Source organism: Lactuca sativa, chromosome 3, assembly GCF_002870075.4.
Source record: "Lactuca sativa cultivar Salinas chromosome 3, Lsat_Salinas_v11, whole genome shotgun sequence".
Lineage (NCBI taxonomy): Eukaryota > Viridiplantae > Streptophyta > Magnoliopsida > Asterales > Asteraceae > Lactuca > Lactuca sativa.
Genome location: NC_056625.2, coordinates 91,623,324 through 91,695,412, shown reverse-complemented (window position 1 = coordinate 91,695,412; position 72,089 = coordinate 91,623,324). Strand labels below are relative to the sequence as shown.

The 72,089-nt window shown below is 36.9% G+C and overlaps 2 protein-coding genes across 3 annotated transcripts; both read left to right on the top strand.

Moving 5' to 3' along the window:
- Positions 1 to 26,359: 26,359 nt before the first annotated feature.
- Positions 26,360 to 29,613, top strand: LOC111909138 (PHD finger protein MALE MEIOCYTE DEATH 1). Its single transcript, XM_023904924.3, has 3 exons — positions 26,360 to 27,093; positions 27,653 to 27,896; positions 27,982 to 29,613. Exons 1-3 carry the CDS (start codon positions 26,778 to 26,780, stop codon positions 29,462 to 29,464), a joined length of 2,043 nt encoding a protein of 680 aa, XP_023760692.1. The 5' UTR covers positions 26,360 to 26,777; the 3' UTR covers positions 29,465 to 29,613.
- A 2,397-nt stretch (positions 29,614 to 32,010) lies between these two features.
- LOC111909139 (uncharacterized) lies at positions 32,011 to 56,055 on the top strand. Of its 2 annotated transcripts, XM_023904926.3 has the most exons (10): positions 32,011 to 32,154; positions 32,813 to 32,875; positions 34,046 to 34,083; positions 43,564 to 43,601; positions 53,158 to 53,358; positions 54,383 to 54,533; positions 54,661 to 54,882; positions 55,085 to 55,177; positions 55,267 to 55,371; positions 55,466 to 56,055. In XM_023904926.3, exons 6-10 carry the CDS (start codon positions 54,516 to 54,518, stop codon positions 55,874 to 55,876), a joined length of 849 nt encoding a protein of 282 aa, XP_023760694.2. In that variant the 5' UTR covers positions 32,011 to 32,154; positions 32,813 to 32,875; positions 34,046 to 34,083; positions 43,564 to 43,601; positions 53,158 to 53,358; positions 54,383 to 54,515; the 3' UTR covers positions 55,877 to 56,055. The 2 variants fall into 2 exon arrangements, with proteins under 2 accessions (XP_023760694.2, XP_023760696.2); XM_023904928.3 differs by lacking the exon at positions 53,158 to 53,358.
- Positions 56,056 to 72,089: the final 16,034 nt, after the last annotated feature.

Here is a 72,089-nt window from a genome sequence, read left to right as displayed (position 1 = left end):
ATATCTTAAGGATCAACCCTAAGAATCATTTATCCTTCATTCATTCATTTCTAAGGATTGACCTAAGGAATAGACACAAAGTCCATTGCTGACCGAGGTTTATACAACAAACACTAAATCCATAGCTGCCAAGGTACTAAGTCCATTGCTACCAATGTTCGTCTATTCGGTACTAAATCCATAACTACCATTGTACGTATATAAGGCACCAAGTCCATAGTTGTCAGGGTTTTTAGAGTACACTGGGTGAACATATCATTCACAACACCTACAGGTTATGAGTCTGCTAGTGTTCTACGGACCGTCTAGAATAGTTCATGGTTGTCATCCATACTCTGCTAGATGACGGGGGCCAACGTTTGGGTAAGGGCTTCTCTCATATTTTACCCCTCACCCTCATCTCATGATCTATATCACTGATCATCTCATTTATCCAACTCATCTTTTATCACATACCAACTATTTCATCTACCCATGTTTTACCCAACATTTTTGTAGATATAAAATATATATACAGTTAAAATCATTTAAAACATGTATAAATCATTCATTCAACATCCATCTTAAATAAATAAACAATATATATTCACATAGCACGTATTTTATATAAAATATTTCATATCTATGTGTAAGATGAAAGTGACTATACACTCACCTGATAAGACGGTGATTGGACAACACTTCGTTCTTTAAAACAATCTTTTTCGATGAAACCAGGATGTTTTCTCAAAAACCGGGTGATGGTGTGCCTAGGGCAGCACAGTAGAGCCGCATCCAAGCCTTAGAGTCGGGCACACCAGCCAGGCCCAACCTAGCAGGCTCAGCACCCGCTGGCACCCCCGGGAGCGGAACACCCAGGCGGAAGGCTCGCGCCCGCCAAGTGACGCTCCTTGCTCCAAGACAAAAGGTACGGTCATGAGAAAAACAATGGGATCAGAGCATTACCGTCAGAGCCAATGAGAGCGCTCTAGCGGTTGAGGGCACATGACCCTCCAATCAGTGCCTCTGATCCTGTCTCCCCAAAAAGCGATCCTGTCTAGTACGGACCAGGCAGGGGCGCTAGGTATAAAAGGATGCACTCTCAGACTAGCGAGGTAAGTTCTCCGCCCCTTCTAGAGAACGCATACACAAACCCTAAATCATCCTCTAACTTGACCGTCGGAGCGTTCTTCCGGGAGCCCCTCCCGGAAAGCAGCTGACGACCCTTGTTCTCTGTGATCTTGCAGTGATAACCAGACAACCAAGAAAAGTTTACCCGTGAAGCAGAAGCAAGACCTTATCAGGGACAAGGTTCCATCATTTGGTGCCATCCATTTGTCAGACGAAGAACACAAGCAAAAGCACGAAAACACACATCAATGGCGTCGAACGGTAGCGAGGGACAACCAACTAGTCCCATACGTCCCATGACGACGTTGGATGAAACACCACCGCCTACAGCGACCAACAGGTCCATTTTGGGCGAAGGAAGTTCTACAACAGCCGCCGGAAACGTTTCACAACCGTCATTTCCTCAGCAAGGAACAACTCCGGTGGAGTTACTTCCGTCTACACAGCTTCAGATGCCACCGTTCTTCGCGCCGCCGCTGCAACAGGCACGAGCAATCCACTTGACAACACCCCCGTCGAGCCACATTTTCAACATTTCGCCGTCGTTTGCAACCCCATCGCCATTTCAGACGACGGGTGGACAGAGTTCTGCAACCCTATTACCACCATTGGCGCAAACCATGATGAACCACTCACCACCCTTTTACCAAACGGCCGGTACATGGACCGGACCGACTATCCCTGCCAACAACAGCCTACAACAGCTGATAATGATTAACCCCGCTGCATCCATACACCCTTTCTCCACTAGCTATCCCCTCCAGTTACCATTCCAGCCATACAATTTTATGGACCAAGTCCGGGCTACCTTATGCCACCACCGCATGGTATGAACTCCCAATACCAGTAGGGGACGTCGACTATCCCAGGCCAGGATGGTCTTTCCCGAAGCGTAACGTCTTTGTTCGTCAAAGAGTTATTGGATTATGAAATACCAAATACCGCAAAGCTCCCAACACTCAAAACATACAATGGAACCACCGACCCGGACAGTCACATAGACACATATGAATGGACGATGACGTCGCTAAAGCTTAACAAGAAGTTCTGGTGCACATACTTCCCGACGACACTCGACGGCAACGCCGACACGTGGTTCAAAACGTTACAACCGGACAGCATTTCCAACTTTGCTCAACTCAAGTACCTTTTCCTCACCAACTTCATGCAGTTACGCAAATACAAGGGGGACTCTCATTCCATTATAGGCTGTAAGCAAAGAGAGGGGGAAACTATGCGAGAATACTTTACGAGATTCACAAATGCCACGTTAGACGTACCAGGGCACGACAAAGGCCTTATAGCTGGTGCCTTCACGTGGGGACTCCTGCCAGGCCCCTTGTCACAGAAACTCATGGGAAAGAAGCCCTTAACACGAGCTGAGCTGAAAGAAAGGGTAGAGCGATATCTACGGCAAGAGGAGGGTAAAGCAACCAAGCAAGCCTACTTGAATGCCATGGCGACCAGGCATCACCACCCGAGTCACACGGACTTCCGGGGGGAGCAAGACACTATGGCCAGGCAAGAAGACCACCGATGCGTTTTCGACCATTCGTTAAAGATGACAGACAGGGTTGCCACCCAGAGGTGTACGTGGTGTCTGAGAAACAGCAGCCGGCCAAGTCGCCCAAGAGTCGGTACTATGAATACCACAAAAGTAAGACGCATGATATGGTTAACTGTTCGGTACTAAAGAAAGAGATGGAGGAGAAACAACTCAAAGGAGATCTGGTGGAGGTGGCGCGAAGCCTGTGCGCCAAGTTCGATGCTGAGAATGCCAAGGGCCCACCCCGCGAAGGGGTTCAGCCCAAAGAAATATTCATGATACGCAGCAAAAGAAGTAGGGAGGAACAACGGGGAGAGCAAGCGACCGTCAAACCTTCAGCACGCGCACTCACGTTCTCCGTTCAGGACCCCCGGTCGGATGGTTGGAAAGGTGACAACCCGTTGATAATACAAGCATCCATCAGAGACGTGACTATCCACAGGGTCTACGTCGACACCGGGAGTTCAACAGACATCATTTATGAGCATTGTTTCCGGTTCCTGCTGGATCACTGGAAAGACAACTTGCGAACTACGATTGGTAGGCTGGTGGGATTCACGGGCCACAGCCTATGGCCGCTGAGCACAATCCATCTCCCTCTGACAATCACTAGCCATGACAAGCAGCGAAAGAAAACCGCCCTGGTAGACTTTGTGGTCATCCGACATTTGGCAAAACACATCATCATCCTAGGAAGGACGGCCCTCTTGAAGCTAGGGGCGGTACCATCAACCATGCATGGGATCATGAAATTCGGCACGCCGAAAGGCGAAGCCACGATACTGGCCACGCCGCCCAAAGAATTGCAATGTGTATACAGTCATGAAGCCAGCAGATATAACCAAAGGGTCCAAAAGACCCAGGGGCAGTCCCATAAAGGGGAAGGAAGTAATGAATGAAGGACACCCCGATCAGCCGATCAGCGTTGGATGTGACCTCCCAGATTACACGATAAGAGTGTTGGTCAACTTGCTCAAACGCTACAAACATGTGTTCGCATGGACTCCTACAGACATGGTGGGAGTAGAAAGGAAGGTCATTGAACACAAACTGGTGATCAGGCCAGGAGTAAAAGAAGTTAGGCAGAAGAAGAGGGTCCAGGGGGGAGACCGTAATAGGGTGATTAATGCAGAAGTGACTAAGCTGACGGAGGCCAGGATATTAAGGGAGGCAATATTCCCAACGTGGATTGCGAACCCAATTATGGTTTGCAAATAGGATGGATCATGGCATATGTGCATAGACTTCTCCGATCTAAACAAGGCGTGCCCTAAGGATTGCTATCCCCTCCTAGAGATCGATCAGAAAGTAGAATCGCTACAGGGATTTAAACTGAGATGCTTTTTGGATGCATATAAAGGGTATCACCAGATTTTGATGAGCAAGGAAGACGAAGAGAAAACTGCCTTCTATACAGATCATAACACTTTCTGCTACACTAAGATGCCTTTCGGATTAAAGAACGCATGGGCAACATATCAACGACTGGTTTACTCGATATTCGCTAAGCAAATTGGAAGGAACATCGAAGTGTATGTGGACGATATGGTAATTAAAAGCCCGAATGAGGAAAAGATGATGCAGGACATTGAGGAAACATTCCAGACATTAGAAGCGGTCAAGATGAAGCTAAACCCAGCCAAGTGCACGTTTGGAGTGGAAGAGGGGCAATTCCTGGGATACTATGTCACCAGACAAGGTGTCCAGCCCAGCCTGACCAAGGTTAACGAGTTCATCGAGACGCCAACCCCAAACTCCCTCCGAGATGCACAGGGTCTGAACGGGAAGCTTACAGCTCTAAGCAGGTTCATTTCGAAATCTGCTGACAAGGGCATGCCATTGTTCCACACCTTAAAAGGGTGCATTGAGAAGAGCAACTTCCAGTGGACGAATGAGGCAGAAAAGGCGCTCCGGAAAATCAAGGAAGCGCTACACGAGTTGCCAACTCTGGCCACCCCTATCCCTGGAGAAACGTTACAAGTGTATCTTTCAATGTCAGACGAAGCGATATCCTCGGTATTGGTTGTGGAAAGGGAGGGGGAACAGAAGCTGGTGTACTTTGTTAATAGAGCGCTGCAAGGACCAGAACTTAACTATCCCACGCTGGAAAAGTTGGTATTAGCACTCATCTACTCCACGAGACGACTAAGGCGATACTTCCAGGCACACCAAATCGAGGTACTCACGAGCTATCCCATTAAACAGATCTTGCTCAAGCCAGAGACGTCAGTCCGGCTGGCCAAGTGGGCAATTGATTTGGGGGAACACGACATAAACTACCGCCCAAGAACGAGCATCAAAGGGCAGGCGTTGGCCGACTTCTTACTGGAAATTCCAGATGGAGGGAACCCAGCGAAGGAGAAGGTGTGGGTAGTTGAAGAGGCCCCGGCTGACCATGGTTCATGGACCCTGTATACGGATGGAGCATCCAGCAGGGAAGGCTCGGGGGCGGGGCTGATCCTAACTAGCCGAGAAGGAGAGGAGGTAACCTATGCCCTCCGCTTCGACTTCCATACATCAAACAACAAAGCGGGGTACGAAGCACTTCTTGCAGGACTACGGTTAGCCAAGCAGATGGGTGCGAAAGCCGTAACAACCTTAACCGACTCGAGGTTAGCAGCAAACCAAGTCAATGGTAGTTTCGAGGTAAGAGACCAAAGAATGGGAAAATATGTAAAGATGGTGAAACAGCTAGTAGGATCATTCGGCCGGTTTACAATCAAGCAGATACCCAGAAGCGAAAACAAGAGGGCAGACGCTTTGAGTAAGTTGGCGTCCACATGCTTCGACCACCTATCAAAGAAAGTTTTAGTATAGGTACTCCGAGAAAGGAGTATAGACGAGCAACAAGTGAACACCCTAACCCCCGCTGGACCCACATGGATGACGTCGTACCAGGAATACCTCCAAAGAGGAGTGTTGCCGGACGATCATGATGAAGCCAGGAAAATACGTATAAAAGCGCCCTCATACGCAATCGTGAATGGAGAATTGTACAAGAAAGGGTTCACATATCCATGGTTAAAATGTGTGGATCAGGCCAAGGGGGTAGAGATATTGCAGGAGACACACTCAGGACAGGTGGGTGCACAAGAGGGGGCGAGAGCCTTGATGGGCAAGGTGTTACGAATGGGGATATACTGGCCAACAATACAGTAGGATGCGATAGAAGTAACCAGGAAATATGGGGAATGTCAGTCTTATGCCCCAGTCCAGGAGAACCCCCCGACCCCGCTAAGCAACATATCTAGCCCATGGCCTTTCTACCAGTAGGGCATAGATATAGTGGGTCCATTCCCAGAAGCACTAGGGAAACTAAAGTACACGATGGTAGTTGTGGACTACTTCACAAAGTGGATTGAAGCTGAGCCTCTGGCGTGCATATCTGGGAGGCACATGATAAAATTCGTATGGAGAAACATCATGACAAGATTCGGAACACCTAAGGTTCTCATCAGCGACAATGGCTTGCAGTTTGTTGAGAACCCGTTCAGAGATTGATGCACCGCCAAAGGGATAAGCCAACGCTTCACATCGGTGGCACATCCTCAAGCGAACGGCCAAACGGAGGTGTCCAACCGAACCATTGTCAATGGGATTAAGAAGAGGTTAGGCAAAGCAAAGGGGAATTGGGCAGAAGAAATACCAATGGTGTTGTGGTTATACAGAACTACTCCACGGAAAAGCACAAAGGAAAACCCTTTCAGCTTGACGTATGGAACCGAAGCATGCTTCCCATGGAGATAACAGTGAAAACACTGAGGGCGGCCAACAAAGATGAGGAAAGCAACGTAAAAGACCTGAGGATAAACCTAGATATCCTAGAGGAGAAGCGTGAAGAATCAAGTGTACGCCAAACCGCGTATAAACAGGCAACAGAAAGATATTACAACCAGAGGGTAAAGGAGAAGGCTTTCAAAGTCGGCGAATATGTTTTGAGGAAAAACGAAGCAAGCCGAGCCCAACCTCAAGGAAAGTTGGGCCCAACATGGGAAGGCCCATACAGAGTCACGGAGGCAAATAGGAGCGGTGCATACGTGTTGGAGACAATGGAAGGGAGGCCCATTCCAAGAACATGGAATGCTAGAAACTTAAAGAAATATTTCTTCTAAGGCAAGGGAAGAAAAGGAGGCAGCCCAGTTGGTTGACGTCTCATTGAGCGTACTGTACCCCGAATACTTAGAGTATATTTGTTCATGCTAAGAGACATGAGTTCAGTACTTAGTGTATTTAAAATTCCATGTTAAGAGATATGAGTTCAATACTTAGTGTATATATAATTCCATGCTAAGAGACATGAGTCCAATACTTAGTGTATTTAAAAATACCATGCTAAGCGTCATGAGTTCAACACTTAGTGTATTAAAAAAAACTCGCGGTTAATGAAATGACAATGCAATTGCAGATCTTCATATATACTTAGTGTATTAGTCTAATGACTGAGTGATCACATGCGAAACCCAATCATGGGTGCTAAGTGCGTCCAATATAGACACTTAGTGTGCCAATAGTAGCAAGGATAAAACAAAGTGCCCGATGCATCAAGGCGTTGTGTATCCTGAATAATGCACAGTAAACAATCAAGCCAAAAAACAAAGCAAAACAAGTAGGCAATTGATAATGCCTAAAACAGGCCAAACGTACATCCAAGAAAGCGAAATATTGTTTTAGAAGTTCAAACACTACACAACAAAACATCAAACACTAAACCAATAGAAAAAAGGAAACTTTACGACTCCAGACCATCCCCACGAACATTCTTCTCACCCGCTACAGCCTCCACCCCAACACTCTTTCCAGCATTTTCTCCAATCGCACTACCATCGCCTTCTCCATCACCCACAACCACTTCACTGACATTACCATCACCAACACTTGCCCCAAAATCATGCTCACCACCACCACCATACCCGTGATCCTTACCATCATCTTCCACATCAACACCTGTCACCAACACCATCTCATGACCCACAGTACTCTCAGGCGTACCCTCTGAACCACCAAAGGAGCATAACTCCTGCAAACCTTCAATACCCACCTCCCCCAAACCTAACAGACTCGCATGATCCATACTAGTGAAGGACAAAAGAGCATCATTTATACTAACCACGGGACCAACAGACGACACACCAACAACCACCTCCCCGCTCCCACCGCCACCTGAAGTCTTCTGAATAGACTCGACCCTAGCCATGTACGCAGCATGGCGGATAAGACTGATGGCGTTGGTAAAATCAGGATGCTCTATCAGTTTATCGACAATACGGACAACGCCAACATGCAACAAACAATCCAAGTCTCACCGAACAACATCCACATCTGAATGCAGTGACGATACAAGCTTGTCGCGATCAACAGCATCACGCTCAAGACTTTCAACTTGGATCATTAAGCCTTCATTCATTTGTGTGAGAGAATCGACCTTGATTTCCAATGCAGCCCTAGCCTCGTCAAGAATGTTCTTCTCGGATGCTAGCAACTCACATTTCTTCTCAGAAGAGCGAAGATCATCACTAAGCTCATTCAGACGACGCTCCAAACTAGCTACACGCAATCCACATGTGGCATGTGTGGCCCCCACCTTGCCAAGGGCGTGGATACGCCAGGAAGCTGCAACAAGATAAAACATGGCCTGTGCAGCAGCGTAAGCCATATTGTGAGCAAGGGCAGGATTACCCATCGCTTCCATATCCTCAAATGCAGCTGGAGGGAAGGCATGACGCGAGAATTCCAGAGCATTGGAACGAACAGACAGACGAGAATCATCACGAAGATCCCACGATGACACAAAGACTGTAGACCCAGAAGCACCGTCACCAGGGCCACGTCATTGGAAACTGTAACCGGCCCATGGGGGCCAAAGTCTTTCACCGGGGAAAGCTTGGAGGGAGCAAACATAATAGTTGGAGAGGGAATGGAAGAAAAATCTGAAATAACGGGCTGTTCAGTCGCCCTGTCGACTCCCTCAAACTGTTGCACGTCATTATCGGTAATCACAACCACGCCAGTGGATGTAGAACTCATTGGTGCAGAACTGATCGAACTCAGTAGGCGAGAAAAGTTGTGCCTAGTATGCACTCTCTTGACGGCAGGGGGAGCGCCAGTAATCGGCTCGCCCATGGCTTGCATAGCTTTCCGTTACGCCTGCATCCGCCGAACATCACCAATGACACATTCTTTGCTATCTTCACTGTCCTCCAGGGAGGAAGAGGGAGCGCCGCACAAGGGCATGACAGAGGAAATGGGACGAACACGCAGCAAATCCTCCTTGGACGCCGATAAGCTTACTGGAGGAACAGGAGGAGCAGTGGTCAGAGCAAGCCGGTCTGCCCGGCGAGGAGGGGGAAGGCTATCGACCAGGTCTACCTCACGAAACTCCAGTTTGCCCCGATAGCGCTTACGCAACACCTCATCCATAGACAAAGAAGACTCAGTGCCTGGAGGAGAGCAGAATGGAGATATTAAAAACATGGAAGCAACGAGGAGAAACAAGAAAAGAAAAGGGGAAAGATACTACACTGACCATCAACGACGGAGAAGAACATCGCCATCTTGCCACGCTGCCTCCAAGAAGGACTCATCCCCACACCAGAGAGAAGCGCCTCAGAGTAATCTTCGGCAGATACCTGCACACTCTTCAGATAATCGGCGACACCCTGGTTGTGGGGGAAAAGCTTAGGAATGGTATCAGTGAATATATTGCATGATAGCGGCCGCTTCCAACCAGTCCCTGGTTCACCCATAACCACTTGTCCTGCCAGTTCTTGGGGGTACGCCCATCAGGAACTAAGGTGTGTCCCCCTCGCCGGACTGAGAAGGTACATTTATCTCTGGTGATGCAGAATCGGAAGAAGAACTTGAAGATAAAGTAGTCGGGAAGGTACCCGTTTGCCCTACAGATCATCTCGAAGGCAACCACTTTGTTGACAACATTAGGGGTCAACATCTGAAGACTACAACCATCCTTCTGAAGGACCTCCTCCTGAAAGTCCGTCAGGGGAAATCGTATACCGGCATCCAGGGTTTTCAGGAAAACCCCAATTTTGCCAGGAGGGGGGGAAGAGATGCTAGATCCAGGGGAAGGAAATTCCACACCTTCTAAGGAGGATAAGCCATATGTGGCCTCCAATTGTTGATACTCAGCAGCAGAAGGGACGATTCCGGGAAGGTTAGCCATGAGAGGGAAAGAAGAATGAACATGAAGAGGAAAGGAGGAACAGAGGAAACGAAAGAAACTATGCAGACACCCTCTTAAAGAAGGGGAAGAGGCAGGACATTTAAATGTCTGACGTAATGATATAACTGCGAGCAGTCATGCGCAGTCACGTCGCCATTAAAAACGGAGCGGCGGGTAGAGGAAAACGAACACGCGTCAATCAATTAAGTCCAGAACGCCGTAGCTAGCGTTGCAACGCTACGGCTACTGGGCTGGGGGACTTGATGGTGTGCCTAGGGCAGCACAGCAGAGTCGCGTCCAAGCCCTAGAGCCGGGCACACCAGCCAGGCCCAACCCAGCAGGCTCAGCGCCTGCTGGCGCCCCCGAGAGCAGAACGCCCAGGCGGAAGGCTCGCGCTCGCCAAGTGACGCTCCTTGCTCCAAGACAAAAGGTACGGTCATGAGACAAACAGTGGGATCAGAGCATTACCGTCAGAGCCAATGAGAGCGCTCTAGCGGTTGAGGGCGCATGACCCTCCAATGAGAATTTGTAACATAAATCGGACATCCTCGCGTCCCTTTTATAGCTGGTTGAAGCCTCGCATTATGTAGGGCGTACATCGGTATGCTGTGCATACTCTCGTACGCGAAGCGTAGGTGATACGTGGCTTCTAATCGGAATTCGGGATTAGGAGGTGTCTGTTACGTGTCTACATGCGAAAATGGGTGACGTGGTCAATCCGAGGCCATGCAACGCGAACATTAGGCGTAACTCTCTATGTTGGGCGTACGGCTTCGGACTAGCCTTTGGGCCATGAACTTCAAAATTTTTGACTTCGTCGGCTAATTTTGACTTTATTTTTAAAGTTATATTTTTAACAGACCGGGACAGGATTGGTCCGTTAAAAACTCATAACTTCTTCATCCGATGTCCGTTTTCTTCTGTCTTTTTATCGTTAAACTACTATTAACGAGACATTCGATTCTCGTTTAGTTTGTGTCGGCTACAAATTGCTTGATCTAATATTCGAACTTCGGGCTGCACACTGTTAATCCGAAACTTAGAAAAATCATAACTTCCACGTACAAAGTCAAATTTGGGCGTTCTTTTTATGCACGCTCTCGGTTTAATGAACTCTACGACTTTCGTTTAGATCGCTAAGGCTAAAAATCGCTCTATTGTAAATTCACTATTTACGTCATGTAGTGTCGTGCGGGTTCCATCGCGAAATTTCGACGGGTCATAACTTCTTCTTTATAACTTGGATTTCGGCGTTCTTTATATATCCAAAATCCTTGTCATGACCACTACAACTTAGTTAAGATTATTCATTCAGAATATTCTATCAAAAAGTCATTTTTTTGACGCTTATCGTCTCTAAATTGACTAGCCCTGATCTACGGTCGTTACAAAACGTCCCTCCAAATATATAATGACATGTGTTTGTCGGAGATTGAAATCCAATCCATGATAAATGCCTCTCCAAATTCTATATGGACACGTTCATGATGTATGATATCTAATATTCCTTGATTAGTGTCGAATACTGCAATTTAGTCATTGAGAAGTGTCCTAAATCTAAAACAAGGCATGTCAATCAGAGACTGAAATTTAGTCCCTAAAAGTATCCCTCCAAATAGTATTTATGACTAATTCATCAGTAATTGATACATGCGTTAATCAATTGCAAATACTAAATTTCAGACTTTAATAATTTACTCTCTAAATGTAGCGCAAACATGTTAGGGCATGAATGTCAGTCTCTAATACATTTTGTTCAGTCTCTAATGATTCATACATTGAAATCAGTATTAAATAATATCGGTGGTTGATTAGTCTGTCCTAAATACATGGTAATTGAGACTGATTGATCAATCTCTAAGTTTTAATTCACGGACGCCTATTTTTCTTATAGTGTAACTACATATTAAAGAGACAATGTGGTTGTATCACTAACATGAACACAACTAAGAAACCGCTCAATGATTTTTCATGTTTTTTTGTTCGAAAAAATGCAAACAAAGAGCTAGTTGCTCATTTTGGGAGACATCATTGACTTGTCAACCAAGATACCACACTAGTCATGACCGAGATCCCATATAATTCGATTAGTTGTTTCTTTAGCACAACAAATAATAATATACTTTTTGAATCATGGGAATTACTCGGTGTATTTTCAAACGTGACATTTGAACCATATTCATTATGTTCTTTTAGCCATTTCAAAGTTGAATAGTTTCCTATACCGAAAGATTCTTCGTTTTCTCAATGCCCACAAAAACACAATCCTTTTCATAGTAGGTAAGAAATAAATTCTAGCTTCTAATCGAATTTTGTACTCACTTTAAATTACTTCATTTGCATTACCATAAGGAATATGTATTGATTTCTATAGCACCTGGTTCTTGGTATGTATTCTTTGTAATTAACTCTTTAAATATTGCATTTTTGGCCTTGGACTCGGCGAGTTGAAGGACCAACTCGTCGAGTAGAAGCGGGATAAGACGCGGGGTCTAAGCTGTGGACTCGGCGAGTCGGTTCCCGGACTCGGCGAGTAGACCCTGTCTGGGCAAAAACCCTAACCCGGGTGTTTGCACCCTGTTTAAACGCTCTAACTTGGCCTCCTTTGTCCCTAACACTTCCAGAGAGCTGTAGAGCGAAACCCTAGCCCCCATATTGTTCTTGTGAGTGATCTTGGCCTTGTGAAGGAAATCTGAAGCTTAGTAGAAGAAGGAGGAGGTTGAAGAGTGCAAGAAGGGGAAGTAGATCCGAAATCTACACTGTGGGAAGCTTCCATTCAGGTAGAAAAGTTCCTATCTTGATCACTAGTTCATTACATCCTCGTTTTTTTCCCTAATTAGTGATTTTCAAGCCCTAAAACCTCAAACTCCATGTGTTTATGCTCTATGTTCTGAAAGGACTTCAAATATGGACCTTATGGACGTCTTAGAAGTATAAAGTCTCTGTGGTTGTAGTGATTAAGGTCCCTATTGAGTGTATGACCTCATAAAGAGCTTGGAATTGCCTTTTGGAGCTCATAGGGCCATGCATGCACGTAAAGTTTGCAACTTTACGTGATAATCATGCCCTAGGAGCCTAGATCTATGGTTTGGAACCGTTGCATGTCTCAGATTTGGTCTGTATGGGAGGAGGGTTGAAGGGACTCGGCGAGCTCTATGAAGATGGTCTTAGACTCAACGAGTTGGATGAACAACTCGGCGAGTCCTACGAAGATTACCTGGAACTCGACGAGTTGTTCTTTAAACTCGGCGAGTCATATGAGCTGTTACTGAGTTAAGGAGGGTTTAAGTGTAGAAGGTCCAACCCTTCATAGCTGTACGCAGAGTTAGCAATTTAACGTGTAGCAATAGTCCCAAAAACCAAATCCTCAAGATGGATGCTCTGGTGAGGATTTGGAAGCGAGTAGGAGATCTACTCGTGGGACTCGGCAAGTTGTTCTCGGACTCGGCGAGTCGGATCGCGAGTCAGTCTAATCGTCCCTAGTAGTAAGTTAAGGGTGACTCAGTGAGTGGGAAGAGGGACTTGATGAGTAGAACTGGGATAGTAGGAGAGGGACTCGGCGAGTCTGTGCCATGACTCGGCGAGTCCAGTCAACTGGAAATTGACTTTGACCAAGGAGTTGACCTTGGACCAGAGGTAGGTCAGTCATTTGACCTAAGGGTATTTATGAGTAACTAATCTATGTTTATGGATTTATTAGCCAGAGGATTACCGGTACAACAGTCAGACGTCCAGCAGGCAGACTTTCGGTAGCTACTTTTCGAGGTGAGTTTCCTTCCAGTAGGAATGGGTCTAAGGCACCAAGGTCGGCCCGTATAGATGATATGTAGTATCGGAGTGTGGGCAGAGCCCATATCTCATAATTGAGTTTGATTATGATATATGCTAGTATGATAGAATTGTTTATACTCGTTGTCTGTGTGATACTTGTATGTTGTGGCTTAGTAGCTGAGTGTGGGCGAGGCCTGTATCTCTCAGATAGCGGAGTGTGGGCGAGGCCCGTATCTCCCAGATAGCGGAGTGTGGGCGAGGCCAGTATCTCCATGAGTGTGGGCGAGGCCCGTATCTCCCAGCTGTTCATTATATGGTTTCATGGTATGAGGTATTATGGGGGAACTCACTAAGCTTCGTGCTTACAGTTTGCTGTTTTGGTTTCAGGTACCTCTTCAGATAGGGGGAAGGAGCTGGCGCGGTAGCGGCATATCACACACACACTCTCTTGTTTTCCGCATTATGGATTTTTCAAGGATGTACTATGACATATTTGTTGGATTAGTGTCTAAGTCCATAACTATTTTAGTATGTACTTGACCCGATTATGAGCATGGTCCTTTTGGGTTGCCTTCACGATAGCAATATGTAGGATGATTTAAGGAGAGAAATGTTTAAATATGATTTATTAATATATTATGAGAATAATATATTAAAGGAGAAATCATATTGTTTAATTAATATTAGTTAAGAATTAATTAAGAATTAATTTTGTGGCTAAAAGAGATTAATTAAATTTAGGGGACTGGACTGCAATTATTGGATAATTGAGTTATTGGGCTAAGGAATGCTAAAGGAGTAAGGGGTGAACGAAATGATGATGGAAGCCCATCATATTTTCGTCCATGGTCTTATCCAGAAGGTTCCATGGGCTGCTTAGAGTTTAAGCTGTCCATTAGGGTTTTGACTGAAACCCTAGCAGCCCACACAAGTATATAAAGGACCCCTTAGGCTCCAAAAGGTGGACAACTGATTCTCTAGGGTTTCCAGCCGTTTTTGGTGCCTCCCCTCTCTTCTCCTCTTCATCCAAGTTGCTTAGTGGTGTTTGTGACTCCATTAGAGGTGCAGCACTTGAGGCACTAAGCTTTCTAAGGCCAATCCAAGCAAGGAATTGATTGTTATTGCTATATATCAATCAAAGGTAATTCTATAAACCCTAATTCAGTTTATAATATGTTAGATCTAAGTTTGTTAGTCTTGGATTCAAAGCATGTGCAATAGAGAAACCTAGATCCAAGCATTAGGGTTTGTATGAGCACATAGGATTGTTCTTATGCCTAAAACCCATCAGTGGTATCAGAGCCTTGATTGGTTTCAGTTGTATGTGATGCTTAACTGTTTTGTTTGCTGAAAAAACGATTTTTGGCCTCTGCCCGACCTGACTTGGCGAGTCAGCGGATGAACTCGGCGAGTCTGTCCCTGACTCAGCGAGTCCAGGGGTCATACAGGGGGAATATCAGGTTTTATTGTTGTTTTGCTGAAGGATTAATACCTAAAACATATTTTGATGATAAAATCCGATTTTTATTATATTTGGGTGATTATCCTTCATAAAACAAAAGACAATTTCAAATCTTTTAAATAATAGTTTCTTTATATGATAAATATGGATTATTTAAATTTTTTGGTAATTATCTTATGAATACAATGAGATGAGGTCAAATATAGATAATCACCAAATTAATTGTTTAATTTATGTTATTTGTTATTTGATCCCTTATGTTTTGAAAAGTTTCAAAACTTGTCCTCAAGTTTTGGAATTTAAATTTTTGATTAAAAAAGTTTAATTTTGAAATATTTAAATTCTAAACCCTAATGTTTTGAAATGGTTCAAAACTTGCCCTCAAGTTTTTGGAATTTAAAAGTTAATTAAAAGTTTAATTTTGAAATGTTAAATTCTAAAACCCTAGTATTTTGAAAAGTACAAATCACACCCTTATGGTTTTTATTAATTAATTAAAGTGTATAATTAAAAGTGATTTAATAAACCCATAAAGTTTTGGTTTACATTTAATTAAAAGTATAATTTTACTAAATTAAACCACCTAGTATTTTAAAAGTGTAAAATACACCCTATACTATATGTAACATTAAAAGTCTAATATTATATATATGTATAAGTAAACAGTCAGTCTTACCGTTAGTAGGCCTCATTCACGAAGCTGGTCTATAAGGGATGTTTAAGGAAATTGCCTATAAAATGGCGATTGAATGGGTATCCACTCTTACCCACCGCACTCTTGACTAGTGGAGGGTCGTTAGCCGAACGGGTAGGATAGGACAGAAACCTTCCATTATAAGTATAATGAAGTACAAAGTAACTAAATGCTTTTGCAAATTCGCAAATCATAGTTACTTTAGGAAAAATGTGAAATTGTATGCTAACCCATGGAATTACACTTCGTACCCTTATCAAACGTTAGTGGAGCGTGTGTGGTTAACCGGCACACTAATTTGGGGATGACATTGGTAGCGAAGGGTGACTCGATGCTTGTCATAGATCAATGGAGCGTGTGTGGCTAACCGGCACATTGATTAGGTGATTGCAGCATTGGGTGCACCACGTGATTCGTATGGTTATTCACACCTTATTTGTGATCCTCGGCATCCCAGTCACAAATAGTAGGGCATAATCGAGATTAAACATGCCATTGAAAAGTTCAATGAATCTCAAAAGATCTAGGAGTTTCAATTCATTTAAAACCTAATCTTCCTTTTCGTTTTTCATGGTGGAAATTGGTAAATCATCATTTGCCTACCTTCAAATATTTTGCAACTAGATTACGGCATCCCTTTTCTAGGTTGTAGAATATTGTGTTGGATCCTAGCCTTAATAACTCATTTGGGTGTTTTATTAAGGACTCAATCAACTTAACTTGAATTTTCTCCCGTTTTGTAGATGTCTGACTCTAACCGTGGTATTCCCGAATCCCAAGGAAAAAATGTTCCTAATGAAGGTGAAAGCTTGATTCAAAGTGAGAGATCAATGTGGACTAGCTTGATTTCACTTCCTCCTCTTCCTCCTGTTGTTCTCCCTAACCCAGATGATCGAAGATTTGAAAAGTTCAAGATCACCGAATCCCTATTGGCAATGGAACATCAAGATGGTAAACCCGTGTGTGCTCACATCCTAGGGATGAAATCACACATTGATAGGTTGATTATGTTGGGTGCGTCTATCTCCAATAAGTTGGCTGTGGACTGGGTTCTTCAGTCACTCCCTGAATCATATGATGAGTTCATAAGAGAGTATTATATGATGAAGCTTGATGCAACCCTCATTGACTTGACTTACATGCTTGTTGCTGCTGAATCAGAAATGATTTGGCGAAGTAATGGAGCATATTTGTCTAATAATTCAACCAACCATGCTTCCATGGACACCACCTGTTCCTGCTGCCAAGGAAAGGGGCAATGGATACGAAGCTGCCCGAAGGACCTGAAGAATCTAAGAGATGGGAGAGTCGATAAGTATGGCTCTACTTCAGGTATAAAATCCACTATCTGACTCCATTTAAATTCCTATTCTTTATTCATAATGTGATAAGATTACATTTGCATGTTTTGCAGGATTAGAGAAAAGAGAGGAAGTTTAATGGAAAAGCAAGATGAGTCTGATCACGAAGAAATGGATTTCGATCGCATGGATTCGAAGATCAGATTTTGAGCTTAGGAAGTTATGATAGATTTGTTAGGAGTATATGATTACATAGTTTTTCATTTGAATTTTGCATTGTAAGGACATGTTTTCCGCTGTTTTATGAATAAAATAAATTTTGTTTTTTTATCTTATTTGTTTATCCTTGCAATGAAATATATGAAAAATTGATGTTTGTGTACTTCTATCATTAGCAAAATGGATTTGATTCTTAATTGTATTATTTGTGGAAATATCAAAAGTTTACCAAATAGGGAGAGTTTCTCATCGCCCAAGTTTCAATTGGACAAAAACTTGGAATCATGCAATGTGTATAGTATGATGAATGAAAAACTTTCACATTTGGGAAACTTAGACAAAGTGTCAATTGAAGGACTAAGAGATCAGGTACACTAGGTTGTGCTTTAATCAAGTCCACCACAAGAGTGACAAAGATATTCGTCATGACTTACTAAAGTTTAGTAAATATGATTATACTTATAAGATTAAGTGTAATTCTGAGTTGATTGAAAGAGTTTCATTGAATAGTAGAACGAATAAAGAAGAATCAAGTAGGCAGAAAGATAAAAGTTTCTCTTTTCTAAGTAGAAGGGAGAGTACCTTTTATTGTGTTTTATGATAAGTCTTAAAGATTAAGAACCATGTCTCAATAGATCCTCTAATTGAGTCTTAGTGCAATTGCATGTCTGAGAAGAGGAATCGAGTATTGTAGAAATAGTTAAATCAATAAGTCAATCATACTTCGTTCCAATATCAAGTCTAAGAGTCAAGATTGTGACAAGTTTTAAGTAGGTTTATAACACTCATCAAATGTGGAATTTAGAAAAGGTTTTCTTATTCTTACACATTTGAAATTGGTAAGTTGTGATGTCTTGGATAAAACATAGAACAACTAAGACCAATTTGTGAAGTGTTTTGTCTTGATAAGAACTACACTAACTCTCAAATATTTGGTTTGTCAAGAAATGTTTCTTGACAAGAGAATCTTGTATGTCAAGGAGTCAGTGGGAGTCTTAATAGTCTTGAAAAGTTTCAAGAACAAATCAAGAATAAACCTTATCGATCATCACTAGCACACGACTTGAGGTCTACAACATATCGTGCTGACATTATTTTGTTTCTATGCCACTCCAATTGAGTTAATTGTGTATGTGAGTTCTATGAGTTCTCATTTGAATACATACTAGAGCCTTAGTCGATGAAAAGTACATTGATATGTAAGAACAAGTTACTAAACTACTTGGAAGACATGGTGGGCACTCGTGTTACCATAAGGCAAGAAATCAAGATTAAGAAAGTTCAGTCCATATGAGTTTGGATTTATCGCAAACTTTGGTTTTGGCAAATTCACATGGATAGGAACACATACACTACAAAATCTAAGTGTCATAAGATTCCCTCCTTCATGAAAATGACTGTGAGGAAATGCTTTCACTAAAAGAGAGATCTTAAGAAGATAGCAATTGTGAAAATTGTATTCTCAAATTCGATTATGGTTACGACATCCCTTTCCATAGTTCAAATTGTGAGATTTGGCAATTAGTTTGAATATTTGGAACTTAGTAACATAAGTTCTAGATTGTTTAAACACACATATGAGCTATCTAAGGCAAATGTGTATAAGTTTAAGAAGCTTAGATAAAGGCTTATCGAAGCATCTGGTATTAGAAATATGAATTTCAGAAATTCAATAGGCATTGTTTTCTGGAAGTTCATTTGTTTTCTGAATACATGTCAAAGCTAGTGGGAGCATAAATGTTATGCTTATATGATAATCATCATGATAGTGGGATCATAAGTGTTATGCTTGTATGATTATTATGGTGAGTATTGCAAGTTAGCAATGTTAATTATAGAAAAACAATGATTCCATGGGTTGAAAAGTTGTTTTGCTATAATTAAGGGAGAGAATATTATACTTCGTTTCATAATCTAAAGCTTAGGTTGAGAAATTTTAATATTTTCAGTCAAAGGATACATTGTGTGTTCTTAAAATTCGATTATGATTACGGCATCCCTCTTCATAGTTCGAGTTGTGAGAACATGACACATAGAATATTATGACAAAAGATTGGTAAAGTATCATATCTTTATGTAAGACATTATGCATCGTGTCCCATACGCTTCAGGTATAGGATCGATTGCAAATGCTATAATATTTACCATTCTAAAATTTTTCCAAATGTCTAGCGCATTAAGAGGGAAAAATGACTAGAATTGGTTTTGACTAAAATAATTAAACAACTATCAAAGGACGATCCAAAGTTCGCTGAGGATTGGTTGCTTGTGAGTAGTTGGGAGTATGGTATTGGATGGACCATATCGACATTATTAGATAAGATTCTATTAAGAATGAGTTGTCATATGGAAAATGTGGAAATGTTTCCATATTGGGAGTTGGATATTGAGAATCTATGTCTAGATTAGAAACTTTTATGCAAGAAGGATGTTCAAAGGAATGTACTTTGAATGTGAGACTTCACGTCTATGGAATTGTCTTGTAACAATTTCTAAGAAAGTAATTTGTAATTTCATTAGCCAAGTCTTGGTGACTTTTGTGCTATGACTTTACGAAAGGATCGTTGCGTAAAATGTTAGAATCTAGCATATTATAGTAGTGGCAAGAACCTTGTGTTCTTACACTAATAATTAGGATTAAGGAATTGTGAAATGAGCATCATTAAAAAGGTTTTTCAAATTGATCTATTTCACAAAGTAAGGACCATTGGAAACAAAGTGTGCATGCTTGGAGCATGGGACAATTGTTGTTGTAATTCAAGTAATAAGTTGAGTATCCGAAACATTAAATGATAATAATGAGTAATCAATATGGTGGTTAAATAGAAGTGTTTTATTTACTCTCACAAGTTTGAGGCCATATAGGATTAAGTATTATTGTTATGTTTCAATTTGCATGTTTTGACTTCCAGAATAACTAGGTTATTCAAACATCCACAGTCGGTCATACATTGGGAGTAGGTATGAATAAAGACTATCATGAATCTGTCTGTAGATTGTCTGAAGTGTTTAGACATAGCACAGGTTTGCTGCAAAGTTCATGAGTGCTTAGATAAGATCAGAGTATTGGATTAAACCCACGCTCACTTGGATCACTTCATGGTTTTGTCATGAGTGATTAGTGAGACGATAATATTGTATATTCTTGAAACCGAGACATGTGAGTTGTTATTTGTTGGTCGGTTACACATTGATAATAAGTAAATGCACCAGTAACTTGGTGTTATAAAACTTATTGTTGTGTGTGATTCAATCAATAAATACAAGCGAGCATTTGAGTCGAAGTTTATCCATTCCTTTTACCCAAAGTGGGATAAAAGCGATATATATAGGCCTCTCGATGATTTAGTAATGACACCTAAGAGCTTGGCCAAGCCGGGACTAAGTTGATGTGCTCAATTGTAGTCTGTTATCAGTCGTCATAAATCGGAAGTCGGGAAACAGTATAGAGAGAATGATTGAAATTCATGTCTTTTGTCTATACGATATCTTGAGAACGGAGGAATATATAATCCCTTATCTAGAGGACACACTATTTGATAAGATCAGAGTTGACAGTGGCTTTTGAAAGCTACGATTGCTGATCAGGTTATGAAGTCATACGGAAAATAGTTTTTAGACTTATCCAAGTGGGAGACTGTTGGATTAGTGTCTAAGTCCATAACTATTTTAGTATGTACTTGACCCGATTATGAGCATGGTCCTTTTGGGTTGCCTTCACCATAACAATATGTAGGATGATTTAAGGAGAGAAATGTTTAAATATGATTTATTAATATATTATGAGAATAATATATTAAAGGAGAAATCATATTGTTTAATTAATATTAGTTAAGAATTAATTAAGAATTAATTTTGTGGCTAAAAGAGATTAATTAAATTTAGGGGACTGGACTGCAATTATTGGATAATTGAGTTATTGGGCTAAGGAATGCTAAAGGAGTAAGGGGTGAACGAAATTATGATGGAAGCCCATCATATTTTCGTCCATGGCCTTATCCAGAAGGTTCCATGGGCTGCTTAGAGTTTAAGCTGTCCATTAGGGTTTTGACTGAAACCCTAGCAGCCCACACAAGTATATAAAGGACCCCTTAGGCTCCAAAAACGTGGACAACTGATTCTCTAGGGTTTCCAGCTGTTTTTGGTGCCTCCCCTCTCTTCTCCTCTTCATCCAAGTTGCTTAGTGGTGTTTGTGACTCCATTAGAGGTGCAGCACTTGAGGCACTAAGCTTTCTAAGGCCAATCCAAGCAAGGAATTGATTGTTATTGCTATATATCAATCAAAGGTAATTCTATAAACCCTAATTCAGTTTATAATATGTTAGATCTAAGTTTGTTAATCTTGGATTCAAAGCATGTACAATAGAGAAACCTAGATCCAAGCATTAGGGTTTGTATGAGCACATAGGATTGTTCTTATGCCTAAAACCCATCAATATTATTATGATGTGGCTGGTTTTCAGACATGAAGCTTTATTATGAAACTTTTATATCGAAGTTTTTATGAATTGACCTATTTAAAAAAAATGAAATTTTGGGATGTTACAATTTCTTTTTACTATCTCTTAAATTGGCATATTTCTCATAAGCATGATTGTGAGCACTTTTAAGTCCACCACCATGTTTTATAAACCTATCTCGTTTATTCCGTAATCAAAATATTCTATTAACGAATTCATCTCCTCATATATTAGCCTAAAAATAATTCTTGAACAAGTAACATCATGTTCCATATGGGATCAGTGATTGTTCAACACTAGAAGGTTTTGTTTGGAACGTTTGTTTGGAGGACGGTGGTAATGAGTGGTTTTGAGGATGAAATCTAATTTAAGTGGAGGGAGTTGTAACACCCTGTTCTGTTTCATTTCCTAAATCAGGGTTGTGGCCCGAATATCGGTTATCATCAAGATTAGGGCCTTTGGGGAAATAGAGATTTAGACCCGTTTGGGTGTGGCTAATGTAACTTAGATGATCTGGGTGTTCGGTTTGTGTTTTAGAGCCAATGGGTATATCGGTAAAGTGTCAGTTCGGGCTTTTATGGAAATTGGATTTTAGTTTGGGAAGTTATAAGTATGAGTTGATATAAGCGTAGAGCTTCTCGTTACCTTTCATGGATACAAGGATCATTGGAAACATACTTATAATGAAGAAGTTATAACCTTCGGAAGCTTGGTGATTTTAGGGTTTAACTGGGTACGCAGGGCGTACACAAGTGTACACATGGCGTACTAGTGATAAGGCCAGTACATGGGGTGAACATTGGCATGCGCTTGGCGTACTAAGAAAATTATCGTGGTTGTTTAATGAGTTCGATGGTCGTACTCCAGTCAGTCCCAAACCCAAATTTAGGGTCTTGGACCCTATTTAAGCCCCTTAACTCACCACCAAGCCCTATTATCTTCAGCCTCCATCCCCTAGAAACAAAACCCTAGCCCCTATTTGAGTGGTTTTTGAGCTTTTGATGGGATTTCATGCTTCTTGGTGTTCATAGAAGAAGAAGGAACTTCTTGGAGAAGTGTGGGATTGCTTGAAGCTTTTGGATCCAGACTTGTTGCATCTTGATCTACATTTTGGAGGTATAACGTTTCTGTCTTGATGACTCTAGGTGTTAGATCTAGTTTGAGGAGTATTTTGGGTTCATTTTGGTCTTTCGAGTCATCCTTGTGAGTATGAGCTACTCCAAGTGTAGCACCTGGTTCTTGGTACGTATTTCCTTCATTAGCTATTTATATATTTTTCGCATTTTGGCCTTCGACTCGGTGAGTTGAAGGACCAACTCGCCGGTAGAAGCGGGACGGAACTAGGGATGTCAAAAAGTCCCGTGGGACCCCGTTCCCGTGGGGGCCTCGTCCTGTTTGGGGGAAATTTAAAAAAAAAAAATCAGGGGCGGGGACTGGGGCGGGGGCAAGGTTAACCCCCATTTTAATTTCGGGGGCGGGGGCGGGGATAGGCAATCCTATCCCGAAACCCCCATGAGGACCCCGTTAATAAATTACACATATATTTACATATAGTAAATATATAAATATAATAAACTATAACATGATTTTGAGCTTTCAAAATTTATCAAAAAACATGTTTTTAAAATGGTAGTATAATGTTTTTAAGATGCCATAACTTTTTTATTTTTAACATGTAAAGTTCTATTATACATAATTATTTGTTACCTAAAAAATAGTTTCTTTTAGCGTAAATAACAACATCTTTTAGCAAAAAAAAAAAAAGACAACCTAAAATCAATCGGGGGCGGGGGAACGGGGGCGGGGGCGGGGGTAATAAAGGGGATTCGGGGGCGGGGCGGGGGTAGGAAGGCTGAACATTTTAGGGGCGGGGACGGGGGAACAAGGAAATTTCGGGGGCGGGGTGGGGGATGCACTCCCCATCCCGTTTGCCCCCGTTGACATCCCTAGACGGAACACGAGACTTAAGTGATGAACTCGACGAGTCGGGTCTCGGACTCGGTGAGTAGGTACTGTTCGGACAAAAACCCTAATCTGAGGGTTTGCACTCTATTTAAGCAATGATATGACGGCCATATTGTCCCTTATGCTCCTAAAACACTTCTCATTGAAACCCTAGCCGTTGGTGCTTTGTTGAGGCCATTTTTGGTGTTCTTGTGTGGTTGTAAAGCTTGGAAGGAAGGAAGGAGCTTGGAACTTGAGTTGGGGCTAGTAGATCCAGGGATTTTACTTCATTTTCAACAGCATCAAGGTATAATGCCCCTGTCTTGACTCATCTATGTGTTTATTCATCTTTAACTTGGGATCTCTTTGGATTGCTAAGTCATATTTCGGAATTGGAAGTGTTGAGTGGATTTTGACTTCAGATCTGGACCTTAAGAGGGGTCTCATGGCATAAAGGTGCCAACTTTAGGGCCATGAGAGCCCCATGCACATTGTAGGACACTTTATGTGGATTTTTGAGCTAAAAACCTCATGCATGTGCATCAAGTTTGGAACTTTACGTATAAAGTGGACATTAGGAGGCCATATCTATGGTTTTGGTGTGTTAGATCTCATTTAAATCGATTGTATGGAATTGGTCAAGACTGGACTCGGCGAGTCCAAGGCATAAAGTCCCATATCTGATAAGAGTCTAAAGGACTTAGCTGGGTGTTAGAGGGACTATAGAAGGTCAGAAAGAGTGACCCAACGCATTGGACTTGGTTTTAAACCTAGAGTTCATGGGACTCGACGAGTGCTAGAACAGACTCGGCGAGCCCAAGACAATCTCCTTAAGATTGAAGATGAACTCGATGAGTTGTTCATACAACTCGACGAGTCGAGGTCAGACTTTCTCTTTAGATGAAGGTGAAATCGACGAGTTGTTCGTACAACTCGGCGAGTCGGATGAGTTTCATGCAATGTTCATATAAGAGAGGAACTCGTTGAGGCGATTTGACGACCCAACTCGGCGATTCGGGTCAACTTGAAGTTGACTTTGACTTGGACTTTTTTGGGGGTAAAATAGTCATTTTACCCTAAGAGTAGATATCCGTTCTGACTGAGTGTTTTGTGGGGATTGTAGCCGGAGGATTTTCGGAGCGACAGCAGGAGGAGACTTCCCATTCAATTTGACAACAGCTACTTGATCGAGGTGAGTTACCTTCCAGTAGCGGTGGGTCTATGGCTACAATGCCGGCCCACCAGTAGGAGTTGTATGTTAGATGATTGTCTTTGTGATATCATCTAGGTTTGCTACTACATGGTATGCTATATGTGATAGCGGTAGTAGGAGGGGAATAGTCCCCAAGTTCGGTTGTTAGGACCGACGGGTAGGTCAGCACCCCATAATGGCTTGACACGGGTAGGTCAGCACCCCATAATGGCTTGACACGGGTAGGACGACACCCCAGAATGGCCGCACGGGTAGGTCGACACCCGAAAATGGGTGTACCGGGTAGGTCGAGCACCCCAAAATTGCCCAACAATATGTATGTTACATGATTGTATGGTATGTGGTACGATGGAGGAACTCACTAAGCTTCGTGCTTACATTTTACAGTTTTGGTTTCAGGTACCTCTTCAGCGAAGGGGAAGGAGCTGGCACGGTAGCGGCACATCATACACACATGTTGGTTTTCCGCATTAGAGTCTCTTGGGATTGTACTCTGACATTGTTTTATTTTGTGAGTGGTTTTTAGACATGAGTTGTGGATTTATGAAAAGTTATTATTAGCTGGTGTTTTCTTATAAATGTTTCTATAAATCAATTAATTAAAAATGAAATTTTTTGGACTTGAAAATTGGGTCGTTACACCAAGATATTGGAATGTTGGATCTTGTCCTTTGGGAGGTCTATTGTTCATAAAAATGTCATCTTGATGAGTTATTGTGGTGCATGCATGATTTTGGGTGATTATTATGGATTGTATTAAGGTTTTGGTCCCATTAAGCCATGCAAAGGAGTAAAGTTGCCAACTTTACATGCCAAGACATCTCATTAGGGTCATATCCAGGATTAAAAGTCATTGTCTTAACCATTAAGAGCTTATTTTGGATTTTTGGACTATGGAGGAGTAGGTTGCCATTAAATTTTCAAGATTTTGTCATTTTTATACATATGTATGAGTTAAAGGTATTGCCATTACTAAGACATAATACATTGTTATCATTAAGACATAATAAGTTGTTATCATTGTCATCTCTTACAACACCAAAATATTACCATACATAACACATGCGTCAACTTACTAACAACTTGACCAAAATACCCTTACACCCTAAACTACTACTACCATTCCACCTAAACCTAACTAATGCCCATAACTTCATAGTGCTTTAACCACAACATTGTGAACCATAAACCCCATCACAATCACCACCATCAAAAACATGACCATCATAAGTAGCATCACTTTCAACAAGCTTAAAATATCCAATTGAACTGCTTTGTTGTTCTTGGCCTCCTCCGAAAGCTTCAAAATCTCCATTCCAAATGCTTTATTGTTTTTAGCCTCCTCCAAATCCATATGGAACTTCACATAGTTACCTTGTAGTAAGTGTTTTGCAGTGGCAGAACTTTTTTCAATTTAGTGCCAAAAACATATTAGTCCAAAAAAATTATTATACTCTTTTTTTTTTTATTTTTTTATTATTATTATTATTATTATTATTTTTTTTTGTATGGGTAATTAGTGGAGCTGTACCTGTACTTGTGGATTATACCATGGAACAAAGAACAGGGAAGTAGTATTCGCGGCGTCGAATCTCCACATCAACAAACAGCTCTCAACTGCTATATAATAAATCCAACGGCCGTCATGAAACCCATCCACCGATTCTCTTGCTTCAGCCGTTCGATCATGAACCTGTCAATCGAGCGGGTTAATTGCTCTTACAACAAACATTCAAAATTCATACTTGCAATAACAACTTACATCCTCATCTCAAACGGCTTAAACCCCTTTATCCTCCTCCTTCTTTCTCTCTACAACAATACTCTGTTTCGAGGGTTTCAGATTGAAAATAGCTATTCAAAGCTGGAGCTGTTCATTAATGTCGATTCCCATCATCAAGATGATTGGAGCTAATAGTAGCAGTAAGAAGAGGAAGATGAAATCTGCAAAGTATTACGGATTACAGAATTTTCTTCAGCCTGGTTGTCCGATCTCTCTGTCTGGTTCGTTTCGAGACAATGTCAGGAGATTTCTTCAAGAATGTGGTCAGCCTGAGGATTACAAAGTTGAAGGAATGCCGATATGGTGCACCTTTCTCGTTCATGAAAATCGGGGTTTTGTGCTTCCGTTGTATACTTTTGAAGAATGTGTTAACAACTCACTTCAACCACTCTGCGATCACTGCCGATGCTCAGGTAATCATATCTAATCATTCATCTAATTACTGTTTACCATATCGGTTTTATGAACTTTACCTGGGTTTTCGTGTAGATTCACAATATCCCATCTCGGAATTCCCGCTTTTTTGATCACTGAAAACAGTCATCGGAACTAATTTTGAAGTTTTTATAAGAAAAATAGGAGTTTTTGGCCCTCAATTTGCAATTTCTAAACTGGGTTTGTGATAATTAATAAGGGTTTAGTTTATTTTGAAGGTTTTATCTGAAGAATCGGAGTTTTTGATTCTCAATTTTCAAATTCTAAACTGGGTTTGTGATAGTTTAATAAGGGTTTAGTTTCTTTTTCAAGCGTTTGTTGGATATCCCAATTTTGATTTTGGGTCTCTCAGTTGGGGTTTATCATTTCGAAATTGTTAACTCGTAGTATCAAAAATCTTTCGATTCAATTTTTCTAAACGGGGTTCCAATATTTTGATTAGGGTTTACGTATCTTAATCTTGTTTTGCATTTGAAATTCAATTGAATCAGTAACTCTTTAGCGTTTAACAAAGAGGAATCACATCAATTTCAACAGGTTGGAGTCACCATTTTGTCTCAAAGCGAAAGTATCATTTCATCATCCCTATTGACAACGAATGGAACAAACCAATCAAAGATGGTGTTCTTGATCTTCAAACTCACATTTTACACGGTTTAATCCACTGCAATGGATTCGGTCACCTTCTATGCATCAATGGCATCGAAGGTGGGTCCAATTTCATCTGTGGCAGAGAAGTTATGGATCTTTGGGATCGTATCTGCACCACTCTTCACACCAGGTAATCCCCCAAATTTCCCATTTCTCAATTTCACATCACACTTTCTTTAATCCAAAAATCTTGAATTTAATCTGTGTATTTCCAGGAAAATAAGCGTTGTGGATGTCTCAAAGAAGAGAAAAATGGACCTCAGGCTACTTTACGGGATATCATATGGACACACCTGGTTTGGTAGATGGGACTACAAATTCTGCCATGGAAGCTTTGGAGTTACAAAGGAAAAATACGAACAAGCACTTCAAATTCTAAGCACTCTTGAACTCAACAACATCATTCAAGATTTGAAAAACTGTTCAATCAAGAAAACGATCTCCCGATATCGCGATTTAAGTGATACCCAACTGGCAACAATCCGTGACCTCTTCCGATTCATGATATCACTCAAATTCAGAACCCCACAAATCAAAGATTCAAAACCAAAACCAAGATTGACTTCAATCAACAAGTCTACAATGAAGGAGAAACAAGCAAGGTGCAGAAAGTTTTCCAATTTGGCTGCAAAATTAGATAGCAGATGGCATGTGAGACGCCTTGAACACGTTGCTAAAGTGGTAGTCGATGCTTTAAAAGAAAAGAAATCCGAAAACCGGAATGGAATGAGTAGACAAGAGGTCCGGGATACAGCTAGGCAACACATCGGGGACACGGGTTTGATTGATTACGTCTTGAAATCGATGAATAACGTGATTGTAGGCAGTTACGTGGTCCGGCGTGCGGTCAATTCCACCACCGGTGTACTCGAGTATTCACTTCAAGACACACTCGAAAACATAACTCAAGAACCGGAGGAGACTGACCGAGTTGACTCGGTGATTCCGAAGTATAAAACCGGTTCCGGGAGCGACGTGTATAGAGATCTCACGTTTCTGTATTACCACCTTTTGTTGAATTCCGATTCCGATGTCGTTGTGTTTGCGGTGAGGACTGTTCTCGACAGTAAAAATTTCAGTAAAGAGTGGCCGTTTCAAGATGATGCCGACGAGTATTTACGGTTTATCTGTCGGGTGATTCCATTAGTGACAACGGAATTGAATCTAGAAACGGGATTATACAAAAGGAAGAATTCAGTTGGGGAGGAATTGGTGGTTCCGCTGCATGCCACCGTTCATGATCTGAAAGCCGCTGCGGAGGCCGCCATGCGGGACACTTATTGCATCATGGAGAATCTGAAGGTGCGGGAGATTGTGGAATTGGAAGGTGTGGATGAGGATGAGGTGATATTTGGGGCGTTGGAATCGGGATCGGAGATTTCGGTTCGTGGTTCCGGCGTTGACTTGTTGACTACGAGTGATTTGAACTATGAAGGTGGGGCGGATAATTGGGTGGTGAACTGTAAATGTGGTGCTATGGATGATGATGGTGAGAGGATGGTGGCTTGTGATCTTTGTGAGGTGTGGCAGCATACCCGATGCAGCGGAATTGACGATTCCGAAGTTGTCCCGCCACTTTTTATGTGTTACAAATGTTGCGATTCCATTGGTCCACATATGAAGCATGATGGGACAGGTTTTACCGACTGGATGATGATGCCTGTTGTTACGAATGCACATAGCAATTTGTTCTACTAGATAGAAAGAAAAAATAGATTCATAATTGTACGTCTAGAAAATCCAATTCTTTTACGAATAATGTTCCAAATTTTGTAAATCACGAATAAAAAAAGTTCAAAAAGAAAATCCAAATGTAAAAAGACCGTCTTTAATGGCATCCCACAAAATAAAAATCCAATTCTTTTACGAACAATGTTCCAAATTTTGTAATGCATGCATAAAAAAGTTCAAAAAGAAAATCCAAATGTAAAAAGACCGTCTTTAATGGCATCCCACAAAATAAAAATCCAATTCTTTTACGAACAATGTTCCAAATTTTGTAATGCATGCATAAAAAAGTTCAAAAAGAAAATCCAAACGAAAAATGGTCTTTAAAACATCCCACAAAATAAATTTGCTAGATGTTGTGAAACGATGAACAATGGCCGATTTAGAAAGGCGGGGCCCTCACCGGGATTCCCTTGCGCCTACTTGTCGTAGGTGGCTGCTTTTTGCGATTCACACGTGCCACCCTATGAACATTATTTGTAACAGGATCACGAACACGACCGTTTTCTGGTGCGGGTCGAACCGTTTTTGGCACTTTGGTTGTTGGTTTATTGGTGGAGATTTCGTACTGTATTTAGGGAAAAAGGTTAGGTCAAATGATGGTAAAAAAAAGCTATAAATATATGGTTACTATTAATGTTATGAGGAGTGTTTAATATAAATTATGATAAGTTTAATGGAATATTTTATAAAAATTACTTTAATAATAAATCATATGTTGTACCTTGCAAGCGATGGAGCAGAATGTGCAGCGGGCTGGGTTCATAAGTTTTCGGGCACAGAAATTGCAAGAGGTGTCCGGTTTCAGTTTGCCGGAGCCTTGGTGAGGAAGGGGACTAAGTGCAAACACCTGCTTTCCATTGGATGTGTATGGCTGCAATTGTAATAAGAATATTTAAGAAAACTATGAACAAGATAACCATCATGAGTTTGATTTTATATTAAAAGGAACAATTATAATTTATAAAGAAGTCGACATCATACTCTTTTGATATAAGTGACAACTAAACTTTAAAAGGGTTAAATGCAAGAATGACAAGATGCTTTCGTTTATTGTTTATTATAATATTTTATCACAACATTACAGTTATGGTTTTTTTTTATAAAGGAGATTAGAACATTTTACTTTTAAATTGTTGTTAGACATGGTAGTATTTTGAAAATATATATATTCAACTATAACAGTGAAATTTGTTTTAATATAATTAGATTGCTATAACTTTATAGATTATTGAATAAAAATAATAATACTAAAATGTTGTAATATGAAAACATGATAATAAAATACCATAATCCTACCTAATAAATAAAAATACTTTTGCCACTTGTCATTTTCTCATTCATTTTGACAAATATCATTTTTTAGAATTTTTAAAATTGTTATTTTTCACTTGTCATTTTTTGTGGTTTTCAATTTTTTCTTAAACTAAATTTCCAAAAAATTCTATGGATTATATATATATATATATATATATATATATATATATATATATATATATATATATATATATACATATGGATAAAGTGAATACACCTAACAACCTTATATAAGCTTAGGTACCTAACCTCATCAAGCTACATCATTTTACATTAAGTTTTCATTCCAAGCAGGGCCCGTCCAAACATATACGGGGTCCGGGGCGAAAAGAAAAACAGTGGCCCTTAAAGACAACTATAATAAAAATTAAAAAAAACATATATATCATTTATTATCCACTGTAAACGCGTTCAATTAGCAATAAGAAGCAAGCCGAATTGTTTATCTTTTGAGATAGTTTGAGTTTGAACCAACTTTAGGCCCTAAAAATCATTTAGGTAATAATTTGTTTAATACATATACACTACATAGACCATAAATTTTGGGGCCCCTGGAGACATGGGCCTGGGCGGTCGCTCGGGTTGTCCACCGTCTGGACCGGCCCTGCATCCAAGATTCTTAAACTTCATCCCTAAACTTGATTTACTTCAAAAATTTTTGGAAATTCATCATTATATTTCTCCTACTTCCTTTCATTTGTAGTGGTATGATATGAAGCCCATCAGGTGGTATTCGATAGAAAGACGTGATGTAAAAGAAAGATATTGATGAAAGTACAAAAATTTTGGAAATAATCAAGTTATGAGGTTGAAGTTTAAGAACCTTAGGCAATTACAATGTAAATATGATACAAACCGATGTAATATTATGGAGTTAGGTAGCTAAGCTTATATAAGGTTGTTAAGTATATTCACTTTACCCTTATTGATAATCCTTTAGTATTTTCCTATTTAGTAAGCTATTAACCAATAGATCTTTTTCAAAATAATGATTGTTCATTCCATTTGGATACATCCATATCAGCTCACAAAACAAACTTTAAAAATAAAAAATTAAAAGTGAAAATATTCAATTCAGATTAACCAAAAAATAGAGTCTTTGCCTCTTTGGTTCCGTTTTTTTAACTCCAGATGGTACTTGCTGAGTTGACTCGTTACCAACTCAGTAATACTCTCAAAACTCGGATTGAAATTGACGTTTCCTGTATTCCTTTTCCTTTTTCTCTCCCGTGATGTTGTTAGGAGGTTCTTCCTATTACGGGCTTACGGCGAATCAATTTTGGCAACGGATCTCGAGTTAGTTTCTCGCTGAATGTTCAGAAATCGGTAGTTTCAATTCTAAGGTATGTATTAATTTGAGAAAAACTTGATAGTTTATCTGCAAATTAGGTGTTTAGAAAAATGGCCGAATAAAATTCTGTTCATGAATTACAAACTATCTTGTTTTATCTTCTTAGATTGGTTTGATTCTTAAGAAGCCTGTTGGATTTTGTTTAGAAAGAACTGCATTCCCCCCAGATTTAGTATCTGATGGAAACGCATATTTGATAAATCAGTGAAGTTTATATGCAATTAATAAGTTTCCCTAAAATATCAAGCTGTTATTTTGTGGAAATATGATCTGTAGCTGCTTACGCACAGAAGTTATATATTAGAAAAATTAATATGAGAACATTTGAATCCTTGGTTCGAGGAAATTATTTGCTTTTGAAGCTCTTGGTATATATTTTTGTATTATTCATTTATTATTTATTCAGCAGAGATTAGTTTTAGATTATTGATCAACTGAAGAAAAATATATATTAGATGTGGTATATTCTCTTTTTGAACTCATTGTATTCATTAAGGCTCTAATATAATGGTTAACATATAATCATATATATATATATTCATAAACCTAGCTACTTTAATGTATGATGTTTTCAGGAACTTATCTGCAAATATATGTTGTGCATATGCTTTCACATGATGATACTTTGGGTGTTGTGGAAATTTTTACAGTTGACAAGGAAGATAAGTTATAATGGATGAAAACCTTGAAGATGGTGTCTGACATTTTATGTGGTATGTTTAATGAATCATTATATTAACTAGTGAATGTTATGTTTCATATGAATTACTACAATTATTATTCTTGAAGATTGCAATCTTTCTTTGGTTTGGTTACTTGATGTACATGTTTAGGGATATTTTTGTCTTTGTTCATTTATTTTCTTCTTTTCAAAAGCTGATTCTTACATACAAGACAATATACAAGAATAAGTCATTAAATTCTAATAGAAAACCGAACATGATAATGGAATGGTAATAGAGGTATTGGAAATGGTTTACATGGATCCTCATGGTGTACACAATGTTTGTACATGACATGTTTGGAAAATTGACACGCTATGACGCTACACATTGAAAAATCATCAAATCTTTATTAAATAAAAAGACAACCTTTTTCTTAGGTATGTTATATATCAATGATGAGTTCTTTACTAAATCTACTAAATCTCATTACCTTACTATTTTAAGAAATATAAACTTAGAAAAAAACAACTCAACGAAGATTCACTCGTACGCTTTAAGTTAATTTTTTAGAAACTAATCTCCCTAAACTAGCTACACATAATTACAATCTAATCTTCTCAATAGTCTAATTATATTAGGATTTTGTTATAGTTGTCAATAACCCATTTTGGTACTTTGGTTCTTTTTGTTGGTGTTATGAGGTTTGGATGTGGCAAAGATTCAATTCATAATGTTTACTACTTAATATTTAATGTAATATATCAAGGTTTGCATTTATTTATGATAAAGACAAAATACCTGGATCTTTGAGCAATCGAGGAATGCAGTCATTTCATCAATGGATACCACATCCATATAGACAAGTCTGAATATTTTTATAACCTTATGATTAGCATGTCTCCCTTCTGCCAGACAATGTGAGCATGCAGCCTGCTCACAATTAATGCAGTACTTGTTTTCATTGCCGTGAAAGCCGTTGTGGGCCCTACAAGCCCCAAAAAATGTCTTTGATACAAACGACTTCACCCACTTCACATCTCCTGCAGCCTCCTTCTACACAAACAAAACCCTTTCGATAAGCGATTGCAGATTATCATCATGTTTATATATAGTTTCCTCATGTGTTATAGTCAAGTATATGTATGTGTGCATTGTATCTGTATGTATATGTAAGTATGTATGCATGCTACTTAACATGACTTATTTTGTTTTCATCAGGGCATTTGAAGACTCTCTGAAGTAAAGTCTGACTGCAGGTAACACATCATTACTTGCTCATTATATATTCCATTATAATTGTTTGATAATGCATGTCTACGTGTGTTCCTTTGCTAGATAAATATATATACTTTTTTTTTTCAAGTAGAACATATTTGAGTATATTTATCGATTGCAAAAACCTCTTTAATGCTGATTTTCACAAAAAAATTAACATCTTTGTCCCTATTCTTAATTGCACACTTTGACGTATTTATAATTTTTTGTTCCATACGTGTATATCTTTCAGAAGAATAAAAGAGTGGTAGTTAGTTAAAAAGTTACTTTGATTGAACATAATAATCACGACATATGACAAGAAATTTCAATTTCAAGAACGAAAGGTTTTTATGAGTGGAAGTAGTATATGTTTAGAAACATGAAGTGACATAATTAGATTAGAAAACTTGTAGTTGCTATTGGAACAATAAAAACCACAAAATAATGAGAAAGTTTATAAATAAAGGCATAGTTTTTCACAATCGGCTAACAATAAATGAACTTAAGTCGATAAACAAGAAGACGATAAATAAGAAGCTATCTTGCAATTAGGAAAATATTTTATTTTACTAGTGTAGTGCTAAAACTAAACCAAAAGAAAAGCAAAGTGTTGACACATAACTAGGTTTGAAATAGTTTTTATCAACAAGCCAAAAATAAGCAACTGTAAGTCTGTAACATAAAGTAAAACAGAAAAAAAAAGGTTTAATGCTACAGAAACAAAAAAACACCAAAACTTTCTAAATGTGTCTTATTTACAATTCCTCAAGATGTCCTATTCTCGTTAATAGTTAACAGATTAAATTATGATTATCATAACTATTTTCAAATTAATGATTTTAATTTTTTGAATAAGGCAATTTAAGAGGTTATAAACACTTAAATATACCTCGGTGGTCATTTAAACTGTTTGATGTGTTTCTATTTTCAGATAATTATTTTATTTTACCCATTTGGACCATTAGTAGTAAACTGTAACACTAAATGACCCATTTTGTAATAAAATAGTTTGAATTGCCCCTTTTGCTTGTTACCTATATAGATGAGAACCAAGACAGATCCAAATTTTTTTCCAGAGGCAAAAATAACACTGACAGAAGAAAAAAAAATGAACATATATATATATATATATATATATATATATATATATATATATATATATATATATATATATATAAACCAACACACACACATGAATCCTAATTTATTAAACAAACACAACACTAACACTAACTCATAAATAGTTAAGTAAACATTAAAACCCCCCAAAATCAGAAGATATGTGGGGGCAATTTACAAAAAAAGTTAGGGTTCCTGAATATAATTAATTTGTGTGTGTGTACATACACTCACTCACTCAGACTACACACGCAAACTAGTTGAGATTAGGGACCCTAATTTATTGAACAAAAATAAAAGTAACACTAAATCATAGATCGTTAAATAAACACTGAAACACCCCAAATCAGGAATATCTGTTGGGGCAATTTTCAAAAGAGCTTAGGGTTCTTAAAAGGCAATTAATTTATGTGTGTACACACAAACGCACACAAAATTAATTGAAATTAGAAAACGTAATTTATTTAAAAAATATTACACTAACACTAAAACTAAATGATAAATTGTTAAATAAACACCGAAACACCCAAATCAGAAAGATCTTTGAAGGTAATTTTCAAAAAACCTTAGGGTTCATAAACACAATTAATTTGTGTGTGTGTACACACACAAATTAATTGAAATTAGGAACCCTAATTTATTGAACAAAAATAACAATATAAAAGTAACACTAAATTATAAATCGTTAAATAAACACTGAAATCCCCCAAATCAGAAAGATCTATTGGGGCAATTTTCATAAAAACTTAGGGTTCATAAATGCAATTAATTTGTGTGGGAACACACACAAATTAATTGAAATCAAATAATAAATCGTTAATCGTTAAATAAACACTGAAATCCCCCAAATCAGAAAGATCTGTTGGGGCAATTTTCATAAAAATTTAGGGATCATAAATGCAATTAATTTGTGTGGGTACACACACAAAATAATTGAAATTAAATCATAAATCGTTAATCATTAAATAAACACTGAAATCCCCCAAATCAGAAAGTTCTGTTGGGGAAATTTTCATAAAAACTTAGGGTTCATAAATGCAATTAATTTGTATTGGTACATACAAATTAATTGAAATTAAATCATAAATCGTTAATCATTAAATAAACACTGAAATCCCCCAAATCAGAAAGATCTGTTGGGGCAATTTTCATAAAAACTTAGGGTTCATAAATGCAATTAATTTGTGTGGGTACACACACAAATTAATTGAAATTAAATCATAAATCGTTAATCATTAAATAAACACTGAAATCCCCCAAATCAGAAAGATCTGTTGGGGCAATTTTCATAAAAACATAGGGTTCATAAATGCAATTAATTTGTGTGGGTACACACACAAATTAATTGAAATTAAATCATAAATCGTTAATCATTAAATAAGCACTGAAATCCCTCAACTCAGAAAGATCTGTTGGGGCAATTTTCATAAAAACTTAGGGTTCATAAACACAATTAATTTGTGTGTGTGTACACACACAAATTAATTGAAATTAAATCATAAATCATTAATCATTAAATAAACACTGAAATCCCCCAAATCAGAAAGATCTGTTGGGGCAATTTTCACATAAACTTAGGGTTCATAAACACAATTAATTTGTGTGTACACACACACAAATTAATTGAAATTAGGAACTCTAATTTATTGAACAAAAATAATACCAACACTAAATCATAAATCGTTAAATAAACACTGAAACCCCCCAAATCAGAAAGATCTGTGTGGGCAATTTACAAAAAAAAAAACCTTGAACATGATTTAAAAAAAAAACTATTTTAGTCCTTTTAGGGGGTAGGCACCCACATTGCCCCAATGTAGAGTAACATAGAAATTCAAAGTGCTCCATTTTAAGTTCAGAAATTAAAAGGAAAACAACTTTTATTGATGCAATGCTACATCAATTCCAAGATATAAAAATTGCTATATGAAAAAGGATCCACATCATTTGAAATCATCTAAATTTTTCCCCTAAATTTTTAATGGAATTATAAGATAAAAAAAATAGATTACATTGAATGAACCTTTGCATACCTCAATAGGGTTCATCTTTCTTCCTTAACTGAAATGAAGAGAGAACACAAAGGTAGCCAATTCTTAGCTAAAGAGAAATGAAAACGTGTAAAAGTTGTTTAAGTAACAACATTTACTCTCAATACCATAAAGTGTTATAGTTTGACCAATTTGTATTTTTGTGATAATGGCCATTTGTTAAATTACTAAAATACCCTCCTGTAGTAGGATACAGTAAGGGGACATAAATTGTTATTTCAATGTTAAAAATGGGTAAATATGGAATTTCACCTTCAAATGTTTGCCTCGAAATATCTGTAAACTGTAAAAGGATAAGTGTTGCATCATATTTGGAGATTTTGTAATTGAATTTTTATTCCTTTCAAATGAAAATATTATAGATTGAATTGTATTAAATTTGGAATCCAGATATATATCTACCATATTACAACCGTTACAAACAGCCGTGCTTATTGTCACATTATTTCTACTTCCATTAGATTATCCTTATATGTTAAAACTATAGATTTAATTACTTAAAATAACATCAAGTGATAAAAAACATGAACTGGACTAGAGACTTGTTGACCCTTTAAGCACTAATTTCATATCTATTTTAGGTGATATTATTGTCCTTTAAGATGATTATTACACTTTCAGTTTCTTATTTTGTATTTTTTTTATATCCTTCATTGATGATTTGCTTTTTCTATTTTTGATTTTTGAAAAGGGGAATTGATTTATTTTCTTATTATGCATACAAAAGAGTCAAGAGACTTTGTGCAATTACTTTAATTCTATTAAAATATGGCTGATTTGTTTTTTTTTTTTATCAATGAGGTTATGAATTAATGTCTATGTGGTAGTATCTACTTTTGTGTTGGATACTATAAGTAAATAAATCATTTACCAATAATAACGAAGGCAGTACAGCTCATGCTTAGTTATTTTAATTATTTAGCTTTTTATCTTTGGAAATGTATACATTATGGCTATTATTATTGTTGGACATAATATTTCATGATTTGAATATGCTTGTAATTTTGCAAGTCGGTTTGAATCTTTGATAGTATGACTTACATATTGCTAAAATACATCTAAAACAACTTGAAATGGTTAATTCTCTAAACTCTGCTTCTGCACTTCTCTAGAATGAATATAAGTTATACATATTAGTAAACAAAAGTTTATCTACACATGACAAGGAATTATACAATATTTTAAAAACCATAAGTTGTAAAGTTTAATAATAAAAATAGAAAACCAATAAAGTAAAAAGTTTATTAATTGAGATAATTAAAAATAAAATGACAAAGTTAATATGAAAATAAAAATAAATATATTGGTTTTATATTTGTATTATTAAACTTTATAAACTTTATGGTTTTTAAAATATTTAATAACCATTTCCATTTTCTTCATCTTTCATTGATGGTTTGCCTTTTCTATTTTTGATTTTCGAAAAGAGGAGTTATTTATTTTCTTATTATGCATACAAAAGAGTCAAGAAAGTTTTTATAATTAATTTGTTTCTATCATAAGATGGCTGATTTTTTCTTTCTTTTAACATTGAGCTTTTATAATTAATTTGTTTCTAAAAATAAATATATTAAACTTTATAAACTTTATGGTTTTTAAAATATTTAATAACCATTTCCATTTTCTTCATCTTTCATTGATGGTTTGCCTTTTCTATTTTTGATTTTCGAAAAGAGGAGTTATTTATTTTCTTATTATGCATACAAAAGAGTCAAGAAAGTTTTTATAATTAATTTGTTTCTATCATAAGATGGCTGATTTTTTCTTTTTTTAACATTGAGCTTTTATAATTAATTTGTTTTTAAAAATAAATATATTAAACTTTATAAACTTTATGGTTTTTAAAATATTTAATAACCATTTCCATTTTCTTCATCTTTCATTGATGGTTTGCCTTTTCTATTTTTGATTTTCGAAAAGAGGAGTTATTTATTTTCTTATTATGCATACAAAAGAGTCAAGAAAGTTTTTATAATTAATTTGTTTCTATCATAAGATGGCTGATTTTTTTTTTTTTTTAACATTGAGCTTTTGACTTAATTTCTATGTAATTTCTATGTTAGTCACTCATAAGGCATATCCATAATTCCGTATGTAGTATTCACTCATAAAGTATAACAACTATGGCATTAATATGACATGCTACAAACACCACTTGTACGTAACTCACCTTGATTATATATTGATTATCTAGTGGAGCTTCCAGCGGCTTCCTTCTATTATGCTCCACAACACCTATACACGAAGACATCTCCTTGTCATCCTTGCATATAACAACAATAAACATTTTATGGTTCTTTAACTTATATAAATGGATTTCACAATACATTTAAGGATCAATTTTCACGGAAAGTTATGTAAAAATAATTCCAATTTGAGGTTAATCCAAAGATTTTGATTTCCCATTTCATTTATGCCATAATTTATTATATATGGTTGTAAGAAGTAAGAACCCTAATCTACTCCTAAATTGCCGATACTTGCGGTTGAGTGTCTTCATATTAGCCGTAGCCGTACGGGGTGGAGGGCGGTACTCTGCAATTTTTGTGGGTTGAGCGGTTTGGCTAACCAGCTGCTCCCACTCTCTTTTCTTTCCTCTCCACTTGTATCATATGCATCATAACGTGTACCAAGCGGTGTGGGTTGGGGGGGATGAATTTACATGTGTTATGGGTTGGGAGGATTGGAAGTGAAAGGAGAGATAAATGTTGATGTGGCGCCTATGTGGCATGTGGGTTGGGAGGGATGAAGTCCCTCCACCTTTACCGGTATCAACATTTCCCACTTCCATATAGAATTTCAGATGGTCTTTTTTTAAGTTTATCATTCATACCTTCCGATCCAAGTTAACCATTTCCTAGGAACCCGAAACTTCTACTTGAAAATATGAAGATTTCTAACGTCTTTGCTTAGATTGACATCCTAGTCAAGGTATAAACTTCTATTTTTTTTTTTTCGGAAATGTAATTAGTGTTATGATTTAGGAATCTCAGGGTAAAAAAGAAGAATGTTATGAAACCCTTGATATGTGTTTTGATTGTTGGTTGGAAACCCTAAAAATATGTTGGTTTAATGTTTCAAACAAGTATTAATTTCATATCTAATGGATATTTTTTCAAATACAAGTTTCGGGTTTTTGGGGAGTGTGTAACAGTTTACGTCTAGTAGTAGAGAATAGAATGGAATTGAATAGATGCTAATGGAATGATTAAACTATACAAGTAATGATTACAAAGGAACCTAACTTTTCGAGAGGCTAGTTCTCTCCTAAGAACGTAGTTCAACATTCAAACAATAGCTAACTAACTAACTTCCCAAGACCACTTATTTATGCTAAGCTAATAACCCACCTAACTGAGAAATGGCCAGAATACCCTTAACACATGTCTTTATTAAATTAAATCTTAAGGAGGTCAAGCTCAATTCCTCTAAGGTCAACGCATTAACTGCTCCTAAAAGTGTAACAAAGTGGTTAACTTGGATCGGAAGGTATGAATGATAATTTTTTTTTATAAGAAAGACTACTTGAAACTCTATTTGAAGCTGAAAATGGTGATATCGACATGGATTAACTTTGCTGATTTGACGTAATTGGTGTGGATTCACAAAGACGCAAGTATTGGCAATTTAGGAGTTTTATTAGGGTTATTACAACCTTAAATAATAAATGATCACATAATAAATTGTGAAGTTACAATCTTAGGTTAAAGCTCAAGTTAGAATTATGTTTAGATTTCTATGAAATTTTGTCCTTGAATGTATTCTACAATCCATTTGTAAGAGTTAATAGACCATATGATGGTTATTATTGTTATATGCAAAGATGACGATGACATGTCTAAATGATCAGAAGTTTTTCTACCGGTTTTTGGGAGCATAACAAAGAGGAATCCATTGGAAGCTCCGGTGGATAATCAATGTAACGGGTGGTGTGTAGCATATTGCATATGTCATATAGATTGTGATACTTCTTATTCCTTATGAGTGAATACTAGATGTGGGTAGAATAACAATAATTTAAAAATGAACTACATGATCAAAAATATATTATCAAGTGACATAATTATATTAGAACATTTATAGTTACTATTGGAAAAGATGTAATTTTTCACAATTGACTATGACACTGTTTGGCAAACTAGCTGAAAAGATAGCTTATCAAAAAGCTATCTCAAACTAGCTTATCCATAAGATAGTTTATATGGTACTTTATAAACTAGAATAAGCTATTTTTATGGTTTTACCAAATGCTAAATTACAATAAGATAGATTATTTTTGCCAAACAGAGCGTAACTACAAATCAATGTACCTATCTTGCAATTTGGAAAATAAGCTATTTTCCTAGTTTAGTGGTAAAACCAAATCAGTGTGAGGTGGAGGGTGGGTTAGGGGTGGTACCACAGTTTTTGTGGGTTGAGGCAATTGGCTTACCCGCTCTCCTCCTACCCTCTTTTCTTTCTTTCTTCTCCACGTCTATAATATGCATCATAACTTGTACCAAAAGGTATGGGTTGGGATGGATGGATTTCCATGTGTTATGGATTGAGAGGATTGGAAATGAAAGGAGAGATAAAAGCTGAAGTGATGCTTACGTGGCATGTGAGTTGGGAGGGATGGATACCCTCCACCCTTACTGATATCAACAATTCAACATTTCCCACTTCCAAATAGAGTTCCAATCCAAGTTAACCACTATCTAGAAACCCGATACTTGTATAGGAAATATGAAGATTTCTAACGACATACCACAAAATAAAAATCCAATTCTTTTACGAACAATGTTCCAAATTTTGTAATGCATGCATAAAAAAGTTCAAAAGAAAATCCAAACGAAAAAAGGTCTTTTATGACATCCCACAAAATAAATTTGCTAGATGTTGTGAAACGATGAACAATGGCCGATTTAGAAAGGCGGGGCCCTCACCGGGATTCCCTTACGCCTACTTGTCGTAGGTGGCTGCTTTTTGCGATTCACACGTGCCACCCTATGAACATTATTTGTAACAGGATCACGAACACGACCGTTTTCTGGTACGGGTCGAACCGTTTTTGGCACTTTGGTTGTTGGTTTATTTGTGGAGATTTCGTACTGTATTTAGGGAAAAAGGTTAGGTCAAATGATGGTAAAAAAAAGCTATAAATATATGGTTACTATTACTGTTATGGAGAGTGTTTAATATAAATTATGATAAGTTTAATGGAATATTTTATAAAAATTACTTTAATAATAAACCATATGTTGTACCTTGCAAGCGATGGAGCAGAATGTGCAGCGGGCTGGGTTCATAAGTTTTCGGGCACAGAAATTGCAAGAGGTGTCCAGTTTCAGTTTGCCGGAGCCTTGGTGAGGGAGGGGACTAAGTGCAAACACCTGCTTTCCATTGGATGTGTATGGCTGCAATTGTAATAAGAATATTTAAGAAAACTATGAACAAGATAACCATCATGAGTTTGATTTTATATTAAAAGGAACAATTATAATTTATAAAGAAGTCGACATCATACTCTTTTGTTAAATAAAAAGACTACACTTTTCTTAGGTATGTTATATATCAATGATGAGTTCTTTACTAAATCTACTAAATCTCATTGCCTTACTATTTTAAGAAACATAAATTTAGGAAAGAACAACTCAACGCAGATTCACTCGTACGCTTTAAGTTAATTTTTTAGAAACTAATCGCCCTAAACTAGCAACACATAATTACAAATCTAATCTTCTTAATAGTCTAATTATATTAGGATTTTGTTATAATTGTAAATAACCCATTTTGGTATTTAGGCTCTTTTCATTGGTGTTATGCAAAGATTCAATTCATAATGTTTACTACTTAATATTTAATGTAATATATCAAGGTTTGCATTTATTTATGATAAAGAGAAAATACCTGGATCTTTGAGCAATCGAGGAATGCAGTCATTTCATCCATGGATACCACATCCATATAGACAAGTCTGAATATTTTTATAACCTTATGATTAGCATGTCTCCCTTCTGCCAGACAATGTGAGCATGCAGCCTGCTCACAGTTAATGCAGTACTTGTTTTCATTGCCATGAAAGCCGTTGTGGGCCCCACAAGCCCCAAAAAATGTCTTTGATACAAACGACTTCACCCACTTCACATCTCCTGCAGCCTCAGCCTACACAAACAAAACCCTTTCAATAACAGATTGCAGATTATCATCATGTTTATATATAGTTTCCTCATGTGTTATAGTCATGTTTATGTATGTGTGCATTGTATCTGTATGTATATGTAAGTATGTATGCATGCTACTTAACATGACTTATTTTGTTTTCATCAGTGCATTTGAAGACTCTCTGAAGTAATGTCTGACTGCAGGTAACACATCATTACTTGCTCATTATATATTCCATTAAAATTGTTTGATAATGCATGTCTGTGTGTGTTCCTTTGCTAGATAAATATATATACTTTTTTTTTGAAGTAGAACATATTTGAGTAAATTTATTGATTGAAAATCTCTCTTTAATGCTGATTTTTACAAAAAAATTAAGATCTTTGTCCCTATTCTTAATTGCACACTTGACATATTTATAATATTCTGTTCCATACGCGTATATCTTACAGAAGAATGAAAGAGTGGTAGTTAGTTAAAAAGTTACTTTGATTTGAACAAAAAGTTTTTATGAGTGGAAGTATATGATTAGAAAGATGAAGTGACATAGTTAGATTAGAAAAACTGTAGTTACTATTGGAACAATAAAAACCACAAAATAATGAGTAAGTTTATAAATAAAGGCGTAGTTTTTCACAATCGACAACAATAAATAAACTTAAGTTGATAAATAAGAAGCGATCGTCTTGCAGTTAGGAAAATAATTTATTTTACTAGTGTAGTGTTAAAACCAAACCAAAAGAAAAACAAAGTGTAGACACTTAACACTAAAACTTTCTAAATGTGTCTTATATACAATTCCTCAAGGTGTCCTATTCTCGTTAATAGTTAACATATTAAATTATGATTATCATAACTATTTTCAAATTAATGATTTTAATTTTTTGAAGAAGGCAATTTAGGAGGTTATAAACACTTAAATATACCTTGGTGTTCATTTAAACTGTTTGATGTGTTTCGTTTTAGAGAATAAATTTTATTTTTATTTTACCCATTTGGACCATTAGTAGTAATCTGTAACACTAAATGACCCATTTTGAAATAAACTAGTTTGAATTGCCCCTTTTGCTTGTTACCTATATAGATGAGACCCAAGACAGATCCAAATTTTTTTCCAGAAGCAAAAATAACAATGACAGAAGAAATAAAAATGAATATATATATATATATATATATATATATATATATATATATATATATATATATATATATATATATATATATATATATATACCAACAAACACACATGAATCCTAATTTATTGAGCAAACATAACACTAACAGTAACTCATAAATAGTTAACGCTAAAACCCCACAAAATCAGAAGATATGTGGGGGCATTTTACAAAAAAGTTAGGAACCCTAATTTATTAAACAAAAATAAGATTAAGTTGTGTGTGTGTGTGTGTACACACTCGATCACTCACTCAGATTACACACACAAATTAGTTGAGATTAGGAACCCTAATTTATTGAACAAAAATAAGATTAACACTAAATCATAGATCTTTAAATAAACACCGAAACACCTTAAATCAGGAAGATCTGTTTGAACAATTTAAAAAAAAACTTAGGGTTCTTAAAATGCAATTAATTTGTGTGTGTGTACACACAAACGCACACAAAGTTAATTGAAATTAGAAAACTTAATTTATTTTAAAAAAAAATTAACACCAAGAATGACAGTAAATCATAAATTGTTAAATAAACACTGAAACATCCCAAATCAGAATGATCTTTGGGGGTAATTTTCAAAAAAACTTAGGGTTTATAAACACAATTAATTCGTGTGTATATACACAGACAAATTAAGTAAAATTAGGAACCCTAATTTCTTGACAAAAATAACATTAACACTAAATCATAAATCATTAATCATTAAATAAACACTGAAATCCCCTAAATCAGAAAGATGTGTTGGGGTAATTTTCAAAAAAACTTCAAGGATTCATAAACACAATTATTTCGTGTGTGTGTGTACACACACAAAGTAATTGCAAGTAGGAACCTTAATTTATTGAACAAAATCATAAATCGTTAAATAAACACTGAAATCCCCCAAATCAGAAAGATCTGTTGGGGCAATTTTCATAAAAACTTAGGGTTCATAAATGCAATTAATTCATGTGTGCACACACACACACAAATTAATTGAAATTAGGAATCCTAATTCATTGAACAAAAATAACAATATAACACCAACACGAAATCATAAATCGTTAAATAAACACTGAAATCCCCCAAATCTGACAGATCTGTAGGGGCAATTTTCGTAAAAACTTAGGGTTCATAAACACAATTAATTTGTGTGTACACACACAAATTTATTGAAATTAGGAACCCTAATTTATTGAACAAAAATAGTACTAACACTAAATCATAAATCGTAAATAAACACTGAAATCCCCCAAATCAGAAAGATCTGTGTGGGCAATTTCCAAAAAAAAAAAAAAAACAATCTTAGTTCTTTTAGGGGGTAGGAGTAACATAGAAATTCAAAGTGCTCCACTTTAAGTTCAGAAATTAAAAGGAAAACAACTTTTATTGATGCAATGCTACATCAATCCCAAGATACAAAACTAGTTGTAGGCAAAAGGATCCACATCATTTGAAATCATCTTCAATTTTCCCCTAAATATTCAATGGATCTATAAGATAAAAAAAATAGATTACAACTGAGTGAACCTTTGCATACCTCAAGAGGGTTCATCTTTCTTCCTTCACAGAAATGAAGAGAGAACACAGAGGTAGCCAACTTTTTTTTTTTGCTAAAGTGAAATGAAAAGGTTTCAAAGTTGTTTAAGTAACAACATTTACCCTCAATACCATAAAGTGTTATAGTTTGACCAATTTGTATTTTTGTGATAATGGCCATTACTTAAATGACTAAAATACCCTCCTGTAGTAAGATATAGTAAGGGGACATAAATTGGTATTTCAATGTTGAAAATGGGTAAATATGGAATTTCACCTTCAAATGTTTGCCTCGAAATATCTGTAAACTGGAAAAGGGTAAGTGTTGCATCATATATGGAGATTTTGTAATTGAATATCTATTACTTTCAAATGAAAATATTATAGATTGAATTGTATTAAATTTGGAATCCAAGAAATATATATACCATATTACAATTGTTACAAATAACTGTATTTATTGTCACATTATTTCTACTTCCATTAGATTATCCTGATATGTTAAAACTATAGATTTAATTAATTAAAATAACATCAAGTGATAAAAAACATGAATTGGATTAGAGAGGCTTGTTGACCCTTTAAGCACTACTTTTAAATCTTTTCTAGATGAAGTTATTGCTGTTTAAGATGATTATTATACTTCCAGTTTCTCTATTTTTTTGTCCTTCATTGATGATTTGCTTTTTCTATTTTTTTTTGTTTTCAAAAAACCGGATTTGATTTACTTTCTTATTATGCATATAAATGAGTCAACAAACTTTGTGCAATTAGTTTATTTCTATCAAAATATGGCTGATTTGTTTTATGAATGAGGTTATGAATTAATGTCTATGTGATAGTATCTACTTTTGTGTTGCATACTATAAGTAAATAAATCATTTACCAATAATAAAGAAGGCAAAACAGCTCATGCTTAGTTATTTTAATTATTTAGCTTTTATCTTCGGAAATGTATACATTATGGCTATTATTATTGTCGGGCATAATATTTCATGATTTGAATATGTTTTTAATTTTGAAAGTCAGTTTGAATCTTTGATAGTATGAGTTACATATTGCTAAAATACATCTAAAACAACTTGAAATGCTTATAGCGTTATATGAAAAGATCAGGTCTGGATTAATATTGTTTTAATTTTAAAGTGATTATTGTTTACTTTCCTCTATTACTCGTATAGAACCCACACCACAGTTCACTCTGTATTGTTTTTTAATTCAGTTCCTTCACAAATACCATGATCTAATGCTCTAAACTCTGCTTTTGTACTTCTCTAGAATGAATATAAATTATACATATTAGTAAACAAAAGTTTATCCACACATGACAAGGAATTATACAATATTTTAAAAATTATAAAGTTTAATAATAAAAATAGAGTACCAATCAGTTGAAAAGTTTATTAATTGAGATAATTAAAAATAAAATTACTAAGTCAAATATGAAAAATAAAAATAAATATATTGGTTTTATATTTTTATTATTAAACTTTATAAAATTTATGGTTTTTAAAATACTTTCTAATCATTTCCATTTTGTCATCTTTCATTGATGATTTTCTTTTTCTATTTTTGGTTTTCGAAAAAGAGGAGTTATTTATTTTCTTATTATGCATACAAGAGAGTCAAAAAACTTTCTATAACTAATTTGTTTCTATCACAAGTTGGCTGATTTTTCTTTTTCTTTTTTAACATCGAGTTTTTGACTTAATTTCTATGTGGTAGTATCTACTTTTGTGTTGCATACTATAACTATTTCATTTATCACTAGGACGTGCATTGTAGCATACTTTAACCACAATAACGGGTAAGCTTAAAGCTTAGTGACCTATCCATAAGACATACTAGTGACCTATCTATATGTAGTGCTTACTTATAAGGTATAACAAGTATGACATTAATATGACATGCTACAAACACCACTCGTAACTCACCTTGATTATATATTGATTATCTGGTGGAGCTTCCAATGGATTCCTTCTATTATGATCCACAACAACTAATGGATTTTATGATACATTTAAGGACCAATTTTCATGGAAACTTATGTAAAACTAATTCCAATTTGAGGTTAATCCCAAGATTGTGATTTCCCATTTCATTTATGCCATAATATATTATAGATGGTTGTAAGAAGTAAGAACCCTAATCTACTCCTAAATTGCCGATACTTCCGGTTTAGTGTCTTCATATTAGCAAAGTTAATCCATTAGAGTTCACAGAGTCGTACGGGGTGGAGGGTGGTACTCTGTAATTTTTGTGGGTTGAGCTAACCGCTGCTCCTACTGTCTTTTCTTTCCTCTCCACTTGTATCATATGCATCATAACTTGTACCAAACAGTGTGGGTTGGGAGGGATGGATTTCCATGTGTTATGTGTTGGGAGGATTGGAAGTGAAAAGAGAGATAAAAACGGATGTGGTGCCTACATAGCATGTGGGTTGGGAGGGATGGAGTCCCTCCACCCTTATCACTATCAACATTTCCCACTTCCAAATAGAGTTTCAAGTGGTCTTTTTTTTTTTTTTTTTTTTTTTTTTTTTTAAAGTTTATCATTCATACTTCCAGCCCAAGTTAACCACTTTCTAGAAACCGGATACTTGTACGTGAAAATATGAAGATTTTTAACATCTTTGCTTAGGTTAACATCCCAATCAAGGTATAAACTTCTATTTTCTTTTCGTAAATGTAGTTTGTGTTATGATTTAGGGATCTTTGTAAAAAGGAAGAATGTTATGAAACCCTTAATGTGTGTTTAATTGTTGGTTGGAAACACTAAAAAGATGTCAGTTTAATGTTTCAAACAAGTATTAATTTTACATCCAATGGATATATTTTTTCAAATACAGGTTTCGGGTTTTTGGGAGTGTGTAACAATCTAGGTCTAGTAGTAGAACAGAATGGAATTGAATAGATTGTAATGGAATGCTTAAAGTAGAAAAGTAATGATTACAAAGGAACCCTCCCAAGAACATAGTTCAACATTCAAACAAAAGCTAACTAACTAACTTCCCAAGACCACTTACTTATGCTGAGCTAATAACCGACCTAACTGAGAAATTGCCAGAATACCCTTAACACATGTCTTTATTAAATTAAATATTAAGGAGGTCAAGCTGAATTCCTCTAAGCTGAGCACAATAACTACTCCTAAAAGTGTAACAAAGTGGTTAACTTGGATTGGAAGGTATGAATGATAAATTTTTAAAAGAAAGAATACTTGAAACTCTATTTGAAGTTGAAAATGGTGATATCGACATGGATTAACTTTGCTGATGTGACGTAATTGGTATGGACTCACAAAGACGCAAGTAATGGTAGTTTATGAGTGGATTAGGGTTGTTACAACCCTAAATAAGAAATAATTACATAATAAAGTGTGATATTACAATCTTAGTTTAAACCTCAAATTAGATTTATGTTTAGATTTTTATGAAATTTGGTCCTTGAATATATTCTAAAATCCATTTGTAAGAGTTAATAGACGATATGAGGGTAATTATTGTTATATGCAATGATGACGATGACATGTCTAAATGATCATAAATCCTTTTATCGGTTTTTGGGAGCATAACAAGAGGAGTCCAGTGGAAGCTCCACTAGATAATCAATGTGAGTAATGGGTGGTGTGTGTAGCATATTGCAAGTCAGATAGATTGTGATGCTTGTTATTCCTTACGAGTGAATACTAGATGTGGGTAGAATAACAATAATTTAAAAATGTAACTACATGATTAAAAATTTATTATCAGGTGACATAATTAGATTAGAAAATTTATAGTTTCTATTGCAAAAGTTGTAGTCTTTCCCAATTGACTATGATCCTGTTTGGCAAAGTAGTTGAAAAGCTAGCTTATAAGCTATCTCAAAGTAGCTTATCCATAAGATAGCTTATATGCTACTTTATAACCTACAATAAGCTATTTTTATGATTTTACCAAACGTTAAATTACAATCAGATAGCTTATTTTTTGCCAAAAAGAGCCTACCTACAAATAAATGTACTTGTCTTGTAATTCGGAAAAAAAACTATATTACTAGTTTCGCCGTAAAACCAAATCCAAAGAAAAGCAAAATGCACAAACATAGGTAGATTTGAAATAATTATAATCAATTAGCCAAAATAAGAAGCTCTAACAAAAGAATCAAATATCTTGATATTTGTAAGGAGAAAAATTAACAATTAACAAAAAAATTGCATATAGCTAACATGTAAATTAATGAAACTTACTAAACCTAAATTTTTGAACAAAAATAACCATTAACACTTAATGATTAATAGTTAAATTGTTAAACAAACACCGAAACACCCAAAAAAATCTATTAGGGCAATATACACAAAAGACCTTAAAAACTTTTGTTTTAACTAAAAACGTGCTAGAGTAACATAGAAATTTGAAGGGCTCCTTGGGTTCATATTAAGTTCAACTATTAATTAATAACCTCTATTGTTTCAAATGCTATATCAATTACAATATCTCTAATGGTGGTAGACAAAAGGAATAAATGATTTTTTTTGAATTTATATACATTTTTACTCCTAAATATTTGATGGTATTAGAAAAAAAAATGAGATTTGTTATAGAGACCATTATAGAATGTCTAGAATACCCTCGTTTATGAAAAATTAAGGATCTTTGTGGAGTATTTTTGTAATGTTAAAATTGGGCAAATAAGGAATTTTAGCTTTCAAATATTGCGTATAAATCTAGGTAATGACATGGATAGTGGAAAAGGATAATTCTCATCCTTTATTGATGATTTTATTTTTTTCAAAAAGGGGAATTGTTTTTTTGAATATAAAGTAAAAAAACTCATGCATACAGAAGAGTTGTCAAAGACTTTCTGCATTTTCTTTTTGAAACGGAAAATCGAATTTGCTCCTAAGTCCGCCTATGTCCCAACTGGACTCGAATTTTTTTTCTATCACATGATGGTTTTTTTTTTCTTTTAGGAAAAATTGCAAAATTGGTCCATGCGGTTTGTCATTTTCTTTTGATCCAGTGCAACGTCATTTAAAATAGTGGTTTTGGTCATTTTAGCCCACTTTCATTATAATTTGGTCCGCTCCAAAACTAAAAGACTCTTTTGCCCCTTTGACTTGTTTTTTATTTATTTTGTTCTTTTAGTTATTTAAATAAGAAAGGGCCCACAGCCCACCCGTGCCACCTCATCCTACCTCACCCACGTCTCTCTCTCTCTCTCTCTCTCTCTCTCTCTCTCTCAAACCTACTGTTCTTCATCTCCAATAAAACTTAGTTGTAGACAAAAGGATCAACAACATTTCAAATCATCCACAATTTCCCCTAAATATTTAATGGAATTATAAGATAAAAAATAGGTTACATTGAGTGAACCTTTGCATACCTCAGTAGGGTTCATCTTTCTTCCTTAACAGAAATGAAAAGAGAACACAGAGGTAGCCAATTTTGTGCAAAAGAGAAATGAAAATGTGTAGAAGTTGTTTAAGTAAAGGGGATATAAATTGTTATTTCAATGTTAAAAATGTGTAAATATGTAATTTCACCTTCAAATGTTTGCCTCGAAATATCCGTAAACTGGAAAAGGATAAGTGTTGCGTCATATATGGAGATTTTGTACACTACAAGAAAAAGGTGCTTTTGTGACTAAAATATCAATGTATCTAGGACTGATAAATTAGTCTTAGATACTATCTAGGACTGATTTTAATTTGTGGATTATTAGAGTCTAGCCAAAATTATTCGAGACTAAAATTCAGTCCCTATTATGTTTGCATCGATTTAGGTTTGGTGGGAAACACATTAGGGACTGAATTTCTGTCTCGAATAGTTTAGCCAAACTTTGACTTTGGAGGAGAAGTTATAAGGGACTGATTTTCAGTCACTGATAGACTTGTGTTAGTCTTGATTATGTAAGGAACTTATTAGGGACTGAAGTTCAGTCATTGATACAATTGCACCAATTTATCCTACAGACGAGAAACATTTTAAAGACTGAATTTCATTCTCTAATAGACATGCACTATTTGACATTCGAATGAACACATATAATTGGCTAGATATTTGTATTTAAGAATGATTATTTAGTCATAGATGCCATATATCAGAGACTGATGAATCATTCACGAATACTAATTCGAAGGAAACTTATTAGGGACTGAAATTCAGTCTTGGATAAACTAAACACATTTGGCTTCAAAGAGAAATCATTAGGGACTGAATTTTAGTCTTTGAGACACCCATGCCCTCCACTCCACATCATCCCATCTATTCCATTCACTTCCAGTAACCACCACTCGTCAACACATATAACCACCATCTTTAAGCTCCAATTATGGAGCATTACTTTGTGTTTTAGTTTATGCTACTCATGTGATCATTTTCAAGAAGGGTGTGATGGGAAGATGAGCGGTTTGGTCATTTTCTTATTTATTAACAATATATAAATAATATATAATCAATGAGGACATTTGATATATGGTATGAACCGAGACTTTAATAAAAACAAACAATGAGGACGATCCAAGCTAGAATAGAAAATGTTGGAAACTAAACGTGTAAATTAATACAAACCATATAGACTATTCATGTGATTTACTCTTAAAAAAGAAGGTTTTGAAAATCGTATTGTAGGCCGAACCAGCCGTCTTACATGTTCGATGGTCCAACTTGTCCAACCGATTGGACTGGTCTCAAAAGCCGGGAAAACCTGATGATGTCATAATTACATTATTATTAATTTAAATTATATACAAAATTACATAAAAAAATATTTTTTAAATTTCTGTTTTTTACCGGTTCTTACAGGTTTAACCTGTTCTTACCATTTTTTAGCGGTTCACATGACGAGCAATTTTTTGGCTTCTAAGAACTTGGTTTGTGACCGTTCCCGATTGAACCGGCCGGTCCCGTCAGATTTTAAAAACATGGTAAAAAAACAAAAATTTATAGCAATTTGTATAAAACAGAAATAAAAAAACATTGAAATTCAATTAAAAAATATAAAAACATTTAATTCTTTGGAAAAGCACGAGTCCAAAATTATTAAAAAATCTAACAAATAAAGTATGCATATTGCAAATAAGGAGGAACACTCCTGTGGTTTGGACGGGATACGGGATCAACACGATCTTTTCCGGAATTGCCGAGAGCATGGATATAGATTAATGGTACGGTTATTCAATCACATTCGGCCGCACAAAACCCTATCAATACCTTACCAAAATTGAAGGAAGACTAGCGATTGCAAGGAGTCAAGGGCTTTGTGAAGTATTCGTCAATTCAAGGTAACATTAACTGTTTGTAGCTTTAATTTAATCGACTTTGATTTGGAATATGGTTATGCTTTGAATAACATATTGAAAGTCAATTCCAAAAAGTGCGATATGAATTGTCAACAAATACATGTCATATAATATGAATTGATTTGATTTGGAATATGATTATGCCTTGAAGATGATACTCTTTTCTGCTAGAAATCTTTTCCCATATAGATTTGATTAATTGTCAACAAATACAGGTCGTATAATATGAAGATTATTAAATAAATTATAGAAAGCATTAGCAACTACATGACTTCCTTTCAATAAAAAAGTATTCAACTGTAAAATCAATTCCAAACCCATTACATAATCAATAATAATAGTTAACTTTGTTTGATGAACACAATATCTAGGACAGGTTTCACCCAGGGGTATTTTGGGTAAAGCCATCATATTTTTAATTTTTGTGTTAGATTTGGATTTGTTTTGGTTTAGTATGAATAGGATATGTATCTATGACGTTTTAATTAAGTTTAATTCATGTTTTTCTAAACAAATCTTGGAGGACAAGCAAAATTTCCCAGAAAATTTTTCCCCAGTTTTGTTCCTCCCTCTGTATCATGTTTTTCTGTCCATGTCCTGCAGTGATTTTTATGTTTGTTTATTTTGTGTGATAATCTTTGTGAATTAAGTGAATTAGTTCTCAGATAAGTAATCTATCATCTATTAAAATTTCATTTTAAAGGAATCAAGCAAATTGAAAACATGGCATCGCTTCAAGGACACTCTGTAACAATAATTTCTATAACCACCAAATTACTAAATTAACCCTTAAGAATACCAAATATTTAATTGCAGCTTAACTTTCAACAATCTTGTCCATAATGTAAAGGCTTTTTATCAATCACAATATCAACATTGTAGTTCTACTTCATTGGTGTGTTTTTAATCTATTAATATTTAAAACTTTTAGACGATGAATATAAGTAACTGTACTCCTGACTAACTTGTTTTTAAAACAACCTGATGCTCGAATTACATTGACAAGAGATACCTATACAAATAAATACATTGGGGATTCAGCAATATCTTTTGCAACGGAGGTTGGAATTGTGATGCGGAGCTTTTGTGAAATGGAATTCCATACATAGGAGAAAGTAGCAAAAGAAAATAAAGAAGAAATGATTAACAGATTACGTGTAAGTTACATATCATTTTCCTAAATCTATTCATTTTTTTGTTAAAATTTAAAATTCATAAATGGAAGTAATTTATTATTAAAATTTAATTAATAACGTTCAATTTTAATTTATGTATTAAATGTAGGAAAAATTTGAATTACCGCACGAAGATAAAGTTCTGATGGAGTATGTAGATGAACAAATGCGGAGGCAATGGAAACGCACACGAAATATTTTCAAAGATTATTGGAAGAAAAATGGAGGAATAACAGATCCACAATTTGCAAGATCTAAAATGAAGCCAGATTCTCGTAGCGAAGAAGATTGGGGTTATTTGTGCGATTATTGGGAATCGGATAAAGCGAAGGTAATTATTAAATTCTATAAACCTTATAATTTCATCTTAGAATTCTTATTTTATTTCTTATAGTATTATAAAACATGCGCTGTCAAATATACAATAGTATACACCTATAACAAAATTCTCTCAATCTTGCACATACACATTTAATTTATGTAATTAACTCTTATTTATATATTATTAACCACGTATAGTTCAAATTTTGTAGCAATATGCTGAACAAATGAAACATAATCGGGGAAAATTTGTTATTCCAAGTACAGGAGGCTCAAGATCGATAGCAAATCACAAATTTGCCATGGTAAACTATCAAATTAATTCATATTTAAATTAATATATTCAAGAAAATTTATTTTTTACCTTTACTTAAATTAATTTTTATTATTGCAGACAAATAAAGAGACTCAAATGCCCCCCAGCCCAATCGAGTTATATCATAAGTTGCATTTTGATCCCATAAAGAAATGGATAAATGATGAGTCACGCATTCAATACGTAAGAATGATTTCTTGACTAATATTTATTTATAGTTACAATATATTGATATTGGTGTTATAAGTTATTATAATATGTTTTTATGTTGTATTAGGAAAATATTCTCCAACTCAAGGAGGAAGAATACGCCAAATTAGTTTCGGCGGGAACAAGCATTACTCAAGAAATGGAATACGACATAGAGAAAAAAGTCATTAAAACTACTTCTGCCAAACATAAAACATTACAATCTGGATGGGAGGCTTCAAGTGGACCTGTTATGAGGAAAAAAGATATACATCTCTTATCAACCGCAGAAACATCTCAATCAGCCTCAAAAGACGAAGAAGATATGAAAAGTAAGATTGTTGCACTTGAGGAGGAGGTTCGAATAAATGAACAAAAAGTCAAACAAAGTGAGGAAAAATGTGAAAAATGTTCCAGTTTATTATCTCGAAGTTCCCAGATTCTCAAAACATATTATGTCCATCCGATGAAGATGAAGCTCGTGCGTACGATGACATAACAGATCTATCAGAGCAAGCGTAACATTCTTGACCGGTTATTAAAATTTGGAACTTCTTTCACGTATGGTTTAGTTATTGACTAGTTTCTTAGACATTTTTGTTTGTTGTTTTAAATTTGGATATGATGTCTAAATTACGGTTTATTTATCTAGTACTAGTTCATTTGGTGTATTAACAAGCGCATTGTTTATATTAGTCACTATAAATGTTAGTTTAAGACTAAACTTTGGTTTGAAACAATAGCATGTTAGGGACCGAATGACATTATATTTGAGACTAATATTCAGTCACTAGAAAATCAGGTTAAGGAGCAAATGGCATTGTATCTGAGACTGATATTCAATCACTAAAAATCCAGGTTAGGACTAAATGAAATTCTATCTAAGACTGACATTCAATTACTAAAAAATCTGGTTAGGGGATGAATGAAAATGTATCTGAGACTGACATTCGGAAACTAAAAAATCGGGTTAGGGACTGAATGAAAGTGTATATGAGACTGATATGCAGTCAATAAAAATCAGGTTAGAGACAGAAGATGATAACATTTGAGATTGATATTCAGTCTTAAATAGATATTATCAGGGACTGATATGAATTGCGTAAGGATTTTAATGAAGCGTATCGGAGACTGAATGATGTAGTATGTAAGACTGATTTTTAGACCCCAAAAGTTATTATCAGGGACTGGTCTTATATGAAATCGTGGATTTAAAGAAAACACATTTAAGACTGAATTTGGTATTATCAGGGACTGATTATCTGTCTTTTATAATATTACATATTAAGGACTGATTTTCAGTCCCAGATATTAAAAAAAAACACTATCTAGGACTAGGTTTCTGGGACTAGCTTAGGACTAGCAAAATCAGTCCCGGATTCTCATTAGAGACTGATTATTAACCATCTAAGACTGAATATGTCAGTCTCTGATACCCCTTTTTCTTGTAGTGGTAATTTATTATCTATTGCTTTCTAATGAAAATCTTATAGATTGAATTGTATTAAATTTGGAATCCAAGAAATATATCATCTACCATATTACAACTGTTAGTTTATTGTACATTATTTCTACTTCCGTTAGATTATCCTGATATGTTAAAACTATAGATTTAATTACTTAAAATAACATCAAGCGATAAAAAACATGAAGTGGACTAGAGACTTGTTTATCCTGATATGTCAAATCTTTTTTAGATGATGTTATTGTCCTTTAAGATGATTATTATACTTTCAGTTTCTTATTTTCTATTTTTTTTTATCCTTCATTGATGATTTGCTATTTTTTTATTTTCATTTTAGAAAAGGGGAATTGATTTATTTCCTTATTATGCATTTAAAAGAGTCAAGAGACTTTGTGCAATTAGTTTAATTCTATCATAATTTGGTTGATTTTTTTTTTATCAATGAGGTTATGAATTAATGTCTATTTGGTAGTATCTACTTTTGTTTTGCGCTATAAGTAATAAATCATTTACCAATAATAACTAAGGCAATACAACTCATACTTAGTTATTTTAATTATTTAATTTTATCTTTGGAAATGTATACATTATGGCTATTATTGTTGGACATAATATTTCATGGAGAAATTAAATTGCCTCCTACCTTTTATGCCTATAAATATTTCTGCCCATTAATATTATGACACATGTCATCATTTCACCATTCAATTTAATTTTATTTGATATATTCCTAATATACTCTTAATGAAATAGTTAATTAAATATGGAATGGTGACACATGTCATAATTTTAATGAGTAGAAATATTTGTAGGCATAAAAGGTAGGACACAATTTAATTTCTCTATTTCATGATTTGAGTATGCTTGTAATTTTGAAAGTCGGTTTGAATCTTTGATAGTATGATTTACATATTGCTAAAATACATCTAAAACAACATAAAATGGTTAATGCTCTAAACCTTGTTTCTACACTTATCTAGAATGAATATAAGTTATAAATATTGGTAAACAAAAGTTAATCTACACATGACATGGAATTATACAATATTTTAAAAACCATAAATTATAAAGTTTAATAATAAAAATAGAAAACAAATAAATTAAAAGTTTATTAATTGAGATAATTAAAAATAAAATCACAAAGTTAAATATGAAAATAAAAATAATTATATTGTTTTTATATTTTTATTATTAAACTTTATAAAAATTATGGTTTTTAAAATATTTTATAACCATTTCCATTTTTTTCATCTTTCATTGATGATTTGCTTTTTCTATTTTTGGTTTTCGAAAAAGAAGAGTTATTTATTTTCTTATTATGCATACAAAAGAGTCAAGAAACTTTCTATAATTAATTTGTTTCTTTCACAAGATGGCTGATATTTCTTTTTAATTTTTAACATTGTATTTTTTACTTAATTTCTATGTGGTGGTATCTACTTTTGTATTGCATACTACAAATATTTCATTATCACTAGGACGTGCATTATAGCATATTTTAACCATAATAACAGATAAGCAAAAAGCTTAGTGAGTGACAAACATAAAAATCTGCGAACAACCGATCGTTACCATATACAATACGACAAGGTTTCAGTAGTAGTCACTCGTAAGGCATACAAGTGATCCATCTATATGTAGTGCTTACTTATTTGGTATAACAACTATGCCATTAATATGACATGCTACAACACCACCCATAACTTACCTTGATTATAAATTGATTATCTAGTAGAGCTTCCAATGGATTCCTCTTGTTATTCTCCATAACACCTATACATAGAGACATCTCCTTGTCATCCTTGCATATAACAAGCATCTTAGGTTCTTTAACTTATAAAAATGGATTTTACGATACATTTAAGGAGCATTTTCATGGAAAGTTATGTAAAGATAATTCCAATTTGAGGTTAATCCCAAGATTGTGATTTCCCATTTCATTTATGCCAAATATTTTTATAAATGGTTGTAAGAAGTAAGAACCCTAATCTACTCCTAAATTGCCAATACTTGCGGTTTAGTGTCTTCATATTAGCAAAGTTAATCCATTCTAGTGCACGGAGGGTGGAGGGCGGTACTCTGCAATTTTTGTGGGTAGAGCGATTCGGCTAACCCGCTGCTCCCACTCTCTTTTCTTTCCTTTCCACTTGTATCGTTTGCATCACAACTGGTACCAAACGATGTGGGTTGGGAGGTTGGGAGGATTGGAAGTGAAAGGAGAGATAAATGTTGATGTGGCGCCTATGTGGCATGTGGGTTGGGAGGGATGAAATCCTTCCACCTTCACCGACATCAACATTTCTGTAAGGGCTGATTTTGTTGTAATTAGTTGAAGTATGTTTAGCACTCTTCATATGAATTGTAATGTATTTTCCTAAGGCGCTTTTATGCGAAGTGTTAGGGTTTATGCCTTAGGATATTTTTTGTACGCTTTCTGTTTCCTATAAATAGGAGACTTTAATAGAATTAGATAAGAGTTTTAACAGATCTGTCTATTTTGTACTCAGTAAAACACGAAAGCGTAATTGAGCTGAAACAAGATCTTATTTACATCTGGTGTTAAATCTCGCAATCATACTTACGTTTTTACTCTGATTCATTTCATACTCGATTCTTTGGTTCATCAATTTCCCACTTCCATATAGAATTTCAATTTGTCTTCTTTCTAAGTTTATCAGTCATACCTTCCGATCCAAGTTAACCATTTCCTAGAAATCCCAAACTTATACTTGAAAATATGAAGATTTCTAACATCTTTGCTTAGATTAACATCCCAATCAAGGTATAAACTTCTATTTTCTTTTTGGAAATGTAATTAGTGTTATGATTTAGGAATCTTGGGGTAGAAAAGAAGAATGTTATGAAACCCTTGATATGTGTTTAATTGTTGGTTGGAAACCCTAAAAAGATGTTGGTTTAATGTTTTAAACAAGTATTAATTTCACATCTAATGGATATATTTTTTCAAATACAAGTTTCGGCTTTTTGGGGAGTGTGTAACAATATAGGTCTAGTAGTAGAGAATAGAATGGAATTGAATAGATGCTAATGGAATGATTAAACTATAAAAGTAATGATTACAAAGGAACCTAACTTTTCGAGAGGCTAGTTCTCTTCTAAGAACATAGTTCAACATTCTAACAATAGCTAACTAACTTCCAATACCACTTATTTATGCTAAGCTAATAACCGATCTAACTGAGAAATGACCAGAATACCCTTAACACATGTCTTAATTAAATTAAATCTTAAGGAGATCAAGTTCAGTTCCTCTAAGGACAACACAATAACTACTCTTAAAACTGTAACAAAGTGGTTAACTTGGATTGGAAGGTATGAATGATAATTTTCTTTATTATTTTTTTTATAAGAAAGACTACTTGAAACTCTATTTGAAGTTGAAAATGGTGAAGTGGTTAACATGGAATAACTTTGCTGATGTGATATAATTGGTATGGATTCACAAAGACACAAGTATTGGCAATTTAGGAGTATTATTAGGGTTCTTACAACCTTAAATAATAAATGATCACATAATAAATTGTGATGTTACAATCTTAGGTTAAACCTCAAATTCGAATTATGTTTATTTTTCTATGAAATTTGGTCCTTGAATGTATTCTACAATCCATTTGTAAGTGTTGATAGACCATATGATGGTTATTATTGTTATATGCAAAGATGATGATGACATGTCTAAATGATCAAAATTCTTTGTACTGCTTTTTCGGAGCTTAACAATGAGAAATCCGTTAGAAGCTCCGGTGGATAGTAATGTAATGGGTGGTGTAGCATATTGCATATGTCATATAGACTGTGATACTTCTTATTCTTTATGAGTGAATATGAGATGTGGGTAGAATAACAATAATTTAAAAATGAACTACATAATCAAAAATTTATTATCAGGTGACATAATTATATTAGAATATATATAGTTACTATTGGAAAAGGTGTAGTCTTTCACAATTGACTATGGTACTGTTTGACAAACTAGCTGAAAAGATAGCTTATCATAAGCTATCTCAAACTAGCTTATCGAGAGGATAGCTTATATGGTACTTTATAAACTACAATAAGCTATTTTTATGGTTTTACCAAATGCTAAATTACAATAAGATAGATTATTTTTGCCAAACAGAGCGTAACTACAAATCAATGTACCCATCTTGCAATTTGGAAAATAAACTATTTTACTAGGTTAGTGGTAAAACCAAATCCAAAGAAAAGCGAAATGTATAAACCATAATTAGATTTAAAACAATTATCATTAATTAGCCAAAATAAGAAGCTCTAACAAGAGATTTGAATATCTTCACATTTGTAATGGGGAGAAATAACACTTAACAAAAAATGCATATAACTAACATATGAGTTAATGAAGTTAATAAACCTAAATATTTGAACAAAAGTAACCATCAACACTAAATCATTAATAGTTAAAGTGTTGAACTAACACCAAAACACCCAAAAAATAAATCTATTAGGGCAAATACAAATAGAACCTTATACACATTTGTTTTAACTAAAAATCATAAAAGGGATTTTCTAATATGTGCCCTAAAATCACATATAAAAATCATTAATTATGACAAATATTACTATAATTAAATATAAAATGCATTAATTATAAAAAATATTACGATAATTAAATATGAAATGCATTAATAATCTCTATAATAAATGTATTTCACATTTAATTATGGTAATATTTTTCATAATTAATGCTTGTTATATGTGCCCTTAGACACATATTAGTTGAAGGGCTCCATGTTAAGTTGAACTATTCATTAATAACCTCTATTGTTTCAAATACTACATCAATTACAATATATCTAATACTTGTAGACAAAAGGGATCAATTTTTTTTCAATTTATATACATTTTTACCCCTTAATATTTGATTGTGTTAGGAAAAAAATCAAGAGATTTGTTCATGTGATTAGGTGAACCTTGGCAAACCTCGTGAGGGTTCATTCTTTATAAGGATTAAAGTGTAAAAGATTTTTGGTTAAATTGTAAAAGTGAAATTGTTTGACTAGAAAATATTTTTGTAATAAAGACCATACTAGATTGTCTAGAATACCCTCTTCCACGACAAATTAAGTATCTTTGTGGAGTATTTTTGTAATGTTAAAAATGCACATATAAGGAATTTTAGCTTCAAATAGCGCTTTGAAATCTAGTAATGACATGGATACCGAAAAAGGATAATTCTCATCCTTAATTGATGTTTTTTTTTTTTTTTTTTCAAAACGGGGAATTGTTTTCTTTTTCTTTTTAAATATAATATAAAAAAAATCATGCGAAGAGTCGAAGAGTCAAACACTTTTTGCATTTTTTTTTGAAACGACAAATTTAATCTACTCTTGATTCCACCTATTGATTCCACCCTATGTCCCAAGAAGGACTTGAATTTGTTTCTATCACAGGATGGTCCTTTTTTTTTTTATATATTTTAGAAAAAATTGCAAAATTGGTCATTGCGGTTTGTCATTTTCTTTGGTCATTTTATCCTACTTTCGTTGTGATTTGGTCCTCTCCCAAACTAAAAAGACTCTTTTACCCCTTTGATTTATTTTTTCTATTCATTTAGTTCTTTTTCTTATTTAAATAAGAAAAGGGCTTTAAATAAGAAAAAGGCCTACTGCCCACTCATGCCACCCCATCCTACCCCACCCACGTCACGCACACTCTCTCTCTCTCTCTCTCTCTCTCTCTCTCTCTCTCTTAAACCTACTGGTCGTCATACGTTGTTTATCTCTATTAAAACTTAGTTGTAGATAAAAGGACCAACATCATTTGGAATCATCTACAATTATCTCCTAAATATTTAATGGAATTATAAGATAAAAATAGATTACATTGAGCGAACCTTTGGATACCTCGGTAGGGTCGGGTTCATCTTTCGTCTTTAACAGAAATGAAGAGAGAACAGAGGTAGCCAATTTTTGCTAAAGAGAAATGAAAATGTGTAAAAGTTGTTTAACGACATTTACTCTCAATACCATAAAGGGTTATAGTTTGACCGACCATATTGTATTTTGTAATATTGACCATTATTAAATGATTAAAATACGCTCCTGTAGTAGGATATGATAATGGAACATAAGTTGTTATTTCAATGTTAAAAATGGGTAAATATGTCATTTTACCTTCAAATGTTTGCCTCGAAATATACGTAAACCGGAAAAGGATAAGTGTTACATCATATATGGGCATTTAGTCTCAATACCATAAAGTGTTATAGTTTGACTAATTTGTATTTTTGTGATATTGGCCATTAATTAAACGACTAAAATACCCTCTTGTAGTAGGATATAGTAAGGGGACATAAATTGTTATTTCAATGTTAAAAATGGGTAAATATGTAATTTCACCTTCAAATGTTTGCATCGAAATATCTATAAACTGGAAAATGATAAGTGTTACATCATATATGGAGATTTTGTAATTGAATTTCTATTACTTTTAAATGAAAATAATATCGATTGAATTGTATTAAATTTGGAATCTAGGAAATATATCATCTACTATATTACTATCACACCCCAAAAATACAGTCTAAAAAAATTCCGTTTTAATTTAATAATAATAACCATAAATAACTTCTTCACATAAAAATCATAAGTTGTGGATCAAGTCTCATGTCAAAATATATCAGAGTATGATCATCCCAAGCTAGACAAATGGTGTATGCACTGCAATCTTCCCGAACTCCTATTTTGAAAACTAAGTACCTAAAATCAAAACTGAAAATTATAAGCACGAAGCTTAGTGAGTTCTCCAGAGCATACCCCACATAATCCATATAACCACATAAACCATATCAGCTATAACAAATACATAACCTGTAACACCCAAATTTTCAAATAATTTTTCACATTTTAAAAACACACTTTCATTCATAATTGTTATAAAAATGTCATTGTATCACATAAGAATCCAAAACAACACATTCAAGATCATAATATATAAAAGCTCCTCATGTGTGTACTGATCATGCCAGCGCCTTCCCGCGATCCTCACTGGTACCTGAAACGCGTAACACAACACTGTAAGCATAAATGCTTAGTGAGTTCCCCAAAATACCACACACTACACATATTAGCCACTCGAGGCTATAACTCTTTTTGACCCTCTGGTCAATCTGTCTCAGTGGGACCCTCCAGTCCCATAACTCTGTGGGCCCTCTAGCCCTAACTCTATGGACCTTCAGGTCCTAACTCTGTAAACTCTATAACATACATAGCATTAATCACATAGAAATCTCATCATACAAAACATACAATTACTCTGTCACATAATTCTAATTACCACTGTAGGTAAAGTATAGTGAGAAGACTCACCTCGGGTAACTCGGTAATCTCGAACTCTGTAAAAATCTGGCCTAGACTCGGGTAACTCGGTAACTCAGTAATCTCGAACTCTGTAAAAATCTGACTCCGTCTCCCAAGTTAGCTTGGACCCCCTCCGATGCTGGCACTGGGCCTGAACCAGAGGCACCTCCTTGTTTCTCAGAACCTTGACCTTCCGGTCCAAGATCGCGATCGGTCTCTTAACATAATTTATCCCCGCGTCCACCTGGATATCCTCAAACGGCACCACTGCCGACTCGTCGGCTATACACTTCCTCAATTGATACACGTGGAAGGTATCATGAATTTGGCTCAACTCCGTAGGTAGCTCCAATCGATATGCTACCCTGCCCACCATCGCGATCACCCTAAACGGTCCAACGTACCAGGGCCCCAACTTGCCCCTTTTCCTGAATCGGATCACTCATTTCCAAGGAGACACTTTCTGAAGTACAAAATCTCCAACCTGAAACTCGAGCTCGGATCGACGCCTATCCGCGTAACTCTTCTGGCGACTCTGGGCCGTCAGCAACCTCTGTCTAACCTGCTGTATCTGCTCTGTCGTCTGAAGCACTATCTTAGTGCTGTCCTACCTCTCCCCAACAGATGGGAGTCCGACACCTCCTCCCATACAACAACTCAAAAGGAGGCATACCAATGCTCGAATGGTGGCTGTTGTTATAGGAAAACTCAGCCAAAGGCAGATACGTGTCCCAACTCCCTCCGAAGTCCAACACACATTCCCGAAGCATGTCCTCGAGCGTCTGAATCGTCCGCTCACTCTGTCTTAACCCTGCGACAGGTCAAGCACCTCTCTACAAACCACGCCACATCCCTCTTCATATAGGGCCACCAATAGTCCCTTTTCAGGTCAGAATACATCTTAGTGGCCCCGGGATGGATCAAAAACATCGACCTGTGCGCCTCCTCCATCAAAATGGCACGAGCCCCACCCTCAAATGGCACCCAAATATGGCCCTGGAAGGTCATAAGCCCCCGACTATCGTCAATGAACTTAGATATCTGTCCGATCACCCGCTCTCGCTTGCGGTTCTCCGGTCTCATGGCCTGTACCTAGGCCTCTCGAATGGTGTCCAACACCGGAGTCATCACTGTCAACCTCAAACAAACATCTCGCAATGGGGCACTCTCTGCCCTACGACTCAAGGCATCGGCTACCATGTTAGCCTTGCCCGGATGGTACAGGATCTCACACTCATAATCCTTTACCACGTCCAACCATCTCCTCTAACGCATGTTCAGGTTGGGCTGATTCATCAGATACTTCAAGCTCTTACGATCCGTGTATATGGTACACCGAACCCCATACAAATAGTGACGCCAGATGTTGAGGGCGAACACCACAGCCCCCAACTCCAGATCGTGGGTAGGATATCTTATCTCATGAGGCTTCAGCTGCCTCGATGCATATGATATCACATGCCCTCTCTGCATTAGCATCGCACCCAGTCACGATATCGACGCGTCACAATATACCACAAAGTCCTCCATTCCCTCCGAAAGGGCCAACACTGGGGCTTCGCACAATCTCTGGCGAAGTGTCTCGAATGAGGCCTGCTGCTCCGGGCCCCAACTGAAAGCCACGCCCTTCCGGGTCAGTCTGGTGAGAGGAACAACAATCCTGGAGAAATCCTGGATGAATCTCCGATAATAACTGGCCAACCCCAGGAAACTCCTGATCTCCGAAGGGGATCTCGACACCTGCCAAGTCATCACCGCCTCAATCTTGGCCGAATCGACCAATATCCCATTCTGGTTGATCAGGTGTCCTAGAAACTTGTAACACCCAAAATCAGAAAGGTTTAGAAAAGGAAAGAAAACCCTAAGTCAAAAGATTTGACTCGTCGAGTCCAGGGAGGAACTCGACGAGTCGGAGCGAGATTTGGGGGATCGAGTAAGTGACCAACTCGGCGAGTCGGCTCGTGGACTCGACGAGTTTGGTCTGAAGTGGAAAACCCTAAATTCGGGACTTTGGACTCTATTTAAGCACTTTATTCTCTCCATTAGGGTTCCTTAGAGTCTCTCTCATCCAGAACATAAAACCCTAAGCGTCCATTGTTACTCATTCAAGCTTTCTTGCCATTTTGGGTGATTTGAAAGAAGAAGGAAGAAGGCAATCATTGGGACTTCAAGGATTGGCTTTAGATCCAGAGTTTGTGGAGCTTTCCAGAGAATTTGAAGGTAATGAATCGTTACCTTCCCTCTTTCGCATATAGATCAACCTTGGTTATGAGATTTTGGGGCTTTTATGCCATGTTTAAGAACCAATTCGAGTTAGAAGCCCAGATCTGAAGTTGCTACTTCAGATCCAAGCATATCTTGGCCTAGAGAAGCATAAAGTAACTGTCCTTGGGTTGATTGTAGAGCCTCTTTTTCTTAAACCCTAGTTTATAGTAATTTAAGCCTAGATCTTTTTATCTACACGTAAAGTTTGCCACTTTACGTAAGGGATAGGCCTTTGAAGAGTGGATCTACAGTTTGGAGTCCAATCATGACTCAAATAGCCTCTACATGTATGAAGGACTGAATAGACTCGGCGAGCCCTTCGAGTGGACTCGGCGAGTTGTATGGAGATGGGCAGGAACTCGATGAGTTGGATGAACAACTCGATGAGTCTGTTGAAGATTGCTTAGGACTCGGCGAGTCTGGTCGCATAACCCCAAACCCTTCTAGTTAAGACTTGGACCAGTGAGTTGAGTGGAGACTCAGTGAGTTGGACAGGACATAACTCAGAAATTAGTAGACTCGGCGAGTCATGGGCTGACTCGGCGAGTCGAGTCGTGAAGGAGAGGGTTTTTGAGCTTATGAACTCGGCGAGTCAGTAGGCTAACTCGGCGAGTAGGGTCAACCTGGAAGGTTGACTTTGACCAGGACTTTGACTTTGACTAGAGTTGACTTAGTTTGACTGTTGAAGGGCAGTTTGGGACTAAGTGTTATATTTGGTATTAGTAGATCGAGGAGTCATTGGAGTAGCAGTGCGGGAGTTGTCAGATAGCAGTCAGTAGGGTATCAGCAAGAACTCTAGCAGTGCATGTGAGTTTCCTTCCAGTAGAAACGGGCCGACATTGTGAACGGGTCTAAGGCCACAACGTCGGCCCGTTTAGTTAGCAGTAGTTTCCAGACTTCGGTCCGATGCAGTAGTTAGTATGTTTGTGCCTGCGTGGCTCATACAAGATTTATGTGTTATGTGATCCGGGTTACGGCCCGATGCAGTATGAAGTATGTGTGTTCATGCTAGTTGATATGTTTATGCTATGCTATGTTCAGTCAGTTTCCGGACTTCTGTCCGATGCAGGGGGAAATGCTCCAGTTAGTTCGGATTTCGGTCCGATGTAGGGGACAAGGTCCCAGTCAGTTTCCGGATTTCGGTCCGATGCAGGGGCAAGGCCCCAGTTAGTCCGAACATCGTTCCGATGCAGGGGACAAGGTCCTAGTCAGTTTTCGGACTTCGGTCCGATGCAGGGGCAAGGCCTCAGTTAGTCTGGACTTTGGTCCGATGCAGGGGACAAGGTCCCAGTCAGTTTCCGAACTTCGGTCCGATGCAGGGGGCAAGGCCCCAGTTAGTCCAGACCTCCGTCCGATGCAGGGGGCAAGACCCAGTATGTGCTTTATATGTTTGTATGGTATGTGGTAGTTTGGGGGAGCTCACTAAGCTTTGTGCTTACGGTTTTAGTTTTTGGTTTCAGGTACTCAGTTTTCAAAAAAGGGGCTCGAAGCGGTTGCAGTGCACACACCATATGTAACGTCCCAAAAATTAAGTCCAACAATTTCATTGTTAATTGAGTTGCTCATAAAACATTCACTAGAAAATATTAAATCAACACGTCATCTCATAAAATCAAGTATCATGTTTCAAACCCACAACATAAGCAAATAACATATCAGAGTACAATCCCAGAAAACACCGTGTAGAAAATCAAATGTGTGTGTGATGCCATGCTACGCCGTCGGCTCCTTCCCCTTAGATGAAGAGGTACCTGAAACCAAAAATTGAAACCGTAAGCACAAAGCTTAGTGAGTTCCCCCATCATACCACATACCATACAATACCATCGGTATCTTTCAACCGGTAATCATAATCGGTATCTTTTAACCGGTAATCACCATCGGTATCTTTCAACCGGTAATCGACATCGGTATCTTTCAACCGGTAACTGGGGACTATTCCACCCCCTACCACTAGCATACAATAGCAATATATAAGCAAACAATCAGACATATCCGGGTACTGACCTACCCCTTGGTCCTAAGGACCACTATCAGGGAAACTATCCCTATCATGTAACATATCATACATATATAACTCATAACCAAACGCATACCAGACCAAGATAAATTATCACAAAGACAATTATCTTCTAAACACTCCTCAATGGTCCGCTGCTGCTCCGGAAATCCTCCGGCTACAAACCCCACAAACACTCAGTTAGAAATGGATCTCTATACTTAGGGTAAAATGACCATTTTACCCTTAACCAAGTCAAGTCAAAGTCAAAGTCAACTTCTAGTTGAACCGACTCGCCGAGTTGGGCCATCAACTCGCTGAGTCCCTCACTCTCTACTCGTTCCCATCCGCGACTCTACTCGTCGAGTTGGGCCGACAACTCGACGAGTTCTTCTCCCATTCGAAAGCCACAAGGAAACTCATCCGACTCGCCGAGTTTGAAGAACAACTCGCCGAGTCCCACGAGCAGATCTCCTACTCGCTTCCAAATCCTCACAAGGGCATTCTTTATGAGGATTTGGGTTTCTAGGACTATTGCTACACTTTAAGTTGCTAATTCCGTGAGCAGTGACGAAGGGTTGGACCTTCTACACTTAAACCCTTCTCAACTCAGTAATTGTTCATCTAACTCGCCGAGTTTGAAGAACAACTCATCGAGCTCCAGGCAATCTGCATAGGACTCGCTGAGTTGTTAGTCCAACTCGCCGAGTCTAAGGCCATCTTCATAGAACTTGCCGAGTTCCACTTTGGGACTTGCCGAGTTCCACTTTGGGACTCGCCGAGTCCCTTCTACCCATTTCCCATATAGACCAAAGCTGAGACATGCAACGCTTCCAAACCATAGATCTATGTTCCTAGGGCATGCTTATCACGTAAAGTTGCAAACTTTACGTGCATGCATGACCCTATAAGCCCCAAAAGGAAAATCCAAGCTCTTTATAAGGTCATACACTCAATAGGGACCTCAATCACTTCAACCACAGAGACTTTATACTTATAATACGTCCATAAGGTCTAAATCTGAAGTCTTTTCGGATCATAGAGCATAAACACATAGAGTTTGAGGTTTTAGGGCTTAAAAACCACAAACTAGGGACAAAAAGGGGATCTAATGAACTAGAGATCAAGGTAGGGACTTTTCTACCTGAATGGAAGCCTTCCACATAGTAGATTTCGGATCTACTTCCCCTCCTTGCACCCTTCAACCCTTCACCTTCTTCTTCTAAGCTCCAAACTTCATTCCCAAGGCCAAAATCACTCACAAGAACAATATGGGGGCTAGGGTTTCGCTCAACAGCTCTTCTGGAAGTCTTAGGGACAAGGGAGGCCGAGTTAGAGTGTTTAAATAGGGTGCATACTCCTAGATTAGGGTTTTTGTCCGAACAGCAACTTACTCGTCGAGTCCGGGACCCGACTCGGCGAGTCCACAACTTAAACCCCGTGCCCCTTCCCGCTTTTACTCGGCGAGTTGGTCCTTCAACTCGCCGAGTCCAAGGCAAAATGCATAAATTAAGAATTATTAATTACAAGAAATACGTACTGGGAACCAGGTGCTACAAATCTCCCCCACTTATTTTAGACTTCGTCCTCGAAGTCTGCTGCTCGATCCAGAAACAGCTCGGGGTAGTGCTCCATCATCTCTCCCACCGGCTCCCAAGTCCACTCTGATTCCTTCCGGTTATGCCATTGCACCTTCACGAGTTCCACTTTCTTGTTCCTCAGATCCTTCGACTTCCGGTCGAGGATCGCTACATACCGTTCGATGTAATTCAGGCTGTCATCAACCTGAATGTCCTCCAAAGATACCACTGCTGAGTCGTCCACCAGGCACTTCCACAACTGAGAGATGTGGAAAGTGTTGTGGATCTGCCTGAGTTCGGCTGGCAGATCCAGCCGGTACGCCACCTTGCCCACCCAGGCTACAACCCTGAAGGGTCCAATGTACCTGGGGCCCAACTTGCCCCGCTTCCTAAATCGGATGACGCCCTTCCATGGCGACACCTTCAGGAGAACCATATCCCCGACCTGGAATTCCAGGTCTGACCGGCGCTTGTCAGCATAACTTTTCTGCCGACTCTGAGCAGTCTGAAGCCTGCTCCGGACCTGCTGAATCTTTTCTATCGTCTTGAGCACTACTTCGGTGCTCCCCATTACCCTCTGGCCAAACTCGCCCTATCATATCGGGGTCCTGCACCTCCTCCCATACAACATCTCGAAGGGAGGATGGTCGACACTCGCATGATAGCTATTATTATACGATAACTCCGCCAACGGGAGGTAGGTATCCCAACTACCTCCGAAATCTAAAACACACGCCCGCAACATATCCTCTAGAGTCTGGATGGTCCACTCGCTTTGGCCATCCGTCTGCGGGTGAAAAGCGGTGCTAAAATGCAGACGAGTACTCAGCTCGTCATAAAACTTCTTCTAAAACCTGGAAGTAAACTGCACATCTCTGTTTGAAATCACCGAAACTGGCACTCCGTGCCGCGCCACCACCTCCCTGATATAGATATCGGCTAATTTCTCGGCCGAGATTCTCTCCTGGATCGGGATAAAGTGGGCACTCTTGTTCAATCGATCGACAATGACCCAGATCGAATCCACTCCCCGCGCGGTCCTGGGAAGCTTGGTGATAAAATCCATCGTGATGTCTTCCCATTTCCACAACGGAATATCCAACGGCTGCATCTTGCCGTGTGGTCTCTGATGCTCGGCCTTGACCTTCCTGCAGGTCAAGCACCGCTTCACGTACCATGCCACATCCCGTTTCATGCAAGGCCACCAATAGTCCAGACGAAGATCCCTATATATCTTCGTTGTCCGGGATGAATGGAGAATCGGGATTTGTGTGCCTCCTCCATCAGGACTTGGCGCACGCCTCCATGATAAGGGACCCACACCCTACGGTGAAGAGTCAATAACCCACAGCTATCATAGTCGAAAGAGGAAACCTGCCCCACAATCCGCTCACTCTTCCGATGTTCCTCTTTCATAGCCTCCTACTGAGCCTCCTAGATTCGCTCTAGAAGCGGAGTCACCATTGTCATCCTCAGACAGATATCCCTGATCGGCGCAGCCTTGCGGCTAAGCGCATCGGCCACGACATTGGCTTTCCCCGGATGGTAAAGGATCTCACAATCATAATCCTTTACCACATCAAGCCACTGACGCTGTCTCATATTCAGATTTGGCTGGTCCATGAGATACCTCAAACTCTTGTAGTCCGTGTAAATCGTATAACGAACCCCATAGAGGTAATGACGCCAAATCTTGAGGGCGAAAACAACCGCCCCCAACTCCAAATCATGCGTCGGGTAGTTCGCCTCATGAGGCTTCAGCTGCCTCGACGCATAGGCGATAACATGCCCCCTCTGCATCAATACTGCGCCCAAACCTGCGATGGATGCATCGCAATACACAACAAAATCCTCCATGCCCTCTGGCAGGGCTAAAATTGGCGCCTTGCACAATCTCTGTCTCAATGCCTCGAATGCGGCATGTTGCTCAGGACCCCAACGATACACCACCGACTTCTTAGTCAGTCGGGTGAGCGGAACTGCTATCTTGGAGAAGTCCTGAATGAATCTACGATAGTAGCCTGCCAATCCTAGAAAGCTTCGAATCTCAGATCGCGATGACA

Bases quoted from the DNA above. Each gene is read 5' to 3' on its own strand.
- LOC111909139 (XM_023904928.3), top strand. The intron at 54,883-55,084 runs GTAATTATTAAA...CAAATTTTGTAG, and splicing joins GGGAATCGGATAAAGCGAAG to CAATATGCTGAACAAATGAA. The intron at 55,178-55,266 runs GTAAACTATCAA...TTATTATTGCAG, and splicing joins CAAATCACAAATTTGCCATG to ACAAATAAAGAGACTCAAAT.
- LOC111909138 (XM_023904924.3), top strand. From the start codon at position 26,778: ATGTCGATTCCCATCATCAAGATGATTGGAGCTAATAGTAGCAGTAAG. The intron at 27,094-27,652 runs GTAATCATATCT...CAATTTCAACAG, and splicing joins CGATCACTGCCGATGCTCAG to GTTGGAGTCACCATTTTGTC. The intron at 27,897-27,981 runs GTAATCCCCCAA...GTGTATTTCCAG, and splicing joins TGCACCACTCTTCACACCAG to GAAAATAAGCGTTGTGGATG.